This window comes from Vitis riparia, chromosome 8, assembly GCF_004353265.1.
Source record: "Vitis riparia cultivar Riparia Gloire de Montpellier isolate 1030 chromosome 8, EGFV_Vit.rip_1.0, whole genome shotgun sequence".
Lineage (NCBI taxonomy): Eukaryota > Viridiplantae > Streptophyta > Magnoliopsida > Vitales > Vitaceae > Vitis > Vitis riparia.
This window is the reverse complement of record NC_048438.1, coordinates 5965501-6037589: the sequence shown is the minus strand read 5'-3', so window position 1 is coordinate 6037589 and position 72089 is coordinate 5965501. Positions and strand designations below refer to the sequence as shown.

At 35.8% G+C, this 72089-nt stretch overlaps 2 protein-coding genes across 2 annotated transcripts; both read right to left on the bottom strand.

Moving 5' to 3' along the window:
• Nucleotides 1–32157: 32157 nt before the first annotated feature.
• Nucleotides 32158–37192, bottom strand: LOC117920293 (calcium-dependent protein kinase 1-like). The gene is made up of 7 exons (XM_034837727.1): nt 35322–37192; nt 34905–35048; nt 34620–34772; nt 34012–34127; nt 33641–33808; nt 33023–33247; nt 32158–32595 (listed from the first exon to the last, which is right to left on the bottom strand). The coding sequence occupies exons 1-7, from the start codon at nt 36130–36132 to the stop codon at nt 32470–32472; spliced, it is 1743 nt and encodes a 580-aa protein (XP_034693618.1). The 5' UTR covers nt 36133–37192; the 3' UTR covers nt 32158–32469.
• A 1039-nt stretch (nt 37193–38231) lies between these two features.
• On the bottom strand, nt 38232–53520 carry LOC117920294 (fra a 1-associated protein). Its single transcript, XM_034837728.1, has 2 exons — nt 53194–53520; nt 38232–38834 (listed from the first exon to the last, which is right to left on the bottom strand). Exons 1-2 carry the CDS (start codon nt 53409–53411, stop codon nt 38468–38470), a joined length of 585 nt encoding a protein of 194 aa, XP_034693619.1. The 5' UTR covers nt 53412–53520; the 3' UTR covers nt 38232–38467.
• Between the last annotated feature and the right edge of the window lie 18569 nt (nt 53521–72089).

Sequence of the window (72089 nt, the reverse complement as noted above, 5' to 3'; positions counted from 1 at the left end):
TTTTCTTGTTGTTGAATATTTAGTGGAGGGTTTCACCATTTATGGTGGATAGATTGCAAGCCTACTTTATGTAAGTCCTTATAAGATATTCAACAAGTGAGAAGGTTAAATGATAGGATTATAATTACCTTAGCTTCAAATTCATGGTTATTTGTGTAGGTTAGTGGGAGGTAATATCTTCTTCATTTTATGTATTCCATTATCACTTTGCCAAGTGATGAGAATAGTCAGATCTCAGGATTAAACCTAGTACTAATTAAATATCTAGTATTTAGACCTAGGTCATATTAATCTAAATAGGATCCAAAGCTTGGTAAAGTTTAGACTTTTTTTATTTTAGAAGATGTTCAAATATATGAATCCTATATAGATGGTAAAATGACTAAGAGGACTAGAGCCAAGGAATGTTTGAAGTTAGCGCATACTAACATATATGGAACTTTTAATGTCCATGCATGGGGAAGGTATGGGTATTTCATCACTTTTAGTGATGATTATTCTAGGTTTGGATATGTACATAGGAAATTCAATGCTTTGGATACATTCATTGAATTTAAGGCGAGATCAGATAACCTATTGGGTATAAATACCAAGTCACTTTGATTAGATAGAGGTGATATGTCTAGTAAGTTTGATTCTTTCCATTGGAGTGTGAGATTATTTCCTAGTTATATGCACTAAGGTTTCCATTGCAAAATGGAAAGGTAGAAAGAAGGTATCAAACTTGGATGGACATAGTGAGGTTATGGATAGGTTTCTCATCTTTTCCCAAATTCTTTTGGGAATATGTCTTATAGACTATGTAATACTTCTTTTTCTTAAGAGGTATATCAGTTTATAGGTATCTAAGAGGATTTAGGGGTTATTACCTATATAGTTAGGATCATCAGAAGATATTTATTGACACAAATGTCAAATTTGTTATGAAGACTATATGATAAGGAGTAAGGCAAAGAGTGATATAGATTGAAGGATATATTAGAAGATGGTCCCATATTGCATAGGATATTATGGATCCAAAGGGTTAAAGACATATCATTCCTATGATTTCTAGTATAGTAGTACCTCATCATAGTGGGAGGTTTATATTCCACAGATTATGATGAAGCGGTGAGTAGTGTTGGTGCTCACTTAAGATAAAAAGCTATGAAGAGGTAGTTAGAATTTTTGTATTTTAACATAGTTTGGGTTCTTGTAGAAGCACCTAAAGGGATAAAACCCAGAGGTGTAAGTTGGTCTATAAGAATAACACAGGAGTAGATGGAAAGCTTGAGTTTTATGTGGCTAAGACTATAGCTAAAGGTTATAGTTTGAAACTTTCTCTCACTTACGGAAAACCTTTTCACTAGTGCTCATACTCAAATCCATCATATTACTCCTATCTATTGTTGTGTCTCATTTTAAGAGATATAACAACCAAACATTTTCAAAGCAAAGGGCCTTATATGTATAAGAAGACATAGGGAAGCGTGTTGATGCTCTAAGATCTTGTAGGTAGATGACAATCTATTCATTGAATATGATGTAGGGATATTGCCATTTGTCAATATTTAATAGTTTACTCAATTCGAGATAAAAATTTAGAGGAAGGTGCAATATATTATTGAGGTTAAGGTCCTTTAGGATTCCAAGAATAGGAAAATTGTGTCATCTCACCTATACAGATGAACATTTGGTAAAGTACATGATTGAAAAATCCAAGAAGGGTTTGTTACCCTTTGGGTTTGGAGTTGTCTGATTACTACTCAAAAAGTGCCCTTTTATAGCTTGAAATTAACTATTTTAAACACTTTTAAGTAGTAGTTAATACTTTTTAACCCAATTGGCACATTAAGGAACCTAGCAAGGGTTACTAATCAGTTTTTGGCTAGTTTTGGTGTTTTTGGTAGCTTTTTTATCATTGAAACAAGCAAAGAATGAGGAAGAATTTTGTGCAATCCATGAAAATGCAAGTTGAAGCTCAAATACATGAAGAATCCAAGTTTTGGAGCACTTCATAGCCCTTTGCCAAGCTTGGCAATAGGTTGCCAAGCCAATCAGAGATGCAAGGAAGAAAACCAGAGGAAGAAATCCAACATGTAGCAATTTCGCATAGCATGCAAAATTAAGAGGAGGAGCAGCTACAGGACTGAGTGAAGGACAATTCGGCACACTGTGCGAAACTTCGCACACCCTACGAAACCACAAGATGCAGCAAAAATGAATTTTGCAGACCATGCGAAATTTCGCATGGTGTGCGAAATCTTCCTGTGCACCGACTCCGTTAGATTTTTATCTCTAGATTTTTGTGTAAATTACTATTTTCTCCTTGTAATCAACCAATGATAGGATTTCTTGGTTAGGAACTATAAAGGAGGGTTGGAAAGACCTCTCTATATAATATATTTTTGTATAATCTTAAGAAAAAATGAGACGACACTTGTAATTCTCGTAGGAAGAAATATACAGAGCCCTTGCCCTGCCTTTCCTTCTCCTTTTGTTTTCATTTTTCTTTCTAACCAAACAACCTCTGAGGATGATTTCTCAGGGGATGAGTGGCTAAGTTTTATGTTTCTCGGAGTGATGGAAACTAGGTGAAGGACCCGGATGCAAAGGTGGGAGTTTTCCTTGCTTTAAATGAAGGTAGTTGTTAACCATTAATGGTTTTTATTTCAAGGTTTAGCTTTAAATCCCTTAGAATCATCTTGAAGGGCTAATACTTGGTAAGCTTTTCGGATTCTATGGATGCTTATTGCTAGATCCATGGATGTCCATTAGTTATCAAGTACGAGCCATTGGAAGGTGGTTTAAGGTGAGAATCACCTTGAATGGCCAATACTTGGTAAGCTTTCTTGATTTTATGGATGCTTATTGCTAGATCCATGGATGTTCATTAGTTATCAAGTATGAGCCATTGGAAGGTGGTTCAAGGTGAGTCTTTAGTTTTTGAAGCCATTAATGGGAAGCAACTACCATTTTTCATGAACCCTTTGGATCAAATCTTAATTGCTAAATACAAAACCGGTTCGGGAGATAACCATCCTTTATGTTATTGTCTCCAATGCGAGGAGAAGATCCGGCATCTCCCCCTTTGCCTAAGGAACCTAATCCTAGTGACCTAAAGCTCCAAGAGACATTCTGTTTGTAGTTAACTTCAATTGCTATTTTTGTTTAACTTAAAATCAACTTTTTCAACCACAATTCCATTTTCTTTAAAAGCTAATTTTCATAAGGAAAAGCACCATTTCATTATCTTCACTAAAGTCACTTGTACGAAGAAAACTCATCCCTGTGGACGATCCTAGAGCCACTATACTATAGTAGCCATGCTACCCTAGTGTAAAGTGATTTAGGTTTTATAAATTTTGTTGATAACACCCGTTTGGCGCAAGAATCAAATGGCTTCATTTCTAGGGACGAATCAAATGGCGTCGTTGCCAGGGATGGTGCCAAAGTACATTGACATTACTTTTGGTGAACACTTGTGATCTTCATCACAAGTTTGGTGATTTTTCTTTTACTAATTCTTTTTCTTTGTCTCTATTTTAGTTTATTTTTTATTTAGTTTTTAGCTAACCTTAACCTCTTCCTAGAATTGTATTTCTTTTGTTTTCTTTGTTTTTGTTTCAGTGATCTCTAGTTGTGCATGCCCTATTGGATAAGAGATATTGAGGGAAGACTTGTGAAGATTGAAACTCCTCAAGAAACTAAGTTGGAAGTGTGCTTGAACATCATGGATGTTCCACCTGAGGACCAGAATAGCCAACATGGTCAAGAGGATAATTTCAATGCATACCAATCCATGAGGGACCGCATGCATCGACCTCGTATGAGTGCACCTTCATGCATAGTGCCTTCCACTGAGCAGCTAGTAATCCGACCTCACATTATGCCACTCCTACCTACTTTCCATGGGATGGAAAGTGAGAATCCCTACTCACATATTAAGGAATTGGAGGAGGTTTGTAATACATTCTAAGAAGGAGGAGCTTCAATTGACTTGATGAGACTCAAGCTATTTCCTTTCACCTTGAAGGATAAGGCCAAGATTTGGCTCAATTCTCTAAGGCCAAGGAGTATCCGAACTTGGACTGATTTGCAAGCCGAGTTTCTCAAGAAGTTCTTTCCTACTCATAGGACCAATGGTTTGAAAAGGCAAATTTCGAACTTCTCAGCTAAAGAGAATGATAAATTCTATGAGTGTTGGGAGAGGTACATGGAAACTATTAATACTTGTCCTCACCATGGCTTTGACACATGGCTCTTAGTGAGATATTTTTACGATGGTATGTCTTCTTCAATGAAGCAACTCCTAGAAACCATGTGTCGAGGAGATGATTCGTTCCCAATTGGTGTCTCAGCTGATTCGTGTCCAGCTAGTATTCCTTGATTGTGGTTCTCAGAAGGGAGTAATCAACAAAATTTATAACCTATTACACCATGTACTAGGATAACCTTAGCTAGCATAGCATAGTGGCTCTAGGGTCGTTCACTGGGATGGGTTTTCACTTCACAATTGATATTATTTCAAAGATGAATTGGTGCATTTTCATTTCAAGGTTAGTTTTAAAAGAAAACATAAAGATGTTTGAATGGAAAAGGTTTGGTTTTAAGCTAACCAAAAATAGTAACTAATTTTAACTACAAAGAAAAGTGTTTCTTGGAGTTTAGATTACTAGACTCAGGTTCCTTGTACAAAAAGGGACTTCCGGTCACTTGTTTCTTTTCCTCGCATTAGAGAATTAACATATAGTTAATTTTCTAACCGGTGTTGTACAGATGTTTCCCCTTAATGGGTTCAAACACTAAATCCCTCTCACTGATGCATCTTGCAATGGCTCGTGCCTCACACCTAGCATTTGTCATTCAAGGTGATCTTTAACCTTGGATTTCCCGTCAAAAGCTCGCAAGAGATAACTAATGGATGTCTCCTTGGAGTCCAAAAGCTTACCAAGTGTTGGCAATTCTAGAAAATCCTACCTTCAAGTCACTTCCCAAAAGCTCGCAAGAGGTAAACTAGTGCATCTCCACAGACGGAGATCACTTCCCTTACCAAGTGTTGGCTCAAGTGATTTAAAGGCGTTTTAAGTTAACTAAAAAGATAAAAACCATTAATGGGTCACACTTTCTCTTTATTAAACACTGAAACAACAAAACTTCCAATTTATGCATGAGGAAACTTACCCAGCTTTCTTCACTCCAAGAGATGAAGAGCCTAGCCTCTCATCCTCTGAGGAAAAATCCTCAGAGTTTGATTGGCTAGAAATAAGAAGAACGAGAAAACAAAAATAGGAAAAACAGAGCAAGTGCTCTATTCGTCCGTTTCATATATATGATCGATATGAGAACAAGCTTAGATGCTTTGTAAAGCAGATTACAAAACTATATATAAGGGGTTATTCACCCTTTGTTCTTTACTTAAAGACTAAGGAATCCTATGATAGGTGGATTACAAGGAGAGTTTGGGGATTTAGACATCAAATATCTAAAGCAAAATATCTTCAAATGTCGGTAAGCAAAATATCTCAAAATGTCGGTCACAAATATCGGGAAGCTTCAGGAGAACATCGCGCACTGTGCAAAATGGCTGCGAAACTCTCCGGGTGAGCGCTATCAGAGGATCCGGACATGTCTGTCCGGGGAAATTGAAATGCCCTCCTCTCCCATCCGGCGTCAGGCTCCGAATGTGTGGTATCCAGAGAAAGTGGAATGCCGGCCGGATAGAATTCCGGATGTGAGACATCCGGAGAAGGTGGAACGTCGCAAGGGGGACCATCTGCGTGTGCAAGGTGTAGGGACCTCTCCCCTTGATGACACGAAGCGCGCATCGCTATCCAGAGTAACTTCATCCGGATTCCCCAAGAGGACACATGGTGCGCTCCCCTATCCGGACTTCCTTAGGGAGAAGCACACGGCACTCGCAATCATCACACCCGGACGATAGCATATCCTATTCGGATATGTTGTGCGGATCATTGACTAAAGTGAGCAAGCCTTGCTACAGCCCACGTTCCGCCGCCCTCTGATGGTGTGTCTGGACGCCCTATTCGGACATCTTTTGCCATGGATTCCAAAGAACTCTCCTCAATCTCAGATTGCTTTGGTGATAAAAAAACTATCAAAACACCAAAACTTAACACAATTTGATTAGAATTGATTGCAAGGGTCCTTAACATGTTAATTGGGTTAAAAGATGATAACTACTACTCAAAAGTGTTTAAAAGAGTTAATCACAAGCTATCAAATAGCACTTTTTGAGTAGTAATCAGGAGACTTCACAGGTAAGAATCTAGAGGAAGCCATGGACTTTTTGAGTTATGTGGTTGAAGTTTCAAGAGGATGGGATGAACCAAACGCTAGAGAGATGGGAAGAATGAAGTCTCAACCTAATGCTAAGGGTGGGATGTATGCTTTGAATGAAGACATTGACATGAAGGCAAAGGTTGCAGCTATGGCAAGGAGATTGGAAGAGCTAGAAATGAAGAAGGTACAAGAAGTGCAAGCCATTTATGTGACATCAGTGCAAGCTATGCCTTGTTCCATTTGTCAATCCTATGAGCACTTGGTGGAGGAGTGTCCTACCATTCTAGCAGTGAGAGAGATGTTTGGTGATCAAGCAAATGTTATTGGTCAATTCAAGCCCAATAACAATGCTTCATATGGAAACACCTACAATTCAAATTGGAGGAACCATCCAAATTTCTCTTAGAAATCAAAGCCACCTCAGTACACACAACCTGCTCAAGCACCTTAGTAAGCCTCGAATCTTGAACAAGCTATTGTGAACCTTAGCAAAGTTGTGGGAGACTTTGTGGGAGATCAGAAGTCCATCAATGCTCAACTGAATCAGAGAATTGACAGTGTGGAGAGTACATTGAACAAAATGATGGATGAGATGCAAAATAATCTGTCTCAGAAGATAGATAATATCCAATACACAATCTCAAGGCTTACCAACCTCAACACTGTGTAAGAGAAAGGAAAGTTTCCTTCTCAACCTCATCAAAATCCCAAGGGTATACATGAAGTGGAGGCTCAAGAGGGAGAACCTTCAAAGGTGAGGGAAGTCAAAGTAGTTATCACCTTAAGGAGTGGTAAAGAGGTTGATCAACCCACATCCAAGCCAAATCATGATGAAGAGAGTGTAGCGGAAAAAGAAAAGAGTGAGGAAATTAAAGGAAAGAGAAAAAAGAAAAGTATAAAGAAAGATGACCATGATTCTAGTGTGGATGATGAACCCGAGAGGATAGTCATCAAGAAAGATATGATAAAGAAACACATGCCTCCACCTTTCCCTCAGGCTTTGCATGGAAAAAAGGGAACCAATAATGCATTAGAAATTTTTGAAGTGTTAAGGCAAGTGAAGGTCAATATCCTTTTGCTAGACATGATCAAACAAGTGCCGACATATGCAAAATTCTTGAAGGACTTGTGCACTGTAAAGAGAGGGTTGAATGTGAACAAGAAAGCCTTCTTGACTGAGCAAGTGAGTGTCATCATATAATGCAAGTCTCTAGTGAAGTACAAAGATCCAGGCTGCCTTACCATCTTAGTGAGTGTTGGAGGGACTTGTGTGGAGAAAGCTTTGTTGGACTTGGGAGCAAGTGTGAATTTGCTACCCTACTCTGTCTATAAGCAGTTGGGACTTGGAGAGTTAAAGCCAACATCCATCACTCTATCTCTAGTAGATAGATCAGTGAAGATTCCAAGAGGGATGATTGAAGATGTCTTGGTTCAAGTTGACAAATTCTACTATCCAATGGATTTTGTTGTTCTTGATACGGATCCGGTTGTCAAAGGAACTAATTATGTTCCTATCATACTTGGAAGACCATTCCTAGCTACATGAAATGCAATCATCAATTGTAGGAATGGAGTCATGCAACTCACGTTTGGCAACATGACATTAGAGCTTAACATCTTCCATTTGTGCAAGAAGCATATCCATCTGGAAGAAGAAGAAGGTCCAGAGGAAGTGTGCATGATTGACACTTTAGTGGAGGAGCATTGTGATCAGAGAATGCAGGAGGATTTGATTGAGAGTCTTGGGGATCTTGATGAAGGGTTACCTAAACCCTCAGATTTGCTTGCTACCCTGTCTCATTGGAAGAGAAGAGAAGAAATTCTACCCTTATTCAATGAGGAGGAGACACAAAGAGCTGCTAAGGAGGAGCCCCAAAAGCTTATTCTTAAGCCACTACCCATAGAGTTGAAGTATGCATACTTGGAAGAAGACAAGCAGTGCCCTGTTGTTATATCTTCAGCTCTTACCATTCATCAGGAGGATTGTCTACTTGAAGTCCTTAGAAGATGTAAGAAGGCAATAGGGTGGCAAATTTCTTATTTGAAAGGGATCAGCCCTTTAGTCTGCACCCATCATATTTACATGGAGGATGAAGCTAAGCTAGTTCGTCAACCTCAGAGAAGGTTGAACCCTCACATGCAAGAGGTGGTGTGAGTTGAAGTTCTTAAGTTGCTTCAGGCCGGTATTATCTATCCCATATCAGATAGCCCATGGGTGAGTCCTACTTAAGTTGTGCCAAAGAAGTTTGGGATCACGGTGGTGCAAAATGATAAGGGAGAAGATGTCTCTACACGCCTCACTACATGTTGGAGGGTGTGTATCGATTATAGGAGATTAAATGCAGTGACAAGGAAGAACCATTTCCCGTTGCCCTTTATTGATTAGGTGCTTGAGAGGGTCTCTGGGCATCCTTTTTATTGTTTCTTGGATGGCTACTCCGGGTACTTTTAGATAGAAATTGATGTTGAAGACCAGGAGAAGACCACTTTCACGTGCCCATTTGGCACCTATGCATACAGGAGAATGCTTTTCAACTTATGTAATGCACCCGCAACTTTCCAAAGATGCATGTTAAGCATTTTTAGTGATATTATGGAGCGTATTATGGAAGTCTTTATGGATGATATCACCATGTATGGAAGTGCATTTGATGAATGCTTCGTTAAGTTAGAAGCTGTTCTAAACCGATGCATTGAGAAAGACTTAGTGCTTAACTGGGAGAAGTGCCATTTCATGGTACAACAAGGGATTGTCCTTGGGCACATTATCTCCAAGAAAGGCATTGAAGTTGACAAAGCAAAGGTTGAACTCATTGTCAAGTTGCCATCCCCAACAAATGTCAAAGGAGTAAGGCAATTCCTTGGCTATGTCGGGTTCTATAGGAGGTTTATCAAGGATTTCTCTAAGCTTGCAAGGCCTCTCTGTGAACCATTGGTGAAGGATGCTAAATTCATATGGGATGACAGATGCCAAAAGAGTTTTGAAGAATTGAAGCTATTTCTGACAACCGCACCAATAGTGAGGGCTCCCAACTGGCAACTATCCTTTGAGGTAATGTGTGATGCCAGTGACTTTGCCATACGAGCTGTTCTTGGGCAAAGAAAAGAGGGAAAACCCTATGTGATCTACTATGCGAGCAAGACATTGAATGAGGCGCAAAGAAACTACATAACCACTGAGAAAGAATTGTTAGTTGTAGTTTTTGCCTTGGATAAGTTTTGGGCTTACTTGGTGCGGTCTTTCATTGTGGTTTTCACTGATCACTTTGCTTTGAAGTATCTATTAATTAAGCAAGATGCTAAAGCAAGGCTGATTAGATGGGTTCTCTTGCTTCAAGAGTTCAATCTCCAGATCAAAGACAAGAAAGGAGTGGAGAATGTGGTAGCAGACCACCTTTCAAGGCTAGCTATCGCACATAATTCCCATGGTTTGCCCATCAATAATGATTTTCCAGAGGAGTCTCTCATGTTGGTGGAAGTTGCTCCTTGGTATACTCACATTGCTAACTACCTAGTCATAGGAGTTCCAAGTGAGTGGAAAGCACAAGGTAAGTACTTCTTTACAAAAATTCATGCCTACTATTGGGAAGAGCCATTTCTATTCAAGTATTGTGTGGATCAAATAAGAAGGAAGTGTGTTCCTGAAGAAGAGCAACAGGGGATCCTTAGTCATTGCCATGAAAATGCATGTGGAGGCCACTTTGCTTCTCAAAAGATAGCCATGAGGATGTTGCAATCGGGTTTTTGTTGGCCATCACTTTTCAAAGATGCCCACACCATGTGCAAGAGTTGTGATCGATGCCAGAGGGTTGGGAAGTTGACACGCAGGAACATGATGCCTTTGAACCCCATTTTGATAGTTGATCTTTTTTATGTTTGGGGCATTGACTTCATGGGACCATTCCCTGTGTCTTTTGGCTACTCTTACATCTTGGTGGGAGTAGATTATGTTTCTAAGTGGGTTGAGGTAGTCCCATGCAAGCATAATGACCATAGAGTGGTTCTCAAGTTTCTCAATGAGAACATCTTTTCAAGATTTGGGGTGCCCAAAGCCATAATTAGTGATGGGGGTACTCATTTTTGCAACAAGCCTTTTGAAACTCTCCTAGCTAAGTATGGGGTGAAGCATAAGGTAGCTACACCTTACCACCCTCAAACTAGTGGGCAAGTTGAGTTAGCAAACCAGGAGATTAAAAACATATTGATGAAGGTGGTGTGAACACAAACAGAAAAGATTGGTCTGCCAAGCTCCTTGATTCACTATGGGCATATAGAACAACTTACAAGACCATTCTTAGGATGTCTCCTTATCTCCTAGTCTATGGTAAAGCATGCCATCTCCCTGTGGAATTGGAATACAAGGCTTGGTGGGCAATCCAGAAACTCAACATGGATTTGAGTAGAGTTGGGATGAAGAGGTTCTTAGACCTCAATGAGTTGGAGGAACTGAGAAATACTGCCTACATCAATTCAAACATTGCAAAAGAGAGATTGAAGAGGTGGCATAATCAGTTGGTTTCCCGCAAAGATTTTCAAAAGGGACAAAGAGTCTTGCTTTATGACTCTAAGCTCCATATCTTTCCGGGCAAGTTGAAATCAAGGTGGATAGGTCCTTTTACCATTCACCAAGTGCATTCAAATGGAGTAGTGAAACTACTCAACTCCAACAGCACCAGTAGCTTCAAAGTGAATGACCACCATCTCAAGCCCTTTGTGGAGCCTTTTTCTCGTGACAAGAAGGAATTCATTCTCTTTGATCCACATCAAGCTTGACAAGATCAGTTTTTGGATGGACTTAGTCTTTCTAAAGACTATCAAGTCCATATCTTTTTGTTTTAATTTTTATTTATTGTAACTTATTTTGATTTTGATTTCTTGCTTTAATTTCATTTTGGTTTGATTTAACTTAGGTTTTTTATGATCAATTTCAGAGGAGACTTCAAAGCAGTTGGGCATGTTCTTAAAGATTCTTGGCAGAAGAAAAACTCTAAAAAGAAAAAAATTCACCAAGGCATTTCGCACACCCTTGCAAAAATTTCGCACGGTATGCGAAACCCTTCTTAAATAGTAAGGTCAGCTATTGCTAGTTTTGAGCCCTTTAAATTCCATTTCGCACACCCAACACCAATTCGCACACTATGCGAAAATCTAAGGGGTCTGTGAATTTTAAATTGACTGTGCGAAAATCTAAGGGGTCTGCGAACCCATTTCGCACACCTAACACTATGCGAAACACCCTTGCGAATTTATTTTTAAATACCTCCCAAACCCTAACTCCCCCATTTTTCCCCCATTTTGCAAGCACCCTCCCATTGCGAATCTCTCTACTACCTTGTGGCCTCTTCACAGTGTCACCTCGTGCCTCTGTTCTAGTTCCATCCTCTGTTCACACGTCGTCCCCTCGCATTTCACTCCTCTGTCCCTCTCCCATTCAACAACCCCATTCGAGCACGAACCTAAGGCCCATTTCTCTATTTCCATATGGCACGGACCCGAGGGGCCCTTGCTGCCCCTTCGCAAAGTCGTACTCCGAGGCAGAGAGCCTCCTCTGCTCTACTCGGGTGCCTCATGATTCGCCACCTCAGGAGGCCACCATAGAGGCCCCGCAGATTCCCCCTTCTAAGGGTGGAGCGCCCACTAATCCCTTCTCTTCTGCTCCTCAGCGCATGTATGAGACTAGGAGATCAGCTACTACACAAGGGGCGACTACTTCGCGCCCTCAGAGTTCAGTGCGTTGCCTTCCTACCAAGAGGGCCAAGACTTCAGGCCCAGGCAAGTCATCCAGAGCTTTATAGCCTGAGCCTCCTGTTGCTACACATGCTTGAGCTCATGCAGATTCTGAGTTTCCTTCCGACATGTCACCAGGGTCTATTATCAAACAACTGATGCTCACAGCACCGCCCCTTGAGCGCAACTCAGATTGCAAATCGAGACCTTTCCACTCGGAGTCCTATTTTGATCATGAGGCCTTCCAACAGAAGCCTGAGCTCTAAGACTCTTATGGCCTACTGCAGAGGTACCATCTTGAGCAGCTTATGACTCCTAGTGAGTTCTTTTATCCTAGAGTAGCATTAGACTTTTACCAGTCCATGACTACTCGTGGCGTCCCGAGTCCTACCTCGATTCACTTCACAATTAATGGACATCATGGTATCCTCGAGGCCAGAGATATTGCAAAGGCTCTACAGATTCCTTTCGAGCCAGTTGATCCATCTGTTTTCCGCCAGTGGTCCCCAGTATCTCAGAAGGACATGGTCCGCATTTTATCCAAGAGGACCTCTACAGATTCGATCCTTCTTCAGAAGGAGCTTCCACATGGGATGCTCCTCGTAGATGTGGTGCTACGCTCCAACCTCTTTCCCCTATAGCGTTCGGTACAGAGGTGAGGAGCTATCTTGGATGCTTTGTTCCTCATATCAGAGGGCTTCTACTTTAGCCCACACTACTTGATCATGGCCTTCCTCATCCACTTTGAGGGGAAGGTCCATGGGAAGAAGCTTAAGAGGACGGACACCATTCCATTGCTATTCCCGAGGTTGCTTTGCCAAATCTTAGAGCATATGGGTTTTCCTACTGAGCCTCAGCACCAGCGTCGTCGCATTTGTCGAGAGCAATTCACTCTTGACAAATGGAATCAGTTGGCGGGCTATTTTGCACATCCAAGAGCCCATCCCATGGTAGCACCTCCAGGAGCCCATCCCATGGTAGCACCTCCAGGAGCCCATCCCATGGTAGCACCTTCAGAGCCCCCACAGATGGAGCAGACACAGTCTACTCTAGTACCTACAGAGCAGGGCGAGCTTCCGACAGAGACTATACCACCTGCCCCTGCATCACCTACTTCAGCACCACTAGTGCCCATGCTTGAGGCTGTTTCTGCTACTCCCCCTTTGACTCCTGCTATTCCATTTGTTGCTCCTACTACATCCGAGTCTTCCATCACTATCTCTACTTTGGAGTTTCGCGGCCTTGTAGCTACTTTGCAGACACTGTCCACCACACACACCACTCTTTTCCAGCAGATGGTTGAGATGCGTTCCCAGCAGAACCAGCAAACTACTATACTTCGCCAGATCCAACAGCACCTAGGTCTTTTGCCTCCACCTGAGCCTGACCTTCCTGCATCATCAGAGCCTTTAGCTCCAGTTGAGGATACTATTCCAGCTGAGGACACTACCACAGTAGAGGTCTAGATCCTGCCACCTTAGGAGGCCACCATAGATGTCATTGCTTCAGTTGATCCTCAGGATGAGCCTCAGACAGTTGACAGAGTCACAGCTACACCTGAGGATGCATCATCTCCACCCGAGGCTCCCACTACTTGATCATAGGACATATCTTTATCTTATTGTATTTACATATTATATTAGTGGAGATTGTTCCTTGTTTGGATGCTTTATATTTTGGGATTGGATGTATTACCTGATGATATCTCATATTGTACTTTCTCATATTACTATATAGACATCATTTTTTATTATACTTGGCATTTTTCTATTTCCTCCACTCATTACTCTTTTGTTTTTTGACTCATGTGGTTTCTCCTATACGACTTAGACTCCATTTCACTTAGGAGGTACCACTTCCTCCCTTTATTTTCAATTGCTCTTGACACATTGAGGGCAATGTTGATCTTGGTTGGAGGAAGAGTTGAGGAAGGAAGTATTGTTAATAATGCTAGGTTAATTTGTTAATTTAGTTACTTTTTGCTTAATTTTAAAAGTTTTTACTCTACTTTCCATGGTTATTAAGGAAAAATTCTCAAAATGAAATGGGAGAAATTGAGTTCTTGCCTTTTTACTTGAATCTTAGAGTTTGTATTATGCTTATTGAGGTTGATGAATTATTGAAACTCCTATTGAATTCAACCTTATTTCTTCCACTTTAATCTTACCACACACTGTGCACATTAGGTTCCGGTTATAAGATGAAAAACTATCTCACCCCCTGAACTTAGGAAAATTTTGACTTGGTACCTTTGACATCGTTTTAATAGTGTTGGGACACTTTATAAATGGCCACTAAGCCTTCAAAAAAAAAAAACAGAGTGTTTCACTTGTCTTGAAACCCGAGCAAGGTTCGAGGGGTATATGGCGAAAGTCTTTAAAACCCGGTGCCCTAAGCCTTTATTGGTTGGGAGTCACCGACCTCAATGCTCGTTCCAAGGGTGAATAGGTGGAGTTTAACATATTGTAGGTGCTTGGGTATTGAATTTCAATCTAAAAAATCCGGGGTGAAATCTGAGGAGTTAGTGGTCGAAAGATCCTTAAATCTTGATGCCCTAAACCTTGATTGGTTGGGAGTCATCGATGGATCCCTGTTACATGGACACTTTAGAAAACAATACCTTTAGCATTGCACTCCTACAATGAAAAAGAATTGTGAAATAAAAGAAGTGTGTTCTTAGCCTATTGGAGGTTAGTCAGTTTGCTAAGCTTTGAGAAAGATCTAGGATAGGGGGAGAGAATAGTTCAACATACTATAATCGGAAACTAATAAGCTTAACACTTAGATTTTGTGGAAGAGTAAGGATTGGACCTTTGGGAGTGGAAATTCTTTTGATGCTTAAATTTGCATAATGCCTACTCTTTATAAATTGTGATTAAGCAAGATATTTGATGACTCTTGTTGAAGGTTGGGTTTTGCCTCTTTGATATTCCATGAGAGAGTATGATCCGCATCATGCCGCTTGAATTTTTTTTAGAGTGATTAGTATGCTTTTGTAAATTATTTTACTGTCTTTTTTTCTTTATCTCTCATTCATTGCTAAGAGACTAGTAATGTGCCGGTTGGGGGGAGTGATTACTACTCAAAAAGTGCTCTTTTATAGCTTGAAATTAATTGTTTTAAACACTTTTGAGTAGTAGTTAATACTTTTTAACTCAATTAGCACATTAAGGAACCTAGCAAGGGTTACTAATCAAATTTTGGCTAGTTTTGGTGTTTTTGGTAGCTTTTTTTATCATTGAAACAAGCAAAGAATGAGGGAGAATTTTGCGCAATCCATGGTAATGCAAGTTGAAGCTCAAATACATGAAGAATCCGAGTTTTGAAGCACTTCATAGCCCTTTGCCAAACTTGGCAATAGGTTGCCAAGCCAATCAGAGATGCAAGGAAGAAAACCAGAGGAAGAAATCCAACATGTAGCAATTTCGCATGCCTATGTGAAAATTTCGCATAGCATGCGAAATCAAGAGGAAGAGCAGCTGCAGGACTGAGTGAAGGACAATTTCGCACACTGTGCAAAACTTCGCACACCCTGCGAAACCACAAGATGCAACAAAAATGAATTTCACACACCATGTGAAATTTCGCATGGTCTGCAAAATCTTCCTGTGCACTGACTCCGTTAGATTTTTATCTCTAGATTTTTGTGTAAATTACTCTTTTCTCCTTGTAATCAACCAATGATAGGATTTCTTGGTTAGGAACTATAAAGGGGGGTTGAAAAGACCTCTCTATATAATATCTTTTTGTATAATCTTAAGAAAAAATAAGATGACACTTGTAATTACCGTAGGAAGAAATATATAGAGCCCTTGCTCTACCTTTCCTTCTCATTTTGTTTTCATTTTTCTTTCTAACCCCAAACAACCTCTGAGGATGATTTCTCAGGGGATGAGTGGCTAAGTTTTATGTTTCTCGGAGTGATGGAAACTAGGTGAAGGACCCAGATGCAAATGTGGGAGTTTTCCTTGCTTTAAATGAAGGTAGTTGTTAACCATTAATGGTTTTTATTTCAAGGTTTAGCTTTAAATCCCTTAGAATCACCTTGAATGGCTAATACTTGGTAAGCTTTTCAGATTCTATGGATGCTTATTGCTAGATCCATGGATGTCCATTAGTTATCAAGTACGAGCCGTTGGAAGGTGGTTCAAGGTGAGAATCACCTTGAATGGCCAATACTTGGTAAGCTTTTTGGATTCTATGGATGTTTATTGCTAGATCCATGGATGTTCATTAGTTATCAAGTACGCTATTGGAAGGTGGTTCAAGGTGAGGGTCTTTAGTGTTTGAAGCCATTAATAGGAAGCAACTACCATTTTTCATGAACCCTTTGGATCAAATCTTAATTGCTAAATACAAAACCGGTTCGGGAGATAACCATCCTTTATGTTATTATCTCCAATGCGAAGAGAATATCCGGAATCTCCCCATTTGCCTAAGGAACCCGATCCTAGTGACCTAAAGCTCCAAGAGACATTCTCTTTGTAGTTAACTTCAATTGTTATTTTTGTTTAACTTAAAATCAACTTTTTCAACCACAATTTCATTTTCTTTAAAAGCTAATTTTCATAAGGAAAAGCACCATTTCATTACCTTCACTAAAGTCACTTGTACGAAGAAAACCCATCCCTGTGGACGATCCTAGAGCCACTATACTATAGTAGTCATGCTACCCTAGTGTAAGGTGATTTAGGTTTTATAAATTTTGTTGATAACACCTGTCAGCGCAAGAATCAAATGGCGTCGTTGATGGGGACAAATCATTATCTTTCTTAGGATCAATGTATTTGGACATCTGTGGAGAGAGATTGCATTAAGGTGGTACCCAATACCTCTACAATGGATAACCTTAAGTATGTGATGTTATGTGTTAAACTAGATATTTATTTTGTTGTAAAAATGATGAGTGGATATTAATCTATTTCCTTATTAGTGCTTTGGATGAATGTTAAACATATACCGAAGTATCTTTGGAGAACGAGGGATTATATGTTTGTGAGTCTTTGTGATGAGTTGATACTCCTTTCATACTGAGATATTGGACTTTCAGTTTGATGAAGACTCTCATAGGTCTACTTCTAGGTATGTGTATATTCTAAGTGGCTTTTGTTTCTTTTACAACAACAAAGGAAGCCTTTTGGATTATGGGTAGTTCCCTTGGCTATATCGTCTAAGATCCTATTATATGATAAAAGTGAGATGACGACTTGGTCTAAAGAGCAAAAGTACCACCAGAAGAGGAAACATATAAAGCGAAAGTGTTACCTTATTATAAGATAGTATAAGGAGGTGATGTGACTGTGGAGCAGAATATTTTTGTGGTGCCTAGTATGCTCTTGGGGCTAGTGGAAGTTTGTTAGAATTAAGCCCCTAAAAGCAAGACATAATGTAACAAAGTTAGACTTAATTATCCCTTTATTATCCTTTTGGTGTCTTGACATTGATTTGGGCATTCAGCCTATGTCTTTTACATTATACATGACTTAGGTATATTAAGAGTAGCACAAAAGATACAAGTCATGGATTTCTTATAAGTAGATAAGTTGTCCACGATCGGTTCATGGATTTGAGGAATCTAGTAGAGACTGTAGTGTACCACCTCCAAATTGGAGGAATGACTTGTCTTGGCCATCGGGATGGGTTTCCCATAGTGAGTGCACTAGTGTATGTGATGCACACTGGACAGGACTTACGATGACTCATGACTCAAGACTATCAATTATCATGATTTACCAAGCTACCATACTACATAGACTCTCAAACTTGAAAGGATATTAAGCTTGTGTCAAAATCAACAAGAAGCTTTGAGCTATGGGTGAAACCTTAAAGTGGTCATATATTCTTATGGATTGGGTCACTATTGATGGAAATTAGTGACAATAGGTATTCTCAATAAAGGCATCAGGATATCTCATGAGATTGAGATAGTGTGTCCCTTAGGCTATTTAAAGGACATGTGATCATGAAATTTATGGGGCATAGTAATTCATTTAGTGAAATTTGACACATGCTCCTTAGAGCTAGAGTATGTCAATTGATCATATAATAAGTAGGATTTGTAACTTAAGGATTTGAGAGGTAATCTTGATAGGTGATAACACTACCTTGTTAGATTATGGATACCAGTTCATAGGAGTCTGCATGCAATGGATAGTAGGTCATGGACCTTTGCTTCGTCTCATTGTTATTTACATAACGTATTAGAGTGCAATTGATTCTCTTTAGTGGAATGTTGAATCAACTTCAAAATTGGATTATGAGGGAGTCGGTACTCCTATGGGTCCCAATGGTCCTTACTTTGAGCTCATATACCATGATGACATAATTTATGAGTGTTGGATTGACTCTAGGTCATTCTTATGCATAAGGGCATTTTGGTAATTACATAAGATAACACAAGTGATAGTGAACAATGTATCTGCGTTGGACTAATGGATTAATTGGATGGTCCTATGTAGTTAATCAATCAATTAGAACCTGTTTTGAGCTATATTAAGTGACCCAAGCCTTGATGGGCTCAAGTCACTTAAGCTTAGTGGGAAACCTAAAAATACCCCCTTATGGATTAAGGTTTCCTAATGACTTAAGTTAGTTGTCTTCCATCTCCACAAAGAGAGAAGGAAAGCCAAGGTTTCTACCCTTTCAATGACCACACTTTGGAGTGCCAAGATCGTGGTTTGAGTCATTGGGTAGAAGATCTTAGGTGTTTGAGATATCTAAACTATTCAAACTTGTTCTTCACCATAAAGAATTGATCTAGGAACATCTAAAACCAGGTATGGGGTTCATATCTCTTAGTCTATAGTTAATAATGGTTTTTATTACCATTTTATTATGCTATAATAGATTTAGAAATGCCTCAGGATAGATGCATGCACCCTATAAGATCCAAAACATGAGAATGAAGTAATCCAAGGTTCCCAATATAAGATACTATGAATCTAAACATATAGATACATATCATTCCTATTAATTCCAAGAAAAAAAATTCATAGCCTCCACCCTTCCTTCCATCCCCATCAAAAGTATGTCAAGATCAAGGTTCAAGTCACGTCAAAAGACCCCAGGTTTACAAGACTTCCTATGACTTCGTTCTTCATCTTCATCGTGTAGAATTGATTTGGGAACATTAGAATCTCAAGTATGGTTTTCGTTAGCATATTCTAAATCCCTTTAAAGTTTAAAAGTGTAATTTTTCCATTGTGCATAAGATTTAGAAAAACCTAGAATATTATGCATATTCATAACTTGATTCAGGCTTAGGAAACAAAAAGATCCGAGTTTCTCCCATCAGACTCTTCCTTAAGAGTGTTTAAAAATGGGCTCACAAATGTCTGTCAATCTAACAATGAATATGTTGATTACTAAAGTTTGCTCAAAAAGCCTCTAATCTCTCTCTCGGTTCTCGGTGTAGCCATGTCAAGGATGACTTTGATTTTATTTGGATCTGACTCTATGCCTCTCTCACTAACAATGTAACCCAACAACTTCTTACAAGTCACTACAAAAGTGTACTTCTTGTCACACCTCGGATTTCAGACATAACAATTGATACTCAAATACAGTATAAGTGCTCTAAAAAACATGGGGATACAAAAATTTAAATGTTGAGTTCCTGCTTGATTTTGTGCAAAAAGAGAATATGAAAACTTGTTATAAAGAGGTATACATCCTGTATTAAACTTTATAACTATTAGTTAACAAAATATGATTCATTTAACAAAAAGAACTTGTACTACGTTAATTTACATATACGGAAACCCCATGGTTCACTACGGGTAGCCCATACTACAAGTGTATATAACAAATATACATTACATCATTTCTTCAAAAAGATTTAGTCTTTAATACAAAGGTAAAGCCTCAAAAAACTTTCAATGTGAGCAAACAACATCCAATCAACAGTAAAGCAATGCTCAAGCATTACTTCCAGCATAGGTCTTTTGACCTACATCTAAAGGTGGAAGGGATAGGATGAGTTCACAACTCAGTAGGAAAGTTTATAACCATCCTAAGCATATCCTTAAAACCCTTGAATTAAATGTATAATAGCATGCATGATAAACATTTTATAACCATTAACAAATATGCAATAATGTCAAACATGTATGCATGTGTTTTTTGGTTTCATCCCTACTTTTCCTCATCCATTTCACAATTGATAAACTAGTAACCCCCACCAATGTACACATCAGATATCAATGCTCCACAAGATACTTGGTCAATATAATAATGACTATTTTGGGACATCACCCAAGGGTAAGTCATACCTCGTGTCATCTGGGACTCATACCCAAGGGCAGGACCAACCCTGTGTCTTTAGGGACTAAAACCCAGGGGTAGGACCATCCCCATACACCCACATCAGTGTATCTTCCTCGAGGGCTTTAGGGACTTTCACCCAAGAACTCACGGTCCCACATAAACAATATATCAAAGGATAGTGCTTGTAGCATCACATAAACACTTCCCACCAATCAATTCTCTAAATATCATTTGTCATTATTCTATATCATTCTTGCAATGCAACGACACCATGAACCATTTCCAAAACACTGAACCATGAATCTTCATACCAATATACGTTCCAATATCGTTGTAATATTTCAATACAATAACTGAGATGTAATGACACGTTAATCTCTAATCTACATGCCCACAAGTTTTCAAATCAAATTTGAATTCAATTAAACAATCTTTCCAATGCATATTAATATTCCCCAATTAATTACTAAACACTAATTGTTTTTATTTTCTTAAAGCCTAACCCATTAACAAGTCCCAAGTGTCCAAATAACCTAAGTAATCACATGCTTTACTAATCTATTTTTCAATCAAATCAAACTAAACAAAGATGTGGGTTGATCTTACCATTAATAAAATACTTTAAGTTAAAACACTTTAAACCTTAATTAATTCTGATTTTTAACTAAAACATGTTTATAACTAATTACACTCAACTTTTACACAAGCTTCACCATTAATTTGTTTCAACATACCATTAGGAACCCAAATATACCAAAATTACTAAGTTAATCAACTTGCTTACCTCAAATCGTCACTTTCTCTCTCTAGATTCTCTCTCTAACCCAGGTTACTACAGGTATAATGCTACAAAATGAGCTACATGCCCTTATAAAGGGGTTTCCATGCAGCCAAGTAGGAGGTGGCAGGCCACATGGCTGCCACCAACCCCAATTTTCCTAATATTGCAATTCAGTCCTCCAAATTAACCAATATTAAACCTACAATTGTCCATTAGTCCTTTAGGTTTTCATAACTCTAATCAGCCCCTAATAACCTAATAAGCATGCTTAAGTCATTAACTAATCCCACTTAACCTTACTCAAAGTTTAATTCATAATTAAATAAGATAAGCATTAAACTAGTTTTAACATCTAATTAAGCACGTTTAAAGTTAAGTACTAAAATAATAATTATTGCCTATTTAATTCATTAATGCTAGGTATTACACTTCTTAGGATTCAACCTCAATCTATATCTCCTGATTCTCTCAAATAAGTGCTTTAAAGATGATAGGTGATCTGCTATACCTCGGGATTTCACTATCATGTCATCAACATAAACCTCAACATCCCAATGCATAATGTCATGAAACAATGTGGTCGCTACTCTCTGGTAGGTAGCTCCTACATTCTTCAACCCAAATGGCATCATTTTATAGTAGTAAGTTCCCCACTTAGTGATAAAAAAAAAAAAAGTCTTCTCAAGGTCCTTTAGAGCCATCAAAATCTTATTATAACTAGAAAAACCATCTATAAAGGACAATGACCTACATCACTAGCAACCAACATGTCTATGTGAGGAAAGTCATCCTTAGGGTTAGCCTTATTGAGATCTTGAAAGTCAACACAAACTTTAACACTGTCATCCTTTTTGGGAACAGTGATGACATTGGCTAACCACTCAGGATACTTAACGACTAATAAGAAACCAACATTGAGTTGCTTCTGAATCTTATTTTTCACATGTAAACTTTATCGAGGATTCAACCAACTTAACTTTTGCTTAATTAGTTTGGCATGAGGTAGAAGTGGTAAATGATGTTAAACTATAAAAGAATCACGACCCAACATATCCTTATAAGACCACACAAAAACATCCAAATATAGTCTGAGCAATTGAAAAAGTCCATCTCTCTCATATGCAGACAAGTTTAACCCAATCCACAGCTCTCTAAGCTGATCCACTATGCCAAGGTTAACAATCTCAACATCTCCTAAGGCTCATATCAAAATCAGAGGTGTCCTCATTTGAATCATGATGTATGAGCTCATCATCTATGCCAACACATGTTATGTGGGTGAATAGGATGCATATAAAGAAACATCATCATGATGAAAGCTAGGCAAATACTAAAAAAAATGCTCAAATCCATATATGAAAAAGTAGATACATTGTAAGTACAGGGGACAAATCTTGATAGTACTTCAAAAGAAAGTGGTGGGTCCACATGATTGGATTTTACCACAATTAGGCTAATAGTGTCCTCAAGTACATCACATAAAAAAACAACATCCTCTAGTAGCTCAGGAGTGAGAGTAAGCTAAACATCATCTGAAATCTTGATAGCCAAAACTCTAAATAGATCAATTGAAAAAGTAGATTTCGACCAAACAATATTGATAACCTAACCCATATCCATCACAAACATCTCATTACTATGCTCATCATATGGAAGTATACCATCCATCATATCTACAGACTCATGCAACATTTCATGACTATCAATCTCCTCAAGGGAGCAAAGTGTTGATAGGCTAATATGCTCTGGAGACGAGGGACCAACCATCACAGAAGTGGAAGTTTTAAAAGCTCCATCACACAACTGCAATTGATGAAAAAGACGTTAAAGCCCAATCTCCTTATCAACACTTAGTCCACTAGTAATCCTCTTCAAACACGATTGCACCTCCAATGCTCTCACAAAGTAATATGCCAGTCTCATCCGTTATAAGTGAATAAGATAATCAAATAGGATGTGGAACAAACAACCCCTAAGCCTTTCATAAGCTCTAACTATCTGAGTGGATGGTTCAAAGTTTGAAGGTCTGAATCTGAGAAAGATTGTAGTAGATAATGGGCAAACATTCAAGATAGAGCCATTATCCAAAAGGATAAAGAAGACTCGATGCCTGAAATAGTTAATAGAAATATAGAGAAGAAGTGTCTGATATGGACCCCAAGGGGTAGATCATCAATAAAGATACTTGTGACCCTGTTAGCTATCAACATATGTATCAGGCCATCGGGGTATATGATAGTCTCAACTTGAATCTAACTCAACGCTCTGATCAACACCTTTCTATGAGATGTAGATGATGCCAATAGATTCTAAATAGAGATGCGAGCCTGAGTGCTTTGAAGCTACCTTAAAATCTCATCATCCTCTTGTTTGATATTTTCTCGAGAAGTAATACTCTCAAATGGCCTAGGCACCACATGCAGCAATTGAGTTACTCTTTCACTACGTTTCACAATTTGGACATCTTGTGTATTAATCTCATCATCATCTGACCTCAATATAAATGAAACTAAGACATCATGACATGTAAGGTTCAATGGTAGAGCTGGAGTTATTGAAATGGCATCACATTAGGAATCAGATTGAATAAGTGTAGAAGTCAATGGATTCATAACAACTCTATTGATCTAAACAAAACTGTCATTAATCATTGTAGGCTCTGGCTCACTATTATCCCAACTCAACTCATGAATACCATCATCAAGCTCAACAAAATCCATTAAATGTATGTCACTAGTTAAAGAATGAATGAGTTGTGTAGGAGAGTGAGTAAAGGGTTAGTGGTTACACTTCGCTAACCCTAAGTTAATCAAATCTTGATCTATCAAATATTGAATGGCATGTCTCAAGACGATGTAATAGTTGGTGTCATGCCCTGACTCCTAATGATATTAGCAATGCTAATTCATCTTGAAATATGGAAAAATAGGTTGAGGCAATGGCCAAGGAGCTAAAGAAGTTAGTAAACTAGCATTTGCAAGCTTCTAAAGAGCTTAGCTCAAACGACATACCCAATTGTGAAAATTGTCATGGTGTCCTTAAAGCAAGTGGAGCAAATGTCTATGGAGCTCTAGGTCTAAGGTATAAGGTTGGTGGTCTCTTTGTGACCTGGGCAACATAACATGCTTGTACTAGTGCGAGAGGTAGGTAAGTTTGAGCAAAAGGCTAAGGAGGTGCCTATGGTCTAAATTGATGTGAAAGATAAGGATGATAAGTCCTAATTGGCTATGAGGTCGATTGGTGATGCCTAAGAGGTCTTTGACTAATAGAAGAAATGGTACTCGCATTTGCGTTAGAATTAGTAGGGGAAGAACCAGACCACAAGCCTTTAGAAATACCCTCCTCTACACTAAAAAAAACAAAAACCAAGGATTTGAAATCTACAAAAGGTACCCCAATCATGAAACATAAATTATAACCTTAAAATAAATTTGATTACAATTTTAAAATAAATACTTTATAATTTTTAGTTAAAAAAAAAAAGTTGTCATGAAACATAAATTAAAACCTTAAAATCATTTTGAAGCATAGTTCCATTTTGAAACATTAAAGGTATCATTTAGTGCTTAAAATATCATTTTGAAACATTTGTATTAAATTTTGAAATACAGTCCATATTTCTCAAAATAATTTACTTATATTTTGAAAGAGTATAAAACTCTTATTTTTTTTCTAAAATCATGATATATGAAGCACATATTTATTAAGCATAATTTCTAGAAATACTTTCTTAAATATAATGCATGAATTTTATTTTATTTTTAATTTAAAGTTTTAGAAAAATGTAAAAAATATTTTTTTTAATAGAAATATGTTTAAAGCAGAAAAGAAATTATTTGTAATAGGAGCAAAAGAAATACACAAAGTTAAAGACTATCAAAATCAAAACATCAAAAATTATAGAAATATTAATAGTTGAATTTTAATAAAATATTAAAAAAAATAGAAAAAGATACCATTCAAATATAAACTGATCAAAATTATATAAAAATTATAAAAAAATTTCAAAAAAATTATAAAAACCAATAATAATACACATATCGAAGTTGTTTTGTTGAGAAAAAAAAAATATATATATATATATATACATGATAAAATCTCTATTGATAAATAATATATAAAACTTGAAAATATATTTTATATTAAAATGATTCTAATTTGGATATTTTTTTTAAATGATATAAGTATGATTATTTTTCATTTAATTTTTTTTATAAATTTATATTTATTATATAAACTAAATTTCACTCACCTTCTCTTAAAATTTCAATTAAATACATCTAACCCCCATAAATTTAAAATTTCATTAAATGACTCACTCATTCAATCGAAGGAATGAAAGATAGGTTTATTTTAGCTTAAACATGAGAGGAGACACATGAAATTCACTCTTATTTTATGTTTTGTTACTTTTATTTTTTAGCATTTTGAATTTTTTAATAACAATTAGTACCATTAATTATATTACAATTTTGTAGACCCCGTATTTTCGCACGATGCGTTCCCACTCGATGGCGTAACTCACTTTTTTATTTATTTGGTGAAAAATATGATTTTTAGAAAAGACTTGGAGCCGCTACTTTTTTTTGTTTTATTTTTTAAGGAAAAACAGAATAAGAAAGAAAACCCTAAATGTGACTTCTCATTTGGAAAAGACGGTCTATGAAAAATCAAACCTGGGTTCGGGGGTCAGGTTACTTATTGGGAAGGTACGGTAAAGACCGTAGCACCCCTCTAAACCCCTAAAAATGAGTCTATACTAAATAAGGTGAAGCAAACATGACAATTAATTAGGAAATCAATGGATACTCGAAATGATCATAGATCAAAAGCAAGTCATGATAATGAATAAATAAACAAAGTGAGAGTGAGAGCACACCTTGGCAGCAAGTAATAAAGCGCTATCATGAAACAGGGTCAGTGAACAATAATGAATACAAAATATATCATATGCATATCAGAAAGCAAGATAAAGATCAGGCAATATTCATTAAGAATAGCAGTTGACAATCAGAAGAGATCATATGTAAGGCCCCCACTAAAGCCCAATTTACCTTGCATGAATTAGTTTCACAAATTCTATTATTTTAGAATTATGAAAAATTCATTCTTGCTTACTTAAAATCAAGGAAAAAAAAATATATATATATATATATATATATTTTAAAATAAAAAAAAATTGAGAAAAGCACTTACCTAAAAGGAAAGGTAGCAAATTTATTTGAAAATGATATTTTTAGTGACTTAAAACCCTAATGGATGATGAAAAGTGTTAGAATAAAAAAAATTTGAGAACTAGAGTGAAATTAAAATTATTTGAAAGAGAACTAGAGTTTTTAAATTTATTTGAAAATTGAAGTCTTGAAAATTATTTGAAAATTGGAGTTTTGAAAATTAAATTTAAGAATTGGAATTTTGGGAATTAAATTCGAAAGAAATTGAAATTTTGAAAATTATTTGAGAATTGGAGTTTTGAAAGTTAAATTTAAAATTTTGAGTTTTGGAAATTAAATTTGAAAGAAATTGAAGTTTCGAAAATTATTTGAAAATTGGAGTTTTGAAAATTATATTTAAGAATTTGAATTTTGAGAATTAAATTCGAAAGAAATTGAAATTTTGAAAATTATTTGAAAATTGGAGTTTTGAAAGTTAAATTTAAAATTTTGAGTTTTGGAAATTAAATTTGAAAAAAATTGGAGTTTCGAAAATTATTTGAAAATTGGAGTTTTGAAAATTAAATTTAAGAATTGGAATTTTGGAAATTAAATTCGAAAGGAATTGGAATTTTGAAAATTATTTAAGAATTGGAACTATGAAAATTAAATTTAAGAATTGGAGTTTTGGAAATTAAATTTGAAAGAAATTGGAATTTTGAAAATTATTTGAGAATTGGAACTATAAAAATTAAATTTAAGAATTTGAGTTTTGGAAATTAAATTTGAAAAGAATTGAAATTTTGAAAATTATTTGAGAATTGGAACTATGAAAATTAAAATTAAATTTTGGAATTTTGGACATTAAATTTAAAAGAAATTGGAATTTTGAAAATTGGAACTATGAAAATTAAGTTTAAGAATTGGAGTTTTGAAAATTAAATTTGAAAGGAATTGGGATTTTGAAAATTATTTGAGAATTGGAACTATGAAAATTAAATTTAAGAATTGGAGTTTTGGAAAATTGAATTTCGAGAATGGAATTTCGGAAAATTAATTTTAAAATTTGGAATCTTAGAAAATTGAATTTTGAGAATGGAATTTTTAAAATATCAAATTTTTAAAAGATTATTTTTTTTAACATCAAAAGATGAATTAGGAGGATGACACGTAACCTGAGGAGTTGTACTGGAAGGTGACCATGCATGGCCATGCGCATGTGGACTCAGGGTGGAGAGGTTGCTGGCAGAATGAGGCTTGTTCTCTTGTGTAAGTGGTTTCTCTAACTTAAGGAAACTTAGCCTATTTTTTTCAGCATGAATAAAGTTAATGGTCCAAAAACTGAGATAAATCTACTGGTACACACACATTCATAACAAAGCGAAAACCACAGTTCTATTATACAATCCCAAAACTAATTATTCACTCTAACAAATTCTATCATCAATAATTTTCGCTAGTTTCTAAAATTCTTTCCCACCAACATTTGGTCCAGAAACAAACACATTTTCTTTCACGTTTATGGCCTCCATTTCTTTCCACAACTACTCAAAATCAACCACAAATGCAATACAATCCAACTGGTCCTCTGAGGCTTTTCATCAAAATTTCATGAGACCAAAAGCCCAAAAAAAGGAAAATCTCAAAACAAAACAAGTAACTATAAAAGTTATAAAACCCTATTTTTATCAAATGTAAAACCCCAGTTCATCAATTTAAACTGTGACCAACCATGCAATAATGATGATCAAAATTACAAACCCACAAATGCATTCGGGTGAAACCCATTTTCAGTATCCAATAAATTAGGGAGCAAGAATCAAATCCAAAAAAAACTCAAACCTGAATATTAAACTGTCAGCGGCAAAAGAGAGCGACACATCTGAGCAGTGTCTTACATGGATTTCGGTGAGCGACCCACCACTCCACTCCGGATCTCTGTTTTTATCTCCGAAAAACTCTCCATCTCCAGCTTTTCTTTCTTTTCAGTTTTTGCTCAGATATCACCTCTCTTGCCGTTCCTCTGTTTTTTTTTAAAAAAAAAAAAAAAGTTCTCAAAACCCCCACAGATCACCCTCCAAACCTGAAGCTACCCCCCGGACTGCTCCCAATATTTTTTTTCTCTCAAGCTCTCAAAACCTCCACAGCGCACCCAGCTCCCCTTCCATCCCCTTGCTCGATTTTTCCTTTTTTTTTTTTTTTAAGTTGTGCCTCCCTAATCATTTTCGGACGTCCTCCATCCTTCTCAAATAGCTCACCCCTTTTCTCTTCCTGCTTCCAGTCCCATCTAGCCACCCAAAACAGCTCACCCATAAGTTGTTTTTCTTTCACTTCCAATCCCCTTTGGCTGTCCCAAAACAGCTCACTTGGGGCGATAAAAAAAAGAATAAAAATAATTCTTCTACTTGAGGGGTCTACAAATTCATACAATTTACAAATAGAGATGATAATATATTTATTTTCTGGTAGCTCGTCACCAAGGGTCTCCAACGGGCCAGGCCGAGCCACTGAGCCCGTTGACTGTCAACGGGCCGGGCCAGGCCGGACCCTTGGTATATCTAAGGCCCGTGGCCCAGCCTGTGGGCCCTTAAGCTGGGCGGGCTTGGCGGGTGGGCTTGGGTAAAAATTAAAATAGTTTTCAGTTTTGAAGGGAAGGGGATTCGAACCCTTCCCTTATGGATCCATAAGGGAACTAGCCACCAATTGAGCTAGCCCTCTTTTGTGTAACTATTTTGCATTAGTTATATATATATATATTAGAAATGTTGTATGATTTTTGAAAAAAAAATAAAAGTGAGCTGGCTGTTCAATGGTCACATGACTGTTGAACATGCCTGCCACTCAATTCAATATTATGACCGTTGAACGGTCTTGATTAAAAAAAAAAAATTAAATCCTAATATTTAAATCCCTATAAATATTAAATACCCTCAATTTTTTTCTATTCTCTCAACTCTTAAGCTCTCTCCCATTCCACAATATTTCCGATTATTGCATTTTGTCTCAAATTATTCAATATTATTGGTGGTGAAAAACAAGCATTGGTGGTTCAAAGAGTTCAAATTTGAAGGAATTTCTGCTTCGATTCTCCAATTTAGTAACATACTTCACCTTTACTTTTATTTATTTGTTACATTTTAATTTTACATTTATTATTTTTAGCATAATATTTTATCAATAATTATAATTATGACAAGTAGTTCTTGTTCTTCATCTAATGCATGTGATAGCAAAAAATTTACTTCAAATATATGGAATTTTTTTGATAGAATAGAAATAAATTTAGAAAATAATAAAAAAGAAATAAAAGCAAAATGTAAAATTTGTAACAAACTTCTTAGTGGTGGCTCAAATGCAAGTACAAATCATTTAAAAAGGCATCATGAAAATTGTAAAACTAAAAATAATGTAGATATTAGAAATTATATGCAATTAGGTAAAGATGAAAGTGGAAATTTAAAAACATTTTCTTATGATGAATCTTATTGTCGTGAAAAAATGATTGGTTATATAATAAGAGCAGAACAACCTTTCAATTTCATGGAAACTCATGATTTTACGGGAACAATGCAACGAGCTGTTAATTCTCAGTTTCAAGGTTGCTTTGGAAATACAGTTAAAAGAATTCTTATAAAAAATTTTGAAACACAAAAAGAAAATTTAAAAAAAAAATTGCAAATTTTGAAGGAAGAATTTGTTTAACATCTGATATTTGGACATCTTTAACTCATAGTGGTTTTTTATGTATAATTACTCATTATATTGATAATGAATGGAAATTAAATAAAAGAATTATTTCATTTAAAATAATAAATTCTCCACATAATGGTAAAAATATAGCATCTTTAATAAATGATGAAATTATAGATTTTGGCATTCGTGATAAAATATTTACAACAACATTAGATAATGCTTCTAATAATGATGCAACAGTATCTAGATTAAAATGATATTGACAAATAAAAGAAGATCAATGTAAAATATTTCATGTGCGTTGTTGTGCACATATTTTAAATTTAATTGTAAAAGATGGATTAAAACACGTTGATGATACATTATAAAAAATTAGAGGCATTGCTGCGGGTCTTAATAGTTCTCAAGCAAAACATGAATTATTTTTTTATTGTTGCAAAATGTTAAATATGAAAAAAAGAAATATAAATTTGGATATGCCCACTAGATGGAATTCCACTTATAAACTTTTACAAACTATTACAAAATATAGAAAAGTAGTAGAACTATATGAAATACAATTAATTAACAATGATTGTGAAGCAGATATTGATGTATTAAATGATTAAGAGATCTTTTTGAAGTGTTTGATACTTCAACAAAAAAATTTTGTGGTGTATATTATCCATCTTCAAACCGAGTTGTCATGCAAATAACTAATATTTTTATTGTACTTCAAAAATATTTAAATTTGGATATATTTAATGATGCAATATTTGCAATGATAGAAAAATTTAGAAAATATTGGGGAGAAATACCTTTAATTTTTTATCTTGGTTTAATTGTGGACCCTAGATTGAAATTTGAAGCTTTGGATGAATGGTTAACAATTATTTATTTTAATGACCAAATAAAAATTGAAGAAATTAAAAATGGAATAAATTCATTATTATATAATTTATATAACTATTATAAAGAAAAATATGGTGATGATATTAGTTCAATTAAATTACCACCTACATCTACAAGTTCTTCATCTTTTTATAAAGGAGCTCTAGAAATGTTAAAAAGTCGAAAGAAGACAACAAATAGTTCTCCAAACAACACAACTGATTTAGTTAGATATCTTAATATTGATTTAATTTCATTTGAAGATGATGAAGATTTTGATATTTTAATATGGTGGAAATCACAACAACACAAATATCCTGTAATTTCTATCATTGCTCGTGATGTACTAACAGTTTCTGTGAGTATAGTTGCATCAGAAGCTGCTTTTAGTGCAGATGGAAGAGTAGTTAGTGATAAACGATGCAGCTTAGCGCCGGATTCTATTGAAGCAAACATATGTGTGAAAGACTGGGCAATAGAAAATAAAAGGATATTTGATTCTATTCAAGAAGAAAATATGCTTGTCGATATGGAAAAACTAAAATCATCAAGATCTTCATGGATTTGCGATAGTTCGCCATCACCGCCAAGAGATAATGATTAAAATATTTTACTAAATGTATGTCATATTTTTATTTTTATTTTTGTGGTTGAAAAGTACAAATGATTGACAAATAAGTAGGTGCCAACCTAGTTGAGATGTATTTATTTTGTAGTGATGTAAACTTTTCCCACTTCAAATGTAATGTATACATTCAATGAATAAAATAGTTAGTAATGAATATTTTTATTAATGTAGCATTTTCTATTTCTTGAATATTTATTTATATATATATATATATATATATATATATATATATATATATATATATATATATATTTTAAGTGGCGGGCCAGCCTGGGCCTAAATTGGAGCCCATGGCCCGGCCCATCCAGAGATGGGCTCGTGTCGAGCTTTAGCCCGCTGGGCCGGGCCGCGGGCCGCGGGCTTTTAGAGACCCTTGCTCGTCACTGACTTTCAAAATCATAAAAACCTTTTTCTAAATAAAAGTAATACAATAATTTTTTTTTTATCTTATAGAACTTGTAAGAAGCACTTTGCTTTAATGTTCAAAAGGGGTAAGAGCCATGTGCATAATTTAGATTGGCTCATTGGATATTCAATTAATGTTGTTGTTGTCCCTTCATTTTAGCCAGGGTTAAGTTAACCCAAAAATATAATTTTGGGCCCTATGAAATTACATTTTAGGCCATGGACAAGAGAAAATAAATAAATATTAATAATACAAAAAGGGTCACACAAGTTAAGGCTAGATAAGTTCGGGCTAGGCAAATTCGTCATGGAAGCAAGCAAGCATCTTAGAGTCCACTTGAAGTTTAAGAATATCCATTTGAAATTGTATGGAATAGAATTGAAGAGACAACCAAAATTGATATCTTTCCTTACATTATGGCTTCTACAAAGTTCAGCTGACAGCGAAAACTGCTTGGACGCAAAATCCAAACAGTAAAAAGAATTAGAGTATATCATTTTGTGGATCCAAAGGAAGTTGGCATCCATAATTAACAATCACCAGCACCTAAGGATCCCACACCTTGTAAAATTGTGTACAGTGAGAAAAAAAATGGGAACATGTAAGAAAGAAAAAAAAGGGGGGGAGAAGAATAAAAAAGAGGGCTCTTGGCTGAGTGACTATGTCAATAGACTGGTAGCGGCTGCCTAAACCCAAAGCTAATACCATTCTGCAGACCCTTCTTACCAAAATCATTATTGTTTCCTTTCTGCATCATTGCCACAAACTCATTATAATCTATGCGGCCGTCCTGAAAAATCAATAAAAGAGAGCACATAAAAATCAATGAACCATACAACCTATTTACCCTAGCAAAGAAACATTTTGTTTGTTCAAACAGATGAAGATCACCAAACTTCCTAGGGAGAAGACTAGGTCACTGACCATACGGTTCAAATGCATTTTCCCAGTAACTATCTTAATTTCTTATAAAACAAAACCCCAAGTCCTATTTATATATGTATATTTATCCATGCTTTCCAAACATGAACTCCAAAAAGGACCAGGGCTGTGACCAACTTGCTAGAATTTTTTAGTTGTTTTCCAATGACCAAGCAGTCACAGGACAGATAAAAAGAGTCCTGGCTGCTCTGTATGTGTCAGATTTGCTGTAAAAACAAGGAGGGTTCTCAATCGTAAATTAGAATCAATGATGAGAATCAATAGTTAACACTTACATTGTCCTGGTCAACTTCTTGGATCATTTCTTCCAAATGGACATCCTCCATCCCAAACTCCTCACAGGCTTTTTGGAGCTCATCTGGAGTGATATAGCCACTTCCATCTTTGTCAAAGTAGGAAAAAGCAGCAAATAGGTGATCTTCTCTCTCAATTTTGTTTAGATGGAATGTTGCAGCTATGAACTCCCCATAATCGATTGTTCCACTATTATCAACATCTGCCTGCAATTTTAAAAGCACTCAGGGTTAAAAAAAGCTTAAGACAACTAAATATTGGAATAATACTTCAGATTGTTTTCACTTCTTTGGATTTTCATACTAAAATTCCAAGGTAGGTGTCAGGTTTAGTGAAGTGAACATCAGAAATTCCATGTTCTTCCTAACAACCTGAGAATAGTTTCTTAGGCCTCCTTGATAATTGCAGTGGATAGGATAGCTATTTATGAGGGAACCATATAACCTAACAGATGATATGCAACTGACCATCTTTTTCCACTTAAATTGCATAAAGTTTAACCATCTCAAGAGCCATAATTCCTTTTCAATAGAACAACAGAAAATTTCTGCTACTGATTTGTTAAGCTATGAGTCAACTGATACAGTGACGAAACTTACAGCCTGCATTAGATCATAAATTTCAGCTTCATTAAGATTAGCGCCAAATCTTTTTAGTCCAGCCTTGAGTTCTTCAAAAGTAATCTGACCACTATCGTCTGTATCAATAATCTTGAACATTTCTTTCAATCCAGCAATTTCTTCTTCAGAGAGATTCTCAGCAATCACCTATTGAGAAAAAAAAGCATACTTTGGTGAACACTTCATGTATTTTAAAAATTTATATTTCTGTTTTAAAATTTGATATCACACTCTCATACCATATTATGTAGCTTTTTTATCCAGAAAAGTATTCACATTTAAATTATGAAATTCTAGTGACTAAGACCATATGATGGAGTGGCTTAAGAGATAATCCTGAACACACTTACTCTAAGAGCCATTTTCTTAAGCTTGTTCATGGCTGAAAACTGCTTCAAGCGACTTATGACTGCAGAATCAAGGGTTTTGTCAGGAGCTACTCCATCAACCTGAATCCAAGGGTGACCTGCCAGAAATTCAGGAAAAAATATTATCAGCACATAAGATGACCTACCAAAGGCTAGCAACAGTTGAGCATTAGTTTTTTTCACCCCTAATAGTCACCTGACCATTTTCAATTGCCCCTTGACCCCCGCCCCAAAAAAAAAGATATATAAAATATATATATTAATAACCAAAAACTATCTTCTGGAAGATCAACCATGCTTTAATATATGTCAATGGGAAAGTGCCCTTCGTACACATGACAAAAGGAGTGTGGGCACAAAGCAAAAGTAGGTTTAAGTGCCTTGACCATATCCTTATACCTGTTTATCGGTGATATAAAAAGTCATTAAAGCTGAATAATATTTGAAACTCCACTTTTTAGACCGTTTCAAACAAACACATATCTTAACATCCCATGTCATCCATTAATCAGGAAGGTGGTTGTCCTCATGCTCTTTCAGAATATACATCTCAAGCAATGAAAGCACAAGGATGGGATAAAATAACTCACACAGGACTTCATGGGCAGTTAGGCGTTTCTTGGGATCTCTGACAAGTATTCTCCTAATTAAGTCCTTAGCACTTTCAGAGATATGAGGCCATGGATCTGATGAGAAGTTAAGATCACCATGCAGTACTTCTTGAAATATCTCTTGCTCACTTTCTATACAATGGAAGAAGAGAAAAGAACAGTTGGTTAAACTATAATTTTCTTGGATGAGGGAAAAATATGCATCAGTGCAAATACGAAGGGGGAAAAAAACGGTAGAGTAAAAGAAAATCTAAAAATTGTTACCTGCCCAAAATGGAGGCACCCCACTTAAGAGAATATAAATGATCACCCCAACACTCCAAACATCTGCTTCTGGACCATAACACTTTCTCAGAACTTCAGGTGCCACATAATATGGGCTTCCAACCACATCAGTGAAAATCTCCCCTGTAATTTGAGACTGTCAATAAACAACTAAGACAGCAGAATGCAGTCCTTAGAAGTACAGAAATTTTCTAATTTTGTTGCAGAGCGGATGGAGGATATGTGACTGGCATAGCGTGCAATTGATGAAGATAAATCTATCGATATAGAAAAACGTGTAGTAATGAAATTATCTACAATTGAAAAGATGAAATAAAAAATGCATTGCTAGAGCAGTTGAATTGAACTCGTAACATAAGAGTTGAATCTTAAACGAGAAAAGCTTTGTGAAATTACCTGGCTTGAAGAATACGGACAACCCAAAGTCTATTGTCTTAAGAAGTGATTCCTCTTGCTCATTGACAAAAAGAAAATTCTCAGGCTTAAGGTCCCGGTGCATGACCCCTAAAGAGTGGCATGCTTCTACAACACCAATTATAGTCCTTGCAAGCTGAGCTGCCTTTCTTTCTGTATAATGGCCTCGCTTGGCAATCCTATCAAAAAGCTCACCCCCTGTACACAATTCCATGACAAGATGAACTGCCACCGCATCCTCATAAGCTCCCTTGATGGAGATGATATTGGAGTGGCCCGCCAAGTGATGCATTATCTGGATTTCTCTCCTCACGTCTTCAATGTCATCTCTTGTCAGCAGTTTCCTTTTTGCAATGGATTTGCAAGCGTACTCTTTGCCTGTTTCTTTCTCTACACATAGAAAAGTTGTCCCAAACTGGCCGTGCCCAAGCTTCCGCCTCAAATTATAGTGTTCCTTCAAATGATCAGTTTTGTTTTTCAAAACCAAGTCCACCTCAAGTCCAGCACTTGGCAACCTCTTCATAAGGAGTGGCCTCTTCGGTGTGGGTGTTGGTTTCGTCTCTTCCTTTGTTATCTTCATTACCTCTGGCGGATTTATTAGCTCCACCTCTTCTGGAGGCTTGTTTTGAACAGGAGGAGGAGATTTCTGCTCTTTACTTTGCGTTTCGCTGACACCTTCTCCGGTAGAATGAGAAGTCATACACTCCGAGGCTCTCGTCCACCAAATTGAATTAGAAATTGATTCAAACAATCCATGCTCGGGAACCATGGATCCCACACAGTTATTCCCCATTTTGTACTAACCTCCCTTCTTTTTTATCACTTCCTTCACTTCTGTCATTCAAAAATTAAACAAAAAAAAAGCCATATTTCTTTGCTCACCAATTAAAGTAGAAACACCAAAATAAAGCTCTGCTCACCAATTAGCAATTCAACAAGTGCCAAAATCTTACAAGAAATTGGAACAGATGGTGGGAACAGAAAAGATTTTGAAGACAAAAGGACAAAGCATTGGAGGACAATCTTCAAAGCAACAGTTTACGGACAAGGCGAAAACCGATTAACCCAGTTGAGCAACCCTAAAAGACCCAATTCCAGAACCTTTTGAAGATCACAAATCCAATCCTGGAAAAATCCAGCACCTCAATCTCTTGACCACTCCTCACCAAAAGGACAATTATAAATAGAAACTACAAGGAACCCAAAAAGGCAAGGGACTGATTAAAATAATCAACGTTGAAGAATTCATATCACGAAAATCCCGAGAAGCAACACGAGATTACATAAACAAAAACGCTTGAGATAGAGACAGATATTGAAGAAGAAACAGTATAAAACTGTGGACCTTGGTTTACCAGGTCTGTGTGAGAGCGGGATTTTATAGGTTCTCTCTCATACGGTTTTCGACGCGGAGGAAATGGAGGGCGGGTGACAGGTATTTCTGTTCGGAAAATTCAAAATTCAAAAGCGCGTTTCACAAAGTGCAGGGCTGGTATGCGTATTGAGAGTAGTGGACCCCACCTGGAGATGGACGGCTTTGATTGATTCGTGGTTGAGGAGGCACCTCGAAGCCGGCAACCGGCCCCCGCCAGTGCAATGTTCAATGAAAGAAATGGTAAGTCTCGCCAATACAACTGTAACACTCGTTTATCTTTTTATTTTTTATTTTTTCTCTTTTTTCATTTTTGAATGGTTGATGATTAATAATTTTAGTAATTAAAGTATTTTTATTTCAATATAAGTGGGAAAGAATCATGTGAGTTTGTTAGTAGAGTCATCTAAAGATTTTAGTTGACTAATTTTGGGGTTATATGTGATCTTCTGAGATGAAACAAACACAAACACTAAAAATTTGCTATATTTGATAAAAAAATAAAAGATAAATTATTAAAAGTAAAAAACTGTAAATTAGAAAAATGGTTTTTACCCCATCAGAATCAATTGTTTATTGAGTAGATAAGGGAGATCGCTTTAATGAGATTGATCATTGAGTAGATAAGGGAGATGGAAGTAAGGAAAGGGTAAAAAGCGTGGAATTAGATTCGATGGGGGAGCCCACCAGATTTGATGGGTTTAGATTGTGGTGGGCTGGGTCAATGCACGTGCATTTCACAGAGAGATATATCATATGAGAGAGGGATTGGTCGATGATTTGACTCAAACCTACTTCCAAGGAACCACTCCGGATATGTGACTTGGATCAAGGATCAATCAATGTCACAAGTAGCGATTTAAATGATTCTCCATTTGAAATTTTCTGGACGTGTGGTCTTTTTCTTTTTCTTTTTTTAAAGGTACTTCCTATGACTAGGTCCTAAAGCAACCACAATCTAAGATATCGCACCCTTTTTAACTCCACTTAAAACATGTAGGTAAAATACCTACTTCAGCTTTCTCCCTAGTTATCAAAGCAAATTGAACATAATTTGATACTAATACCAATAATCCTATCCTGATTAAAAAATAAACATGGTAATTTTCTCTTTTGATAACCCAACCCCTTATCTTTTTGTTCATCAGATGCCTGGGAAAGAATTCTACTCTAAAGTCTCATCACAATGGGAATGTAATCTGAAGTTTCTTTCCGTACCCCCTAGACTCCATTATATCTCTTGGAACCAATGGCTATTGGGACATATGAGAAGACTGCAACCACTGCTTGCCACTTGGCGTTGACGTATAAGACTGCAGGGTCCAAGCATTCTCTCCAAAACACGTGTGGGAACCCAAAACACATCGAGCCTAGCCTGTAGATGACACGATATCCCTCACCCAACAATTGAAAAGACACGTGATACTCGTTTTCACACCCAAGTGCACACTCATTATAAGTAGAACCAAGCTCCATGACATGACTTCTACTCTGATATTGCATCGCAACCACATTAAAGGTGGGGCATAACACGGGGGTTTAAAACTTCAGAAGAGAATAAGATTTTTTGAGTCTCATAGTCAAAAGGTTCAATTAATATCCCCCGCACTACGATGGGTAGAGCCATATCTCTATGCCCTGTATTCAACGAAAAGAAGAGAAGGCCTAGGTACAATATCGACAAGGTCACCACAAAACATTATTGTCCTAAAATTAAACCACTATAGAGCATGATGGCCACAAAATGGCCTAGCTTTCAAACTTCTCTAGCCAATCCAGAAAGATCACCATATCCCGACTCAGCCTTAAATGGTTCCTTTGTAGGATTGCTGCCCTCAAAAGATATCCCTCGCCTTGTAGATGATGACGAGGAAGATTCCCCATCAAACACCGGTGGAGCCCCAAATACACTGAAAAACCCGTTTTTCATTTCTTCAGCTGCTTCAAAGAAACGGTTGAGGCCACCAAAAAGGTTACGCTCAATGGCTTCAATATCACTGCGTAGCCCCGGGAAGTCGAAGTGCCCTTGCTCTGGCAACCCCAGGGGGGAAGACCCTTTAACCACCAGATCGGTCACATCATCCTCTGTATACTCTTCATTGGACTGGACCACTTCTGTAGGCCTGATTTAGAAGATTACAAAGACAAGTTATAGATATACATATATACAAAAGGAGAGAGAGAGTAAAAAACATGATCCAGGGTAAATTGGCTTAGTGCCAGTACAGTTCTATGAATGAATGCAAACTCATCCGCATGTTATGACACCTACAGAATGGAATATAGCTCAAATAATTCACTACAGAGGGGCTAACCAGCAATGACAGCATTTGGTCCCAGCAAGATAGTTCATATTCTATGCACCTGAGTAAAAAGGATATGCTAAAACAAAAGCTGAACTTCAAAAATGTTGTCCAAACATATACCTCCATACAAGCATGTTTCCTGTATATGATGAGCATCAAGACACCTCAAATACAGGCACAAAAGCACACAATCAAAGAATTTGAGTTGTTTCAAACCCAAAGGTAGCTGTCTACAATTAAATAGGGTTGTCAGGACTCTACTCTTTTAGGATTTAAGGAGGGAAAAAGGAGTTTAGGTCATGGAAGTGGTAAACAAGATAAGTGAGAAAGAGAGTAAAGGAAAAAAAAAAAGATTAAAAAGTCTTAAAACCTTGCCTAGAAGAACACCGATGAAGTTTCATAATTGATGCTTACAAATTACACACATGTCCATTATATTTTCATTGTATGTATATTAGCAAAGAAAATCTTAAAAACTCAATAAAACATTAAAAAGAAATCTAATCTCCATGGTAATTTATTACGACTTTGAACATTCCTTGATCTTCCAAATAACGGATTTACACTCAACATGGAACTTTTTAGATTAAAAAGCTTAAAAAATTAGATGGGCTTATTTGAAATAATGGTTTAGTTACTTTTCTTTAAGTTGGGATAAAAATTTGATACAAAAGTAAGACATCCTAAAAGTGATGGAGGGCCTCAAGGAAAATGAGAGGAAGATCCTAATTTTGAGGGAGGGTTTGAGATGCTTCTAAGGATATCAAATTGATTTTGAGATGACAAATGCCTTAATATATTACTTATTTTCTCCTCAATTTCATTAGACCTTTACATTTAAAATAATTTATATCTCATGGGACCACCTCTGAGACCATCCTTTTTACTTTTTATGAGCTAACCAAACTGATTAAAACGATGAATCAACACAATTTCTAAACAAAGTTTGATAAAAAAAGGTCATCTAATTTAACTTGGGATTAAATCTGAGAGTTTTAGATCCATGGCTTTAATACCATTTGCGATTTTAATAACTACATGTCATTTAATATGAATATGGCTCTCCTAGAAAATGTTTTGTTATGGCATATATCAAAGTGTTAACAATGTCTTGAGAATGATCTTGTTTTATAGAATTCACTATATAAATACTCTTTGATTATGAGTATGTTATCCCACCAACTTTTAGTTGTCCAATAAATCCTACAATTAAATGAAGACATGAAATCATACTATCTTAATTTCCTCTTACTTTATAAGCAGTTGAAGTCATTACCATTTCTTTAAGGATATTAAATATTTGGTGTTTACTAATTCCATCTATCTTTCATTCTTATAATTCTTCTCCATCGTGTTTTGATTGAGCGAATTGGCTCCTTTCTTCATATTCGATATCTGGGAGTGTTGGCTCAAGATAATAATTCCTAGTTTTCTATACGATGCCAAATATCTCTCCCTCTTCAGAACTGTAATCTTGTTTACTCTCTAACATTTCAATTAAATTTAGGATTGCTCGTAATATGAGGAGGGGAAGTAGGAGCTGATTTTCCATGGATTCTAAGTCCTTTGAAATTACAATTGAGGAGGTCAAAGGAATGCTGATAAGAAAAATTTTAGGGAGGGAGTAGAGGCTTTTTCCTGTTTGATTTGGTTTGGGGAGATGAGCCTGTTTCAATTGTTGGAAGGTGTGGAGGCATGTCATAGGGAAGAAGACAAAGAGGAGTGATTCAAAGTTTGGGATGAAGAAGGGAGGCTTTCAAGCTAGAGCGCTATTCAAATGGGACAGGATTCACTGCTCAGTTTACACTGTGGATGCTAAGTGGTTTCTCTAATACTCCCTGAAGGTAGATGTTTTCTTGGGGGATGGCTCATTCTTTTCGAGAAGCTTTATTGACTTTGGAGTGGTTTCATCTATAGGGTAGTTCTCCAGCCCTAGGTGCTTAGCAGCATGTGGAGGGATGCAGTAACATTGTGTTGCTAGAGTAAGGGTCTTTTATAGACGCACTAAAGAAGACTCCTGGAAGAGTGGGTGAAGCAGCTTGGATTGAGCAAGGTGATAAGGAGGTGCAGCTTAGGGAGGAGTTTTTCAAGCACTGTTTAGTTGGGAGGTGGGGGTAGTTTTCATATTTTGTTTCAAAGTAATCCTCATTAAGAAGGTAGGCTGCTCAAAAATGGCTTTTGAAAAAGGTGTAGTAAGGATCTCCTTGTTAAGAGGTGCCCTTCTCCTGTTTGAGTTTGAAGAAGTTTCAGATGCAAAGTCGGTACTTTTCAAAGGTATGAGGAGGAAAGCTGAGAAGTTTTTGCACCGGGATAAATGGGTTCTAGAGGTAGGGTGTTTCTGAAAAGGTGTGCGTGCTAAGGAAGTGTGGGTGAGAGTGGTGGTATTCCCGCTACACTTATGGTGTAAGAGGTGTTCAAAAAGCTAGGAGACTACTGCAACGATTTTATTATGGTCAACAAAGATACCACTCTTCACCGTAACTTGCAATGGGCAAGAGTTTTGGTGAAATTAGATGGGAGGAGAACGTTGAGGCTGTTGCAAGTGCTGGTGAATTAGTTGTGAGATGCAATCCAGTTGTTTTCACAATGGATGTTGCAGGTGTCCCAAGGAGAAGTGGTATTGGGCTGGAGGTTAGGGGTGATGATGATGCATCATGCATCAAGCAAGTGTGTGTAGGACCAGTTGTCGTCTTTGTAACATGCTAAAGAAAACACGTGTCATCCTTTGATTGCAGAAGTAAGGAGAAAGGAGTGGAGAACCACGTTGGCCTTGAAAAGCCTAGTCCAGGCAAACTAGATATAAGGAGGGAGGGTGATGGCATGGGTCTTGTTGGTGGTGGAGTTGACTGTTTGGGCAGGTTTGCTTAAACTAGGCTCAAACTGTGGTTTTTGATGGGCTCAAAGGGTCTTTAACCAGATGGGTTTTGAGGATTCAAAGGAGAAGCTAGTTGCCATTTCCCAAGAGGAGATGGAAGCAAAGAGGGTTGCTAGGGAGGAGTATGAAAAATGGGTACTTATAGTAGAAGCTTCATGGAGGTAGAAATCGAGGGAGATTTAGCTAAAGGAAGGAGATAAAAACACTAAAATTTTCCACAAAATGATCAATGTGCACAAAAGAAAAAATTATTTTAGCCAAGATTATAGATATCAGTTTGGTTAACCAAGGAGAATGTGATTAAGGAAGGGGTGGCTTGGGCTTTCTACAATCTTTTATTTAATCCTAAGGAGTGGAGACCCAACATCATTGGAATGCCTTTTGACATTTTCAAGTAGTAAAATTGGAGGAGCCTTTTTCAGAGGAATAGGTGTTCATTGCTCTATTAGAGCTAAATGAGGACAAAGCTCCAAGTCTAGATGGTTTCTCTATGCCTTTCTAACAATTCAGTAGGGATTTTGTGAAGGATAAGATGATGGGATTTTTTTAGTGAATTTTACTATCAAGGTAAGTTGGAAAGAAGTCTTAATGCCACCTTCTTAGAGTTATTTCCAAAGAAAAGAGGAGCAAAAGACTTAAAAGATTTTCGGCTTACAAGCTTCTAACTAAAGTTCTGCCTAGTAGGCTAAAGAAGATGGTGGGTAAAGTGGTATCCAAATTTTGGGACTCCATTCATTTCATCGCTTCGTTTTGGGCTTTTTGCTCAACGGGGTTTAAGGGCATTCCCCTTAACGTTTTACAACTAGATTGACTAGCAGTGTGTAGGTCCAATGAGACGGTGTAGTGTCATGTTATTTTATTGTGTTGTTTAGTTTTAATTCTGGCGGGAGGATTTCTCATCCTCCTTATGTACTATTTTATCTTATCAATATATTCATGTGTGGTTTCCTATCAAAAAAAAAAAAAAGTGGTATCCAAATCCTAGAACACATTCATGGAGGGAAGAAAAATTCTAAATGTAGTGCTCATAACTAAGAAGGTCATTGATTTATTGTTGGAAAATGATGTTTATGGAGTTATATGTAAGTTTGGCATTGAAAAAGCATATGATCATGTTAAATGGGCTTTTTTGCTTTCAATCTAGATAAGATAGGCTTTGGTTTGAAAGAGATTGAATGGGTTAGATGGTGCATATCTTTTTGATAGGTAAGTGCAAATTGTATTAAAACACCAAAAAGGCTGCACCAAAGTACACATGGTTTATACAACGGCCACCAAAAAGCGCCAAAAAGGATAGGGAAAACAAAAATACTCTCTCCCTCAATCCGATTCCAACCAATCAATAAAATCAACCAAGGATATAGAAGTATGTTCTATAAACAAGTTTGTCCAAGATAATAAGTTGCACAAAAACAAAAATTTCAGCCTTTGAATAGAAAGTTCTATATTCTCAAAAAAATTTCTATTTCTCTCCTTCTAAATTGTCCAAAAGAGGCATAAAGGTGTTGCTCTCCACACTTTCTAATGCATGTATAATGCAAGGTTGTTTGTTCTTGTCAATGGTATGCCTTCTAACTTCTTTCAAAGCTCTAAGTGCTTAAGACATGGGGATCTTCTTTCTCCCTACTTATTTGTGTTAGCAATGGAGGCTCCCAACTATCTTCTTAAGAAGGCTAGAGAGGGTGACCAACTATTAAGGGCTAGGGTGAGAGGGAGGCGAGGTGAGGGAGTGGAAGTTTCCCATCTATTGTTTGTCAATGACAATACTATTTTTTGTGAGGCTTCTCAAGATCATATGGTTCATTTGAGATCATTGTTCCAGTGGTTTGAAGCCATCTTTAGGTAAGATGAACACTGTTTTGTCTATATGAGTTTCCAAATATAATTTTGTTCTTTAAAACAATTGAAAACTAATTTTTAAGAACTGTTCTCAAATACTATTGTTTGAGAACCTCTTTTAAAAGCGTTCCCAAAGACACTCTAAAATTTCAAATCTTAGTACTTCTTTCTCTCCACTCTTGCTGCTAAAGGATTTGTCATTTTAGACCACACATCATGAACTTAGCTTTTATGCTTGAAATTGCAGAATTAAAATTAGATTTCCAGAATTTTTTTCAGGTCCACCTCAACTTGTAAGTTTTAGTCATCAAATCTCTATCAAAGCTTCATGAATCAACTTCAATCTCTTTGTTTGCTTCATCATGTTGTTGATGATATTCCAATATAGGCATTAGCATCATTGATAATAGGCATTACTAAGTAAAGAAAACAAATCTAGCAGGCCATTGACCATGATCATACTATAAAATCTGATGCATAACCAGCCTGCAACTTGCCTAATCCCAGTAGTAATAATCAATCTAGATACAATTTGTAAACTTAAATAAAAAAATGCAGCACAGGAGGATACCAATTCAGTGGAGACCCAATCAACAGGGATATGAACCATGAAACAAAAACCATGGATCCAACCAATCCACTAAAATGAAAAGGTTTCTTACAAGCTTACTGATCTATTAGCAGCATCTCAGAACCAATTTTCAACTTTATCAATCCTGATGTATCCTAGATTGCACGACTGCATTTTGGATGGATCATATTATCCCACAAACAAGATCTTTACTTCTATGCAGAGTGCCTTGAGCTAGAGCCTAACATCTCACAGGCCATATCTCACTCCCACATCTTATACTCCCCAAAAGTACCCTTTCCTACAAGTGGGTTATAAATTTTTTTTTATGGTTGGAGTATTTATTCCAAAAATATTTTCAATAGAACATGGCTTATGAATACATTATATCAAGTTTTTCTCTCACAAGTTCTTCATAGAAGCTTTTACTAGAAAAACATTAGAAAAGTTTGTTCAAATACTTTCAAAAGTTACACAAAGAATGAGGTTCTAAAGAGGTGATTGAAACAAAATAGGTCATTCTAGAAAATGGGTAAGATAGCAAAGTAGGAAATTTATTCTACATATATATATATATATGGAAATTTGATTTATTCCGAACATTAGATACATTTAAGCCAACTTGGTCTTTTTCCATTAAAATATAGAACTTGCGAAAGATAATTTCCTCAAAAGACTAGGGAAAGTGTTAGGCCACCTGTGCACTTCACCTACACTAGGCGTAAGAATAATTCTGGAATTGCAAGCAGTAGCTGACGTGGAAGGAATGATTGCAAATTCTGTTAGAAAGGAGGTGTTGGGTATTTGGTTGAGATTTTCTGTTAGGACCAGAGGGGTGAAGGGAATAAAAGGTGAGGTGGGATTTGTGGGGAGGGGATGGAAAGAATGATATAGAATTGGGCTTGCCCATTTGGGAGAGAACTAAGCTTCTCGAAAGCTTGGATATTTCATTTCAGACATTAATAGAGAAATACCAGTTATTCCTCTACTTTTTCTCTGCGTTTTCTGGTTAATTTCTTGCCTTGTGTGTATCAAATTGGTATCAGAGCGGTAACGAACTTGAGAAAATGGCTAGTAAAAACATGGCTCACGTATGGATTCTATGGAGGAGGTAATTGCAGCAGTGCAGGAAGAATTTCGGCGTGAAGTGGGTACGCTAAAGGAGGAGATGCAGAATCTGAATCACAGATTCGAGCAATTCATCAAATTGCAAGAAGACGCTGTACGGGCTGGAGGAACTTCTTCTGGGGGAAATAGGGCAGACAGACCTTTTATGGGGGAGGTTCATGGGTCAGATGGCAGCTCTGGTTCCGCCGGATTTCGCCATGAATCCCGATTTCGGAAGCTCGAAATGCCTCCGTTTGTCGGAACGAATCCGGATGGATGGATTCTCAAGGCGGAGCGATATTTTGCATTTAATCGACTAACAAATGAAGAGAAACTTGAGGCTGCAATTATGGCTTTTGAAGGTGATGCACTGCTTTGGTATCAGTGGGAAAACAGGAAAAGATCCATTGTTCTTTGGGAAGAGATGAAGATGCTTCTCTTGAAGCAGTTTCGAACAACCCAGGCCGGCACTCTTCACGAGCAATGGTTAGCCCTGGTTCAAGACAGAAGTGTACAGGATTATCGGCGGAGATTCATCGAGTTGTCGGCGCCATTAGAGAACATTTCTGATGAAGTAGCTCTGGGTAATTTCATTAACGGGCTGAAGCCAGAAATCAGAGTGGAGGTTAGGATTCTAGAACCCAGCAATTTGGGCCGGGCCATGGACTTGGCCCAAAGGATTGAGGAAAAATTGTGGATCACTAAAGCCCATAAACCCTTTAGTGGGGTTACAAGAGCAGGAACAGGGACTTCACGGGGTAGTATTGTGCCCTCTGAAGCCTCCCGATCAATTTTTAGGGCAAATCATTCGGAAGCCAAGATCGCCGGGGAAGTGAGGAGACTTTCTGATTCGGAGCTACAAAAGAAACGAGAGAAGGGATTGTGCTTTCGGTGTGATGAAAAATGGGGACCCGGGCATCGCTGCAAGAAGAAAGAACTAAGTGTTCTTCTCATACATGACGCCGATGAAGAAGAATCGAGTCAGATTGACGTTACGGAAGAGGCAGTGGCTGATTTGGAGGCGGTTGAACTTAATAAAGTGGCGGAAGTTTCGCTCAGCTCTGTTGTGGGATTAACTACCCCAAGAACTATGAAATTAAAGGGAATGGTGGGTGAGTAGGAGGTGGTGGTCTTGATCGATCCAGGTGCAACCCATAATTTTATATCTTTAGATTTGGTTAAAAGAATACAGTTGCCTATTGATGACAGTGAGGAATATGGGGTTACTATGGGGACCGGAACTGCTGTCCGTGGGAGAGGATTATGCAGAGGGGTAGCTCTTCATCTACAGGGGATTGATGTTGTAGAAGAATTTTTACCACTAGGGTTGGGAAGTGCTGATGTGATTTTGGGAATCAAATGGCTTGAGACCTTGGGTATGACACATACCAACTGGAAAACTCAAGTAATGAAGTTTAGGCTGGATAATGAATCGGTTACTCTACGTGGGGATCCTTCACTGGGGAAGACACTAGTGTCTCTAAAGGCTATGATGCGAACCATCAAGCATGAGGGCACTGGAATTTTAGTGGAGTTGAATCAGTTAGAAGGCTTGGGTGAAGAAAAGTCCGATGTGCCACCATTTCTACATCAGATTTTGGCAGATTATGCAGAAGTTTTTGACATGCCCATGGGACTACCCCCTATTAGAGGACATGAACATTCCATTGTACTCAAAGACGACAGCCAACCGATTAGTGTTCGTCTGTATCGCTATCCTCATGCCCAAAAAGACGAAATTGAAAGATTAATCAAGGAAATGCTTGCAGCTGGAATAATCCAAGTCAGTAACAGTCCCTTTTCAAGTCCAGTTCTGCTTGTTAAGAAGAAGGATGGGTCTTGGCGATTTTGTGTGGATTATAGGGCATTGAATAAGGTAACAGTACTAGATAAGTATCCAATTCCAGTAATAGATGAGTTACTAGATGAGTTACACGGTGCAAAAATTTTCTCTAAGTTAGACTTGAAGTCGGGTTATCATCAAATCAGAGTTAGTAGCCAAGATGTTCACAAAACAGCTTTTCGGACTCACGATGGGCATTACGAATTCCTCGTCATGCCCTTTGGGCTCATGAATGCCCCTGCTACTTTCCAATCCTTGATGAATGATGTCTTCCGGCCCTACCTTAGGAAGTTTGTCTTGGTATTTTTGACGACATCCTGATTTATAGTCCTTCTGAAGAGTCCCACCAGCAGCACCTAAAACAAGCTCTAGAGATTCTGCAAGCTAACTGCCTCTTCGTCAACCAAAAAAAGTGTGAATTCGGGAAAACTGAGGTGGCTTACTTGGGCCATATCATTTCTGGACAGGGGGTAGCAGCAGATCCTAGCAAGATTCAGGCCATGCTCTCTTGGCCAACCCCCACCACTTTGAAAGCTCTAAGGGGATTTTTGGGATTGACAGGGTATTATCGGAAGTTTGTGGCTGGGTATGCCCGCATTGCTTTGCCATTGACTGATCAATTAAAGAAGGATAAATTTGGGTGGAATTCGGAAGCCGCTGCAGCCTTTGAAACACTTAAGCAAGCCATGACCTCAGCCCCTGTTTTAGTGTTGCCCGATTTCACCAAACCCTTTATCATAGAGACAGATGCCTCTGGATTTGGTTTGGGTGCTGTTCTTCTCCAGGACCAGCAGCCAGTGGTTATTATAGCCAAGTTCTTGGTTCTCGAGCTCGCCTTAAGTCTATATATGAGAAGGAATTGATGGCCATTGTATTTGCTGTTTTGAGGTGGCGGCCATATCTACGTGGAAGACGGTTCATTGTGAGGACAGATCAGCTGAGTTTGAAGTACCTTTTGGAGCAGCGAATAGTTGGGGAAGAATACCAAAAGTGGGTTACTAAACTCATGGGGTATGACTTCGTTATACAATACCGTAGTGGGGCAAGCAATCGAGTAGCAGATGCTCTCTCCCGTGTATCTGATCAAGTAGAGTGTACTACCTTAGTAGTACCTCAGTGGCAGCATTGGGACACTTTATGGACAGAATTGGCAGAGGATGATTTTCTGAAGAAATTAAAGGACAACATCACTTCGGGCACTCAGTCTCATGTTGGGTTTACTGTGGAACAAGGGGTATTGTTTTACAAGAATCGTCTCGTTATTCCACGGACATCTAAGCTCATTTCTACTCTAATTGGAGAGTTTCATACCACTCCAGTTGGGGGCCATTCAGGGGAAACAAAAACTTATCACCGCCTTGCAACTGAGTTATATTGGGTTGGTATGTGTAAGGACATAGCCAAGTTTGTTCGGGAATGCTTGGTTTGTCAGCAGCACAAGTATCTGGCCACCACACCTGCTGGGTTCCTGCAGCCCATTCCTCTTCCGGCGCAGGTTTGGGATGAGATCACACTTGATTTCATTGAAGGGCTACCTCGTTCGGAAGGTTTGGATGCAATCTTGGTAGTGGTGGATCGACTTAGTAAATATGCTCATTTTATCGGCTTAAGACACCCATTTACAGCCGTCTCGGTCGCTACCATTTTCACTCGTGAAATTGTGAGGCTTCATGGCATTCCTCAATCCATTATTTCTGATCGGGATAGAGTATTCTTAAGCAATTTCTGGAATGAGTTGTTTAAGTTGCAAGGGACTTCTCTTAAGCGTAGCACTGCCTATCATCCACAAACTGATGGCCAAACGGAGGTTGTTAATCGATGTCTAGAAACTTATTTGCGCTGTTTTGCTTCTGATAAGCCGCGTAGTTGGGCTCGATGGTTGGCTTGGGCTGAATATTGGTACAATACTTCATTTCACTCCTCCACTTGTTGTACCCCTTTCCGTGCTTTGTATGGTCGCGATCCACCCCCTCTCATCCGTTATGAACGAGGCACTGCGTTGGTGTCTACTGTAGATCAGCTTTTGGATGATCGAGATGTTGTCTTGGATGATTTGCGCATGCATTTGTTACGGGCGCAACAACGGATGAAGCTGCAAGCTGATACCAAGCGTCATCATGCAGAATTTCAAGATGGTGACTTAGTTTTTTTGAAGCTGAAACCATATCGGCAGCGTTCTCTTGCACAGCAAAAGTTCGAAAAATTAGCTGCTCGATATTATGGTCCTTTCAAGGTTCTGCAGCGTATTGGCAAGGTGGCTTATAAGCTGGAGCTTCCCCCAACAGCAGCAATCCATCCTGTTTTCCATGTCTCTCAGTTGCGACCTGCACATGGAGTCTCCTCTTCTTCACCAGTTTTACCTCCACAATTAACTCCTGAACTTGAACTTGTTGTGGAGCCGGAATTATTGCTAGATGTTCGTTCGAAAGCTCAAGGCCAGCCGGGTGAAGTTGAAGTGCTGTTGAAATGGAAGTCTTTGCCAGAATATGAAGCCACTTGGGAAGATTTTCATTTGATTCACCAACAATTTCCTGCTTTCCACCTTGAGGACAAGGTGAAAGTTTGGGGGGGAGGTAATGTTAGGCCACCTGTGCACTTCACCTACACTAGGCGTAAGAATAATTCTGGAATTGCAAGCAGTAGCTGACGTGGAAGGAATGATTGCAAATTCTGTTAGAAAGGAGGTGTTGGGTATTTGGTTGAGATTTTCTGTTAGGACCAGAGGGGTGAAGGGAATAAAAGGTGAGGTGGGATTTGTGGGGAGGGGATGGAAAGAATGATATAGAATTGGGCTTGCCCATTTGGGAGAGAACTAAGCCTCTCGAAAGTTTGGATATTTCATTTCAGACATTAATAGAGAAATACCAGTTATTCCTCTACTTTTTCTCTGCGTTTTCTGGTTAATTTCTTGCCTTGTGTGTATCAGAAAGTCTTATCTATTAAAAAACAAACAAACAAGGAAGTCTCACTAAATTGTGCTGAAGAGAAATTTAGGCTATTCTCCTAATACCTCAATATGGTCCCTTGCATTCTTTTTAAGCATATATTGTTTTTATGGATTTCTTTAAAAAGACACAAGTATGGCTATATCACAATTCAAATTTTTTTTCATGAAATTACCAACACAAATTTTGGCTAACAAGAAACTAACAACTTTTTTGATGGGCAAAAACCCCACACCTTTGTTAGAAACTAAAAAATCTATAATCAATAATAGGCCTACTAAAAATAGAATTATTACATAAAGTTCTTAAAAAACAAGACTTTGTATATATGCCCTTTAAGACCTTGGATATGTTTAAGACTATTGGATTTCATTGACTATGTTTCCGGTAAGTAAAGCAAGGGAATGTTATAAACAAAAAAAAAAAAAAAAAAAAAAAAAAACCAACAAGGCACCCCAAACTATGTAGAAAGTATACAAAGAATGCCTACAAACACCTCCAAAAGAAAAGGGAGAGATAACAAAAAACAATGCACCCCTCAAACTAAGTCCAACCAGTAAACAAAATCCACTACAAATGAGGGACTAGAACCTAAAAACAGCTTAAACCCAACCCAAAAATTTACAAAGAAAAAAGTGTTTGTCCTTGAATGTAATGCTCCTCATTTTCAAACGACTTCTTTCCTTCCAAATTGTCCAAAATAAGCACAAGAGAGCAACTCACCACACATTTTTCCGCTTTTTACCCACAAAGGAGTCATGTTATCCTAAAAGCATCTCTCTGACCGACGAGCGAAGCACCCAATGCACATTAAAAAGGGGAAAAAATGTTATAATACCATTGTCTTGACACAGTGAATAAGGATGTGACTGATAAACTCTTCCTTTAACTGACAAAGGAAACATGTGGTTGCCAAAGACCATCCTTTCCTCTATAAATGATCCAAGATTAAAACTTTTGTCCAAGTAGCCTCCCAAGCAAAAAAGCTCACCTTTGGTGGCACCAAGAGTTCCAAATCACACCTACAAGAAACAAAACTATACTACTTGGCTCTAAAGCCAAGTGAAGGGCTTTAACAAAGAACTTATCCTTTTTTACTTTGTCCAAATCACCGTATTTTCTTCTTCTTCATGCACTTTCCTCCCTTGCAAACTCATAAGAAAATGATCCACGCTATCCACTTCCCAATCATTTAGGCACCTAGAAAAGCGAGGGGGCCAACAAACCCCTTCATCTGATGGGTTCTAGACATCCACCACCCAAACCTCCTTAGATACAGCAATAGCTCAAAGAGAAGGGAAAGTAGTACACAGTGGTTCATTTCTACACCACTTGTTTGTCCAAAATCTCACCCTCCACCCATCACAAACTGAGAAGGGAGTTCTACCAGCCAAAAAATCTCAATTCTTTATAATGGCTTTTCATAACCCTACCCCATAACTTTCTCTCTCGTCCTTGGATCACCACCCTCCATCTTCTACCCATACTTACCACTTATAACTTTCCATAAAGTCCCTCTATCTTCCACATACCACCAACTCCATTTACATAGATGGGCTTTGTTAAACGTCAAAAGATTCCTTACCCCCAAGTGTCAAACTCCATTTTCATTGACTGTTTAAGCCCATATTAGTATATTGGAGGTAGTTAGATTTTTAAACTTCCTATATACGTGGGTTGTGCCCTTTTTTCATTTTTGTTAGTTTCCTTTTCTAATGAACTCCTATTTTCCTATCAAAAACCAAAAAATAAAAGATATTAAAGGGAGAAAAATACACTTGATCTCCATTTGATGGGTTGATTTGATGATCTAAAATAAGTAACTCTAATTAGAACTACTAATCTTTAGAATTTTGTGGCACTTTCAATAAAAGAGACATTTCCCTGGACCCTTGGTTAGATATGGGACATTTTAAAAAAAAAAAAAAATTAAATTATATAGCTAACAAATGGAATTTCGCTCAAGAAAATGCTTCTGACCATTGTGCATTGTTCCTTGATCTACCAGTCATTTGAACTTTTATGAAAAATCTGCTGTCTCACTCTGATCAATAACTTATACTTCTTCATCTCTTAATAATAAATTACAAACTTTTCCTCAATATTTTGGACGTTTTCAATACTGTCACTCATTATCTGCTGGAAAGTTTGTATGGAAAAGCAAGACATGTGTATAAACAATGGGACAATGAAGCCAGTCAAAAGAAACTCAAAGCATGTCATTTAAGTTATAAATTAGATGAGTAAAATTGATATCCAAGTTCTCTTTTAAGTTCCCAAGCTGCAACTGGCAACACCAGCGCCTCTCTAATCCCCAAATAAAACCCAACTAGCTTTATTCTAACTTTCCTATCCACCTTGCCCACTTCTAGGGACCACAGTTTCCTTGTCTAATATTTGGACCATTCCTCCCTTCCATGGTTTGATGATTTCATGCATTTATCCACAACGTAAATGCAACAACATCTTCTATACAAATATTGAGGTACTTAAACATCAACATCATTCAGTCTCTTATACTAAAAATGCAATCTAGCCAAAACAGCAAAAAAATTCAACAACCAGAGCCAGCGCAGAATCAGAAGGAGAAGGAAAAATATACCCATACTTAGCATTAGGCATAACTAATAGAGACCACTTTCCTAATATTAAAAAAATAAAAAATAAAAAATAAAAACATTAAAATTCAAAATTTGCAATTTCTTTTCTTGTCATAAATTTTCTCAGCACCAAAGCGCAGCCAACTTGAAAAATAAATAAACAAAGTATAGAGACCTCTTTCATAATATAAAAAGAAGAAAACGCCGATAACTAACTAAACATCAGACACAGATAATAGAGACCACTTAATAAGATTAAAAATAATAAATAATAAAATTTAAAAAAAAAAAAACCCTAGATCCCGAAATTTGTATTTTTTTTTTCTTCTCATTTATTTTCTCAGCACCAAACCGCAACCATATTGAAAAAATAAATAAACAAATAAAAATAAATACCTTCCAACGCAGTCTTTGAGAATCTGCTGAGTCTTCTGGCACTTTCTCACAAATTTTCCAGGCTTAACCTCCTCAGTTCGACACTGCGATTTCACGATCCTCCTCGTGGAGCATCTATCTTCGGAGCTATCTTCGGATCTTAGATTAGGGTTTTGGAATCCGGTAACATCGCCTGCTGTATTGGCTTCGCCAGCATCGTCCTCCCACACCCACCCCATTCTACTTAGCTTGTCAAACAACCCTCACTTTCCCGTTGGTAGTTTGGCACCTGGCCAAAATAAATATCGATTCACGCAAACAAATAGCGGTTTATAGTTTGACACGTGACCAAAATAAATCTCAATTCACGCAAACAAAGCGCGGAAAACGCAGATATGAGATATCAGCAGCATTTTTTAATAGTGTTATTTCTCATCATTTCTTTTATTGTATATAAGATAATTAATGTTATCTATTGTATACTACAAAGTCCATATTTAAATTTTATTTTTATCAAAAAATGAATTATCTATTATATAAAATATATTAAATTATATGAGATAAAAAAGAAATTGGATATGCTTAAAAAATCTTATAAAAAGTTTATTATATAAAAAAGAATGAGTGTTTATCGAATTTTTTATTCCTATCGCTTTCATCCTATTATTATTTTATTTAATTAATTTAGATAATATTTTTCTTTTTTAATAATAATTTAAAGTTTGATTTAGATCATTTTCTCTTATCATAATTTAATTAAAATAATTTTAACATGAAAAATTAATTTTAAAATGAAAAGTTAAATGTTATTATTGAAACTTTTAGATGGAAAAAAAAAAAGAAGATGATTAATTTTTTTTTTTATATTTCTAAAAATGCAAGCCTATAAAACAATCGAAAAATTGATCTTAGATAATGTTTTTCTTAAAAATAAAATATCATAATTTTATTAAAAATAATTTTTCTTGATGATATAATTTTTTCTCTCTAAGAAAGTGATAATAATTTACGTTTCATTATTAATTTACTTACTAAACTATTTAAATAAATATTATTTTATTTGTCTTCTTAAAAATGAAAAAATAAAATTTTTCAAAAATTATGATAATTTAAGTTTTTGTTCTTAATTTTATTCAATAGAAATAAATTTAGATAAAAAAATCAAATAAATGCAAAAAAATATTTATTTTGAATTAATTTATTTTTCTCAATCCAAATTTTAAACAACATTTTTTCTTTAATGTGTATTCAATTTTATAATCTACGCTATATGTAAAAATATGAAATGTTTGTAGATCTTGTATCTCTTTTTTTTTACAGTATTCTAACATTTGTTCATTCATTTGAATTAGTTTTACCCTTCAATTTATGGTAGGGAAACTTTGTGTTTCTTTCTATTCCAAAAAGCATTAGGAATAGAACATAATTCTATTTCAATTTGATCTTTGACTTTACTTATCGTATCTTGGATATCATTTTGAAGAAGGTTTTCTTCTATTCTTTGGTAATGGATCTCTTTACTTAGAAATTTGATATGTTGTTTTTTCTTTTGAATTAAATTCAATTGTTTCAATTCATTATCTTGGAGGAGGTTAAGTTCTTTAAGTTGGACAGGACTAACAAACTCAAAACAGATTGTTTGTACATTATGTTCGATTTTTATTCCTTATTTGTCTATTTTAAAAAGGTGAAGCAGAGTTAAAAAAGGTGTTCCTAACACAACCTTTGGTTGCATGTTTTTAACTAGAAGGAGGGAGGTTTTGTAACAAATATTTTGATTACATATATGAACATTTGAAATTTTATATTCTATGTCTAAGGATAGTAGATTTGTGATTGAAGCCAAAATATGTGCATAAATGACAAATATTTGATATGATTTATACACCAAAGGATATTCAAATCACCCAACTTGACCTAAATTGATGCTAAGGCCCTATCCATGAGTTTAATTTTTACTTTAAAGACTTATTTCAAGTTCGAGGGAAGAAAATGGTGCAAGTTGAATCACTTTATATTTTGAAAGATCAAGAAATGGCTAAATGAGGAAATAAGTGAGTCAAAACTCATGGACCATGAGAAAAGGTAAGACGAGGATATGATGAGTTTGGAATATAAGAAATGACCATTATGGAGTAAGAAATAAGGTAAGAAAACATGGAAAATGAGGCATGAAACAAGATTCAGCTGCATAGAAATTTGGAACTCAAAATCTAATGGCAACATGTATTCTGAATTGAGGAAAAAGTTGGAGTATTTCATGAAGTCTATTTTAGACATACTATATATTGTTTCGAAGCTCAGGAAGTTAAGAGTCCAACGCTTCAAACAATGTATAAATTGGAGTTGAAATGAAAAAAGTTATAGCCATTTGAAGACAACTATGCAAAGCTAAAGGGCCATTTTGAAATGATTTCGAAATTCAACTTATGAATTCGAAATCCAATTCAAAATGACCCCAAATTCGAATTCACCCACTACCACTTTGATGTTTCGCCTCCTCTACCTTAGGAATTGCATCTAGGGCACTCCATCCGCCCTAAGTGGGCCCCACACGACTAGAAACCACCATTTTATTATTTTTTTAATCATTTTTAGATAATTATTTTTGTAATAAGTGGCCAATGAGAGTGTGCCACATGTTAGGTAATTGATGATATTATATAAACTCTCTTAGTTCTAGGTTTGAGGTATCTTGGATCTTTTTTCGGAGAGTTTGACATTAAAAGTGGAAGAAGACGAGAACTTTGGTTTGTTTTCTTTTTCTTCTTTATTAAATATATTGTTTTAAGTTCTTTTGATTCAAATTATGGATTTTTACCCTATTATGGATTGTGAATGTGACATCACCCCCATGAGAGGTTAAGAGCCAACTTGGGGATTGAACCATGAAAACCTAAGGGCTAGGAAACCTATAGGGACAATGAGTAAATTATTATAACAATGAGATTAATTATTGGTTGGGTGACAATTTATCATTTTTTTTATCCTATCCTTGTGAGTTAGTTTAGGGAATGATACGGTAGGTTATTACCCGATACTAGTGATTCTTGGTAATTCTTAATCATTAATTATCCTCATCTTCCCTATCGTTATTTTGCTCCAAAATAAAGCTATAAGGAGTAGGAAGGGTTAAAAGGCTAAATCTTAAACTGGTAATCAATCTCATTCATTTGATGGTTTTAGGAATTTGTTTTAAAAAAGAAAAATTAGGTTTCAGATGCAATTTTGAGTTATAGAACTCAACTTGATGGCAAACGACCAAGGATCCCAAAACCCTAAGATCATATTACTTAAAAGACCCTTGTTTTCTCTAATTTCTATACCCTAGGTTGGATTGTGGAAAGCCCCAAACTTGAATCAATCGAATTTCAAATCAATATTCATTTTTTTATTAATTTAATTTATTTTACTTAGTTTCACATTATTCACATATTGTTTTTCACTTTAGGATTTAAACAAAAGCAATTCATTTATTCTAGTATTGACAATTTTCATAAGCCAATCCTTGAAGACGATACTCGGAGTATTACAAAAGTTGTAATGACTCTTTCTCTTATTTTTCTTGACCAAAGTTGTTACAGAAAAAAGCTAAGTATTTTGGTACAACAAAGAAGTTTGGTCAATTCGCTCCTACCACTCTTTGAGTAGTTTTTTCAAAATATACAATATAAACTAGTCCTTCTTGTATACAATTTAAGTTTGCCCTTGAATCTAGAATAGCTAAGAATCTTCTAGAAAAGTTAGGCTTTATTTGAAGTTATATTTTGATGTACCATTTTTTAGATTTCATCATAATTATACTTTTAATACATAAGTTAGAATTTTCTTCTTCTTTTGCCTCATCATCGTATTTGAAAGTTATTGGATCGTTCTCTATCTTTTGAAGCCTATTATCTAAACTTTGATTTTGAGTCATTAAATCTTTAATTTGAAGTTTAATTTGAGTTATTTCATTATGAAGATCTTGAATATTGATTGACCTAGGTTTAGAAAACTGTCTAACACAATTTTTAGGTTGTATTGATTTGTATTTTCTTCCCTAGTTTCTTTTTATTGTCTTTTTAATTCTAGATATCTTTTGATATATTCTTGTTGGATCTGTGGGTTTCTATCATTTCTATTAATAGATTTAGTTCACTTGTTATCACATTTAATGTTTTGACATTGCAACGAACATTTTTCTACACAATCATAAGACAATTGTGAGGAAGTGTTTTTTGAGGAATTGGAGGAGTCTTCTTTGATTAGAAGAAGTTGTCCTTCATTACTTGTCTCATTTGAAGCCTTTTTTGTGATCTCCCTATGTCTAGGTCCTCTATAATTTCTTTGATTTTGCAATCTAGGGCTACGTGTTCCTTTTTACCACATTTGAAACATTTTATTACTTTTTTATATTTTCTCTTTAAATGTTCTTTTGATTTTCTATAATTTTGTTTCTTCTTTCCCTTATAATTTGAGTATTTTTTACTTGATTTTGACTTCCTATGCTTCGATCTATAGTATTTTTCTTGTTTGATAGAAAGTGGAAGAATCTTCTCATACCCTATTGCGTACAAAAAAATCCTAACTCTTTTTTTTAGGTTCTAAGATCCTCCTTGATCTTAGCATTAACTTTAATAAGGGAGCAAAAGGATAATGCTTCTTGGTTTACGAAGTTTATCAATTCTCCATAAGTTAAGAAATCATAGGGTATTACCCCATTGTATTTTTCTTTGATCCTAATTTGAACCCTTTTTGCTAGGGTTCTAGGAAGACCATGAAGGAATCTTCCCTTCCAATAGGGTTGATTTGCATTTTTCCTAGTATATAGCTTTGAAAGGTATACATCTTTGCGCACATATGAAGTCTCCTAATTTACTGCATCTTAAGTTAGCACGAATTTTGAAGGCACGTTCTTGGAAAATTGTTAGTTCTCCAAGGAAGTGTTTGGTTATTGCAAAAATAAGGGTATGCACCGCATTTTGGTTTCCATTTTCATCTATATTGTGTAGGACCATTCTTTTTTCTTCATTAGTTAGGACATTGTCCCACCATCCTTTTAGTTGACCAGCAAATCCTACCACTAAATGTTTTGCAATAGAATGATCACTATTTCCTTTTGACTTATAAGTTGTAGAGGCCATGATCATTTCTTGAAGAATGTTCAAGATTTGATGTTCACTTATGCCATCTATGTTCCATTCTCACTATCATATTTTAATTGGATAATTTGATTCCTTTCTTCACATTGAAGATCAGGAGGGGTTGGTCTAAGATAATAATCCCAAGTTTTAGTATGTTGTCTAAATTGATGATTTATTCTATTTATTTGAGGATCCTCTTCCTCAAATATTTGTCTTAACTTGTCAAGATTGAATTTTTGAGTTTTTGTGATGACATTAATAGTCTTAGTATTTGAAGTGGAAGGTCTTAATGTGAGATCTAATTTTTCTAATCTTTCTATTAAACATTTGATTAGTTCATCATTTTTTTTTTGAAAGTTTTAATGTTTAATATCCTATTTCCGCCGATTTGAAAATAAGACGATTTTTATCAAGATTTTTATTTAAGATTTGAGGTAAAGTAATTTGACTATTGGTTTTAGGAGCCTCTAATTGTGTTTCTATCCTATTAAGTTGGGAGGATATTGTTCCTAGAATCTGATTGGTAAAATTGTTTTATTGTTGTAGACTTTTGCAGTCTTTTAACAAAGCATTTCTTCCTTCATTTTCCTTTGAACCTGTGGTTTTGAAGGGTGAAGCTATTACTTCCGTGTTTTGAATTTTTATCGGTATTTCTTCTAATGGAGAGTGGTTTGAGACCACTATTTTGTTTGTCGTAGTTTTCCAAGTTTGACCTACTTTATATCTTTTTGGAAAATATTCTAAGTCTTTGAGGCTAATTAATTCAATAGTTTCAGTTTTTGCTCCTATTGAATGAGTGTCATACTTGAAATCTTTTGCCCTTTCTTAGAATTTTTGAATACATAAAACAATTGCTAAAATTTCCTTTTGGGAGCAAAGAGATAATGCTCCCTAGTTTACAAAGTTTATCGATTCTCCATAAGTTAAGAAATCAAAAGGGGTTACTCCATTGTATTTTTCTTTAATCATAATTTGAACTCTCTCTACAAAGGTTCTAGGAAGACCATGGAGGAATCTTTTCTTCCAAAAGGGTTGATTTGCATTTGTACTAGTGTATGCCTTTGAAAGGTATACATCTTTGTACCATTTGAAGTCTTCTAATTTCCTGCATCTTAAGTCTTCTTAGAAAATTGTCAGTTCTCCAAGGAAGTGTTTGGTTATTGCGAAGATAAGGGTATGCATCGCATTTTGGTTTACATTTTCATCTATATTGTGTAGGACCATTCTTTCTTCTTCATTGGTTAGGACATTGTCCTATATAACATTATCTATTATATAAAATATATTAAATTATATGAGATAAAAAAGAAATTTGATATGCTAAAAAAATCTTATAAAAAATTGATTATATATAAAAGAGTGAGTGTTTATCGAATTTTTTATTACTATAATGTATTTATCGCTTTCATCCTATTATTATTTTATTTAATTAATTTAGATAATATTTCTATTTTTTAATAACAATTTAAAGTTTGATTTAGACAATGTTCTCTTATCATAATTTAATTAAAACAATTTTAACATGAAAAATTAATTTTAAAATGAAAAGTTAAATGTTATTATCAAAACTTTTAGATGAAAAAAAAAAAGATGATTAATTTTTTTTATATATATCTAAAAATGCAAACCTATAAAACAACCGAAAAATTGATCTTAGATAATGTTTTTCTTAAAAAAAAAAAATCATAATTTAATTAAAAATAATTTTTCTTGATGATATAAATTTCCCCTGTAAGAAAATGTTTCATTATTAATTTACTTACTAAACTATTTGAATAAATATTATTTTATTTGTCATCTTAAAAAAGAAAAAAATACAAATTTAAAAAATCATGATAATTTAAGTTTTCGTTCTTAATTTTATTCGATAGAAATAAATTTAGATAAAAATCAAATAAATACAAAAAAATATTTATTTTGAATTAATTTATTTTTCTCAATCCAAATTTTAAACAACATTTTTTTCCTTATATTCAATTCTGTAATCCATGCTATATATAAAAATATGAAATATTTATAGATTTTTTTTAAGGAAATTTAACTAAGTCGTTTAATAAATTCTTAACGTATTTATTATACTACCAACTCAAATTGATTTTTTTTTTCAAAAATTAATACTTATTTACCCTTAAGAATTTCTATATACATATTCTAATAAGATGATAATTTTATAATTTTGTATATGATATTTCATTAAATATTCTTTTTAATTGTGGTTTATCTTTTATTTGATTTTAAAATTTTTTATTATTTGGATTTTTGAGTTTAATCATGTAATTATTACTTCGAATAACTGCACAATTATTTAAATTATATATGTTTTTTTGGGAAAACTAAAATTTATTTAAATATTGATATTGTATCAAAAAAAAATTTTTGGTGTTGGTTTAATTTTTGTTTGATTTTGAGATTTTTTTTTTAAATGGTTAGATTTTTAGGTTTAATAAAATATTTATTAATTTACAACTCACTACCTAAGTTAAATGATACCTTATATTTATATCATCACCATGTTTTTAGTAACTTAAAAAATAATTATCACTTTAAAAAAAAAATCATATTTAGTTATTTTAAATAATTCTAAAAAATATATTACTAAAATTGTTGAAATTTTCTAAAAGTTCAATAATAAAAGATTTCTAAAATGGATATTTTTTTAGTGATTGTTATCTTTTTGTTTGATTTTGAAATTTTTTAAATGTTTGGATTGAAATCTTAGTTACAAATAACTACACAATTAATAATTATTGATAAAATTCCACTTCATACATTCATAATAACACTTCTACATGCTAGAAAACTTTCTAATCCTTACAAAATAAGTAAAATATTTATATATTCACAAAATTTAAAAAAATAGCACTCTTAAAACATAAAATAACTATATGAGATTTACAAGAAACCGACTTAAGAGGTTGGTGGAGGATGAGGTTCATGGAGGACATATTAAGTCTACAAGAGAGTAAGAAAAGAGGTTGATGGATGATGGACAATTAGTTCTACATGGAAATAAGAAAGAAATAAGTAAGAATGTAATAAATCTTTGAGTCATGAGGAAGAAATAATTTAGAATGTAATAAATCTAAAGGAAAATCCAAGTAGAGTGTTTGCAATTTTCAATAATTACATAATTTTTTTAAAAAAATGTTTTATCTATTCTAGTGAAATTCTTTTCCAATTTATCCATGCATATGTTTTTTTTCACATTTGTATTATATCTCATGTATTCTATTGAAAATATAATTGAAAACAATAAAAAGCTAACTACAAAATATAAAATAACTTATTATTAATATATTACAATATATTATCTATTTTTATATAATTAAGAAAATATATTTGATATATTATCTATGTTATGATGTCATTTCAACTTAAGACATAAAATAGTTCATAAATCAAAGATAAATTCTAAAAATATAATTTAAAACATGAAATAAAACACAATCATTGCACAGTAATTGAATCTTAAATAAACTTTGTGTTGAAAATAATATCTTGATTACAAAGAGTTTGAATTTGGATTTTGAAATACGTTTTCATTACAAAGGAAAGGTTTTTGAAAGGAGAGAGATACAAAAAAGCTAAGAAGGTTTTGTTTTTACAACTAGGACATACAATAATTCATGTACACAAAAGATTAATTCTGTCTATGAACTCCAAACATAAAAATAGAAATATTTAATGTCTAATTCTATCTAATTTATTACAGAAAATTAAATATTAGAATAGAGAAATTGATTCAAAATAAAAGTTTTGTATTGAAAATTATACCTTAATTACTGAGTTGAACTTGAGTACAAGGTTGAGTGTGCACACAAATGCATACCCATGCTTGCTCATGCACACAATTTGGCTCCTTAAAGGATGGGGCGCCATGCTAAATATGGTAGGTTGGAACTGCCCTTAGTTCAGTCAGATGGGTTGGAAGTGGAATGTATAATGATGAGTTCCACTTCACATAACCCAAAAAGGAGAGAAAAGGATGATACTATAATAATGGAAAAGCAGAAACTTTTCACCAGACTTTTCAGAACAGAGCCAGACCTTTCAGAAAGAGGTGAGTTAGTGTTAGATAATATGCAGTGGTGATGATGAACATTGGTTATTGTATAAGTTGAGGTACTAGAGAGAGAGAGAGAGAGAGAGAGAGAGAGAGAGAGAGAGAGGGCCTGCAAATTCAATGGGTCCATATATTAGGTGAATACTGGTTTTATCATAAATACTACTTTTTTATAATAACTTGCTAGAGGGAACTATTATCAATTGTGCACATGGCCTTACCACAGATGTTACAATAGCTGATGTTTTATATTGAACTATAATGAGCTTTGTGCATTATCTACAAATGTTTTACCTGTAAATATGCTATTTCCAGCAATAGTTTCAATATCTACAAATGTTGACATATTTTGGTTTGAAAATCTTGATTAAAAAAAAAAAGATACTTGTTTTCCATCAATATTTCCACATTTTCAGGACCTCAATATGATTTTCAAATTCATATTTTATTCCTCAGTTTGAATGCTTGATGGTTACATGTCAATGCCATAAATTTAACGAATATTTTTCAATACATTTTCCTTCAGAAATATACTCCTTACTGTGCAGTTTGATTAAGATCCTTGAACGCTACTGTAATCAGTCAGATGCGGAGAAGAATGTCCACATGAATGATTACAATGGAGAGGTATGACAATTTCTTAAAGCCTTAAATAAAGCTGTTCAAACTACAAATTTTAATTTTGTCAAAAAACCAATATTGATGTCATAATGTCCACTGAAACTGGAAACAACTTTGACACAATCAAGAGACTGAACTTGCATCTCCTTCAAGTCAGTCAGGTTCCTCAAGAACAGAATTTATCTATTTTTTTTAAAAAGGACTTCTTTCCACTCAATCTTGACTTCAGTTATGCATGAAAATATGCGATGCCATGAAATACTAGTATATTCATGTTGATTCTATGACAACCCAGCAGATTCATTTCAAACGCTGTCTTAATCTTAATTAAACACTCAAATACCGATGTGCAAAGAAACCCTGAAAGATCCAATATTAAGATCTAGTTGGAACAAGTGAGGAAATTTTCTAGATAGTACATATAGAAGAAGCATATACCAGATTCAAAAATAAAAAATAAGCTCTGAAGCACAACATTTCTAGTGGGGAACCAGTACTAATTTTCTTAAGGTGATGCATAGATTTTCTTGGCCAATATATTCAATTTCCAATCTACAGACCAGTACGTTTCTGTGATTTGACAGAAGCATCATCCATCACGTACAACTCCAGGCAAATGCTGTGACATACTACAATTGATGCAGGGGTAATAATATCAGTGCCTGTTATGCGTTCCTGAAATTGAGATAATTTGTTTGAGGGCTCAAATTCAAAATAATTTCTGTGAAAGGTACGGACTGATATTTATGTTGCATGGTTGCAGGTATGTTGAAGGACAAAATATTGATCTGATGAATGTTACAGACCTTGTGCAACTCGAGCAAGAACTAGATGCAACACTGAGACGAACAAGGATAAGAAAGGTCAGCTTCTGCACATTACACAATGTGAACTTGGAACTGTTCAGTTCTAAATGACAAATTCAGCATCATTTTATTTCCTCTAGAACTCCATATCAATTGTATCACCAAAGATGGAACTAAATTTGGGATAAATATGACAGGTTACTAGAAAAATTCATCAATTAATATCACCTTACAAAATATGTACAAATTATAACTCACCTTTTGTTCTTTTTGTTCCAAGGATTGGAAGGGTTTACATAAAGATCACTTTTGACACCACCCACATTATAAAGCCAACCCAAAACAGACCAAACCACCAGCTGTGCTTTTATAAATAGTTGAACACCATTGGTAATAACTCAGATTCCACTACCTTAACCATTCCATGGTACTCCCTCATCTAATGTAAGACAATAGTTGCCTCTTAATTTGTAATGGGCAATGCGTAGTGGCTAGATATGAATAAGACTAATGACACTGACAAGGGGGGGACCTCTTACCTATAAACCACTACTGTCCTTCACTATAAAATAAAATTGCACCTCAAAATGTATCTATTTAAAACCCCAACATGTTCAGCTTTATGACACAAGGGTTTTATCACTAATCAACTCTCATCTTACTCACCAGTTAATTTCCAAGAAGCCACAAGATTTTCTATTAATAACCTCAATGAACTTCTTCAGTCCTCATGAATAGCATAGGTATCATCAATCATGTCCTTGACCTTCAAACTAACTCTCCCTTCAAGTAGAAATGGTGCTATATCCAAAATGCAATTAGGATTTCAAATATAATCTGCTATAAAAGGACTAAGTTATGTAGTGCAACTCTTTAACCTATAGAAAGAAAACTGAACTCGAGTAAGAAAAGTCAACTGTTTCGCCAGATTGCTGTTTGCTATCTGTTTCAGTGTTTCAGGATGGTAAATTGTGCTATAATTTAAATCTTAAAAGTGAATAACAAACTTGGCATCTCCGTATAAAGATTATATTTTAGAATTCCATGAAGATGAAAAGTGTAAATTGGCAATCTAGGTTACATCCTTAGTCATTCTACACAAAAATACGGTTGTCGCTATTAGATGATGAATTGGATTTTGGAATTAACTAATATTCTCCAAAAAGGTACTGTTCATGATCCCTATATTGAACAAGCCATCTTAGAAAAACATTGCACCATTACCATTACAAGATCTATACCCCATATATATGTGGCAATCTAAATACCAAATCCATGCTCACATTTGTTTGTGGAGCATTTGGCACTAGTCAAGGTGGAAAATGGCCTACACTAGAGTTGAACCTTTTGCAACCTGACAAGAATAACATCTTTCAACAAGTTGATACACACCCCTATCCAAAGAAGGCCAATAATAATTAGTCGCAACCAAATCATAAATCTTGCAACAATCAAAATGTCCCTCATTATGGATCTGAAATCAAATTTTCTCCTTGAGAAGGCAATCAAACACACACAAATAATGAACCTAGTCCTTTGAACAAAAAACCAAGCAGCAGGAAAATCTTGCATATTTCATGTCAACACCCTTTTTGAATATGGTCAAAATAACGGTCCAAATGGTACAAATTCTGGTCCAAAGTTTATAAGTTTCAAATCCTAGAAATTGTGCATAAAGTGTAGACAATGACATTGCCTTCCCTAAGGGCATGCACAAGTTTGTTTTTCTGACCTGAATCACCTTATTGATGTTGAATCATAGAAGTTTAATGTTTTATGGAAGGAACTAATTCCACATCTCTATCGAACCATCATCGTCCATGTAAATATTTGAGGACTCAAATTATAAAACAAAGTCTTCTTGGATGAGCTAATGTTGCCAATGCCTCAAAGTTTGCACCAATGCATAGAACTCCTTAACATATGTTAAGTAATCCATCTTTGAAGTATTCAACTTACTAAAAATATGCTTGATGCCTCCCTTCTTACTGAAATATGCTATGAGTTACCTTATGGCTATAGCCTCAACATAGAGTACTTGAGGTTTAAGAGGTTTAAATCTCACTTTATCGAGATGTAAGCTTCAAATATTCAATGTGTATTAATGGATTTTGTAAGCTTTGAATATTCAATGTGTATTAATGGGTTTAGACTTTTGTGGGCTTGAGTTTTGGTCTTACCCTTAGGCTTAGGTTAAACCTAATAAAAAATGAGGGCTCATGTAATACCTAGCACTAATGAATTAAATAGGCAATAATGATTATCATAGTACTTAACTTTAAACATGCTTAATTAGATGTTAAAATTAATTTAATGCTAATCTTGAATAATTATGAATTAAACTTTGATTAAGGTTAAGTGGGATTAGTTAATGACTTAAGCATGCTTATTAAGTTCTTTGGGGCTTATTAGAGTTATGAAAACCTAAATGACTAATGGGCAGCTGTAGGTTTAATATTGGTTAACTAGGAGGACTGAATTGCAATATTGGGAAAGTTGGGGTTGGTGGCAGCCATGTGGCCTACCACCTCCTACTTGGCTACATGGAGACCCCTTTATAAGGGCCTACAACCATGTTTTGGAGCATTGTCCGTGCAACAACCTAGGTTAGAGAGAAAATCTAGAGAGAGAAAGTGAATATTTGAGTTCCTTGTAATAGGTAATGATCGCCTACATAGAAGAATCACAAAAGGAAAGTCGATGTAAGACAAAATGCCTAAAGCAAGGAACAAATAAACAACAAGGCCCAGACGATCAACTAGATCATCTCCACTATCTCATGGTAATGGAACTGAGAGAAGGACTGCAATATACCCAACTATTGGATCAGAATACCAGAATGTGAGCTTAATTCGAGAATTTAAAGCACTGACTCCTCCAATCTTTTGGGGTGTGATAGCTTGGCAATCCTATCACAAAGTCCATGGTCTCATGATCCCACTTCCATTCTGCTATAGGTAGTGGTTGTAACAACCCTACTGGCTTCTGATGTTCAACTTTCACTTGTTGACATATTAAACACTTGGAAACGAATTGAGCTATATCTCGCTTCATACCTTGCCACCAATATTGACGCCTCAAATCATGGTACATTTTAGTTTCTCCAGGGTGTACTGTGAACCGAGAATGATGAGCTTTCTTCATTACCTCCTCCTTCACTTGAGCATCATTAGGAACACAAATTTTATTCAAGAAATAAATCCCACCATTAGAATGTATGCTCCAACCTTCCACTGCGTCACCTGCCATAATTGAGAGCGCATGCCCTCTTAACTTTTTATCTTTCTTTTGAGCTTCAATAACCTTATGCAATATTGTTGGCTGAGCTACTAAAGTACAAAAACATGCACCAAAATCACGTATATCAAAAAAAGGATTGAACTCACTAATGTAATCATACATTTTCCACTCAGAAACCACCAACCTAGATAACACACATTGAACTTTTCTACTTAGGGCATCAACAGGCATCAACAACCACATTAGCTTTTCCTAGATGATACTGCAATGTAAAGTTAAAATCTTCAAGGGTTTCCATCCATTTCCTTTGCCTTGCATTCAACTCTTTTTGAGAGAAAATGTACTTCAAACTTTTGTTATAAGAGAACACCTCAAAATTTTCACCATTAAATAATGTCTTCATAACTTTAAAGCAAAGACTATGGTTACCAGTTTGAGATCATATGTAGGATAGTTCTGCTCATGGTTCAATTGCCTAGATGAATAAGCAACCACTCTTCCTCTTTGCATCAAAACACATCCCAAGCCATTTCTTAAAGCATCATAATAAATTGTATATCTTTCCCCACTAATAAGAGTAATTAGCACAGGCATCATTGTTAGTCTCCTTTTTAGCTCTTGAAAAGATTCTTCACACTTGTCATTCCAATTAAAGTTCACTCCCTTCCGTGTCAGTTTAGTCATTGGGCATGCAGTTCGAGAAAAGTTTTCAACAAACCTTCTGTAGTACCCAGCTAATCCAAGAAAACTACGTACTTCAAAAACATTCTTGGGTCTTTCCCACTTTGTCACAACTTCCACTTTTGTTGGATCCACTAAGATACCCTCTTTAGAAACCATGTGCCCCCAAAATTGAATTTCCTGCATCCAAAAGTCACATTTCTCCAATTTGGCATATAACTGGTGTTCTCTAAGTGTTTGAAGTGCCAAATGCAAATGATGACCATGCTCTTCTCGACTCTTAGAATATATCAAAATATCATCCACAAAAACCACCAAAAAATGATCCAAGTAAGGTCGACAAATAAGATTCATCATGTCCATGAATGCAACTGGAGCATTGGTTATTCCAAATGGCATGACAATAAACTCGTAATGTCCATACCTTGTATGAAATGCAGTCTTTGGAATATTTGATTCTCGTTTCCTGGAATATTTGATTCTCGTATCCTCAACTGATGATAACCAGATCTTAAATCAATCTTAGAAAAATAGCAAACCCCGCATGACTAGTCAAATAAGTCATCAATCCGAGGTAATGGATATTTGTTTTTCACTGTTACTCTGTTCAATTTTCTGTAATCCACACATAACCGCAAGGATCCATCCTTCTTCTTCACAAACAATACTAGAGCGCCCCAAGGTGAGGTACTAGGCTGAATATACCCTTTACTTTGCAACTCTTGCAACTGAATGTTCAATTCTTTAAGTTCGACTGGAGTTATCCTGTATGGAGCTATTGATATTGGATCTGTACCTGGATACAATTCTATAGAAAAATCCATCTCTTTGTGAGGAGGTAAACATGGAAATTCTTTAGGAAAAACATCAGCAAATTCACAAACCATTGGAATACAATCTATTGTTTTCTTTTTGCCTTCTCCCTGCATATTAAAAAGAAAATATTGTCTACCATCCTTTCTTAACCACTTGTCATCCAAGTTTCGAATTAGTGGAATAATTGTAAGCCTTCTGTCACCATAGAAACTCAAATATGAACCAGAAGAGGTTTGAAATGTTACTTTCTTCAAATAACAGTCTAATACAGCATGATGTCGAGCTAGCCAGTCCATCCCCACAATTACATCAAATGATGAAATATCAAGAAGAACCAGATCCATTGTAACTTCAGGACCCCTAATATAAAGTACACAAGCATGACACACCCACTTGGTTTCCACCTTACCACCCATAGGAGTCTCAACACATAATGAAAATTGAAGGGGAACAAATTCTATGTCTAGCAAAGAGGCAAATGATGCAAAAATAAAAGAGTGGGTAGCTCCCGAATCAAATAAAACATGTGCCCAAGTGCTAAAACATAAGATCATACCTTCCATTAAGGCATTTGATTATGCATTTTGTGACCTCAATGCATAAAATCTCCCTTGTTGTCTTTGCTCTGGCTTCCCTCCAGGCTTCCCTCGTCTAAAGTTTCCTTCCCCTTGAGGTTGTCTTCCTTACATTCGTGAGTTCATCTACTAAAACTGCTGTTGAGATGGTTGGTATGCAGGTCGTTGAAATTTTGGGCACTCCCTCCTAAGATGTCCCACCTCACCACATTCATAACATCTCCTTGTTCCCTTGACCCAATATGTAGTTCCACTATATTGCTCTTGTTTTATGGGTTGTTGTTGGGGATGAGTCACTTTCTGGCTCTTGAAACCTTGTTCCCGTTTTTCTAAACCACCAAACCTAGAATTTTTGCTGCTCAAAGTTTATACACTTGGTTCAAAGGAACATGATAGTGACTGCATATGCATCAAATTTACACAACTATCTGGATATGCTCCGAATGTGGTGGCAGATGAACATTAGGGCACAGGTCGCTCCCTTCATGCTCCGTACTTACAGTGAGGTTGTGGCAAGGGCTCTTGTTATAGAAAGGTAAATGGAGGAAGCTCAAAGATTGAGAAGTAGATATTCTAGGTTTGGTGGTTCAGAAAAACGGGAACGAGATTTCAAGTGCCAGAAAGTGAGTCATCCCCAACAAAAACCCATAAAACAAAAGCAATATAGTGGGACTACAGATTGGGCCAAGGGAACAAGGAGGTGCTATGAATGTGGTGAGGTCGGACATCTTAGGAGGGAGTGCCCAAAATTTCAATGACTTGCATACCAGCCATCTCAACGGCATTTTCAGCAGATGAACTCATGAATGCAAGGAAGACAACCTCAAGGGGAAGGAAACTCGAGACAAGGAAAGCCTAGAGGGACGCCAGAGCAAGGACAACAAGAGAGATTTTATGCATTGGGGTCACAAAATGCAGAATTAAATGCCTTAGTGGAAGATATGATCTTATGTTTTAGCACTTGGGCACATGTTTTATTTGATCCAAGAGCTACCCACTCTTTTATTTCTGCATCATTTGCCTCCTTACGAGACATAGAATTTGTTCCCCTTCATTGTTCATTATGTGTTGGCTCCTATGGGTGGTAAGGTGGAAACCAAGTGGGTGTGTCATGCTTGTGTACTTTATATTGGGGGTCTTGAAGTTATAATGGATATGGTTCTTCTTGATATTTCATCATTTGATGTAATTGTGGGGATGGATTGGCTAGCCCGACATCATGTTGTATTAGACTGTTATTTGAAGAAAGTAACATTTCAAACCTCTTCTGGTTCATATTTGAGTTTCTACGGTGACAAAAGGCTTACAATTATTCCATTAATTCGAAACCTAGATGAAAAGTGGTCAAGAAAGGATGGCAGACAATATTTTCTTTTTAATATGTAGGGAGAAGGCAAAAAGAAGACAACAATAGATTTTATTCCAATGGTTTGTGAATTTGCTGATGTTTTTACTAAAGAATTTCCATGTTTGCCTCTTCATAGAGATATGGATTTTTCCATAGAATTGTATCTAGGTACAGATCCAATATCAATAGCTCCATACAGGATGGCTCTAATTGAACTTAAAGAATTGAACATTCAGTTGCAAGAGTTGCAAAGTAAAGGGTTTATTCGGCCTAGTACCTCACTTTGGGGTGTTCTAGTATTGTTTGTGAAGAAGAAGGATGGATTCTTGCGATTATGTGTGGATTAAAGAAAATTGAACAGAGTAACAGTGAAAAACAAATATCCATAACCTCGGATTGATGACTTATTTGACTAGTTATGTGGGGCTTGCTATTTTCCTAAGATTGATTTAAAATCTGGTTATCATCAGTTAAGGATACGAGAATCAGATATTCTAAAGACTGCATTTCGTACAAGGTATGGGCATTATGAGTTTGTTGTCATGCCATTTGGATTAACCAATGCTTCAGCTACATTCATGGACATGATGAATTGTATTTATCGACCTTACTTGGATCATTTTGTGGTGGTATTTGTGGATGATATTTTGATATATTCTAAGGGTTGAGAAGAGCATGGTCATCATTTGAATTTGGCACGTCTAACACTTAGAGAACACCAGTTATATGCCAAATTGGAGAAATGTGACTTTTGGATGCAGAAAATTCAATTTTTGGGGCACATGGTTTCTAAAGAGGGTATCTCAATGGATCTAACAAAAGTGAAAGTTGTGACAAAGTGGGAAAGACCCAAGAATGTTTTTGAAGTACGTAATTTTCTTGGATTAGGGGTACTACAGAAGGTTTGTTGAAAACTTTTTCTCGAATTGCATGCCCAATGACTAGACTGACAAGCGAGGGAGTGAACTTTGATTGGAATGACAAGTGTGAAGAATCTTTTCAAGAGCTAAAAATGAGACTAATAACAACGCTTGTGCTAATTACTCCTATTAGTGGGGAAAGATATACAATTTATTGTGATGCTTCAAGAAATGGCTTGGGATGTGTTTTGATGCAAAGAGGAAGAGTTGTTGCTTATTTGGGTTGGTGGTTTCTGAGTGGAAAATGTATGATTACATCAATGAGTTCAATCCTTGTTTTGATGTATGTGATTCTGGTGCATCTTTTTGTATTTTGGTAGCTCAACCAACAATATTGCATAAGGTTTTTGAAGCTCAAAAAAAAAAAAATACAAAGTTAGAGGGCATGCACTCTCAAATTATGGTAGGTGACGCAATGGAAGATTGGAGCATACATTCTATTGGTGGGATTTATTTCTTGAATAAACTTTTGTGTTCCCAATGATGCTCAGGTGAAGGAGGAGGTGATGAAAGAAACTCATCATTCTCGGTTCATAGTAAACCCTGAAGAAACTAAAATGTACCATGATTTGAGACGTCAATATTGGTGGCAAGGTATGAAGCGGTAAATAGCTCAATTCGTTCCAAGTGTTTAACATGTCAACAAGTGAAAGTTGAACATCAGAAGCCAGTAAGGTTGTTACAACCACTACCTATAGCAGAATGGAAGTGGGATCATGTG

Bases quoted from the DNA above. Each gene is read 5' to 3' on its own strand.
- LOC117920293 (XM_034837727.1), bottom strand. From the start codon at position 36,132: ATGGGGAATAACTGTGTGGGATCCATGGTTCCCGAGCATGGATTGTTT. The intron at 35,049-35,321 runs GTAATTTCACAA...CTCAAATTACAG, and splicing joins GTCCGTATTCTTCAAGCCAG to GGGAGATTTTCACTGATGTG. The intron at 32,596-33,022 runs GTAAGTGTTAAC...TTGATTTTTCAG, and splicing joins AAGAAGTTGACCAGGACAAT to GACGGCCGCATAGATTATAA.
- LOC117920294 (XM_034837728.1), bottom strand. From the start codon at position 53,411: ATGGGGTGGGTGTGGGAGGACGATGCTGGCGAAGCCAATACAGCAGGC. The intron at 38,835-53,193 runs GTATTTATTTTT...CTTCTAAATCAG, and splicing joins CTCAAAGACTGCGTTGGAAG to GCCTACAGAAGTGGTCCAGT.